The 72,089-nt window shown below is 33.5% G+C and overlaps 4 protein-coding genes and 1 pseudogene across 4 annotated transcripts; 4 read left to right on the top strand and 1 right to left on the bottom strand.

Moving 5' to 3' along the window:
* Positions 1 to 2,654: 2,654 nt before the first annotated feature.
* On the top strand, positions 2,655 to 6,452 carry LOC115950501 (annotated as a pseudogene).
* A 17,728-nt stretch (positions 6,453 to 24,180) lies between these two features.
* LOC115950512 lies at positions 24,181 to 28,492 on the top strand. Its single transcript, XM_031067705.1, has 9 exons — positions 24,181 to 24,780; positions 24,868 to 25,288; positions 25,486 to 25,904; positions 26,084 to 26,270; positions 26,355 to 26,500; positions 26,609 to 26,820; positions 27,209 to 27,506; positions 27,932 to 28,291; positions 28,424 to 28,492. Exons 1-9 carry the CDS (start codon positions 24,181 to 24,183, stop codon positions 28,490 to 28,492), a joined length of 2,712 nt encoding a protein of 903 aa, XP_030923565.1.
* A 9,666-nt stretch (positions 28,493 to 38,158) lies between these two features.
* On the bottom strand, positions 38,159 to 41,018 carry LOC115950523 (aluminum-activated malate transporter 8-like). The gene is made up of 6 exons (XM_031067712.1): positions 40,745 to 41,018; positions 40,479 to 40,619; positions 40,124 to 40,396; positions 39,534 to 39,646; positions 39,239 to 39,382; positions 38,159 to 38,500 (listed from the first exon to the last, which is right to left on the bottom strand). The coding sequence occupies exons 1-6, from the start codon at positions 41,016 to 41,018 to the stop codon at positions 38,159 to 38,161; spliced, it is 1,287 nt and encodes a 428-aa protein (XP_030923572.1).
* Positions 41,019 to 47,542: 6,524 nt separating this feature from the next.
* On the top strand, positions 47,543 to 50,445 carry LOC115950528 (aluminum-activated malate transporter 8-like). The gene is made up of 6 exons (XM_031067723.1): positions 47,543 to 47,816; positions 47,942 to 48,082; positions 48,165 to 48,437; positions 48,915 to 49,027; positions 49,179 to 49,322; positions 50,071 to 50,445. The coding sequence occupies exons 1-6, from the start codon at positions 47,543 to 47,545 to the stop codon at positions 50,410 to 50,412; spliced, it is 1,287 nt and encodes a 428-aa protein (XP_030923583.1). The 3' UTR covers positions 50,413 to 50,445.
* A 9,623-nt stretch (positions 50,446 to 60,068) lies between these two features.
* Positions 60,069 to 62,851, top strand: LOC115950540 (aluminum-activated malate transporter 8-like). Its single transcript, XM_031067733.1, has 6 exons — positions 60,069 to 60,342; positions 60,468 to 60,608; positions 60,694 to 60,966; positions 61,431 to 61,547; positions 61,684 to 61,826; positions 62,510 to 62,851. Exons 1-6 carry the CDS (start codon positions 60,069 to 60,071, stop codon positions 62,849 to 62,851), a joined length of 1,290 nt encoding a protein of 429 aa, XP_030923593.1.
* The last annotated feature ends 9,238 nt before the right edge of the window (positions 62,852 to 72,089 follow it).

A 72,089-nucleotide genomic window follows, 5' to 3' on the forward strand; every position in this document is an offset into this window, starting at 1 on the left:
AGGGTCTAACAAGATTTTTATTAGTCTGGCTTGATGAGAGCTTTAGGGCAGTACAAATGTGACATTTGTCAATGGGTCAAGTATGAAAACTATAAACCAACTGGACTGCTTCAGCCTTTACCCATCCCTTCCAAACCTTGGTTGGCTATGAGCATAAATTTTATTGAGGGCTTGCCTAGGTCTCAATAGAAGAATGTAATCTTGGTGGTAGTGGACAGGTTCACTAAATATGTCCATTTCATAGCCTTTTCTCATCCTTATACTGCATCTAAGGTTGCATGCTTGTATATGCAATTCATCTTCAAATTACATGGTATGCCCGCTTTTGTGGTGAGTGATAGGGATCCAATTTTCACTTCCTGTTTTTAGAGTGAATTAATGAAACTTCAAGGTGTTGAGTTAGCCATGTCTTCAACTCACAATCATCAAACAGATGATAAAACAGAAGTGGTTAATAGGAGTTTAAAGCAGTACTTGAGGGCTTTTGCAGCTGATAAACCTTCTTCTTGGGTAGAATGCTTGCCCTTAGCTAAATTTTGGTTTAACACAAACTTTCACACCTCTACCAAGTTAACTCCCTTTGAAGCTTTGCACGATTATTCACCTCCGAGGTTGTTGGATTATATCCTAGGTACTACTCTTGTGGGAGCTGTTAATGAGCATTTGAAGTCTTGGCAGCAAGTTCTATCATTACTTAAGCAGAATTTGCTACTTACTCAAGAAAGAATGAAGTCTCAAGCAGACAAGTACAGGTCTGAGAGAAGTTTTGCAGTGGGGAATTAGGTGTATCTGAGGTTATAGCCCTATAGACAGAGGTCCTTGAAGCATAACACACTTGGTAAATTGTCTCCAAAGTTCTAGGGTCCTTTCCAAGTCATACAAAAATTTGGAGAAGTAGCCTACAAACTAGAATTACCCTCAAATTCTTAGATTCATCTTGTTTTTCATGTCTCTTGTTTCAAGGCTAGCTAAGTTGGGACACCAAGTTACTCCTATCTCTCAACTCCTTGCTCTTACATTAGAAGGTTCTCTCACTCTAGTTGGGACACCAGGCTATTTTCACAATATTTTCACAATAATTTTACAATAAAGGTTAAATGGCAAGTTGTAACTGGTTTTTATCCAAACCCACAATAGACATTACTTTTTAACATACCTTTAACAACTTGCCACCTAGGTTTTTATGTGAAAATGTTGTGTCAGTAGCACTACTCATAAAATTTCCCTTTCGTTGACGATGAAATAAAATGGTTTATATCTACACTTTTCTTCTTCTTCAGCAAAACATTACACCCCTTTTAGCACAAAAAAGAAAAAATTACACCACCTATATAACCAACCGATTTGTATCTATATCTTTGATTCTTTTCTCAATTTCTCTATCTTTCTTTCCCATCCCTTCTATGTTTTCTTTCTATTTAATTAAGTAGTGGGATAAGTGGTTTACAGATTTCTAAGTTCAAGAAGTATTTTAGTGTTTGTTCCAATCCCAATAGAATGACCATGTTTATGGTTAAAAACCCATACACTTTAAATGCAAAAACTTATATCAATTACTATTTTTTTTCTTAGTTTCAATTTTACTCCCAGTCCTACTCCTAAGTGTATTAATATTTTTCTTTATCACATATTTTTATTTAATTGATATTACATATAAATATAATAAATTATTATTAATTTGAAAAAAAAGTATGATTAGTTATTTAATTATATTTATTTATGCATTCAATAGTTGTTTTCTTAATGATCTTTAAACCATTAATTTTTTTTTTTTAGATTGTTGTATAATCTAATTGTATTTAGAGTACTATTTTAGATTATTGAATATAATATGAAAGTTTTTTATAAAGAAATTTAATTTAAATTTTTACTCTCCCTACAACAAATTCCTAGTTTTGACAATATTGAATCCTAATAAAAAAATTCTAAAGTCATCACTGGTAAAATCTGAGTGTTTTCTTCCTAGATGCACCCAAATATTTCCTTGAATGGATGGGACAGAAAACAAGCGGACCAAAATGTCCTGCATGGGGCAACATATTTATACTTTTTTTTTTTTTTTTTTGTCTTTTTCTTCCTTGTTTTCTTCACTTCACTGTGCAACGCTTCACTGTAATTGTTTAATAAGTTCTCATATATATATATATATATAAGAAATTGCCCATTTATATACAATTTTTTTTAGTAAAAATATAATTTATTATCATTTTCTTCTAATAGGACATGGATGTAAATTTATATAAATTATATTTTTTATCCCTTATATATCTTTTTCATTTTCAATCAAACATCATAAAAGATGTCAGGAATTTCTCTGTTCTGACTATGGTGTTCTTATTTTTCAAATTGTTGAAATCTCTTATGAAATTGGCTGGGCTTATCCAATAATTTTAAGGTCAGGACCAATTATAGCTCCCTAGCTAGAACCACCGCCCACCACCCCATATCCCCTTCCCACTTTGGGGCATCTTTTTCACGTTGTTCATAAAAATTGTGACATGCTTGCAGTGTAAAAACTATATAGTTCCATTCAACATTTATCACGTATAAATAGACATTTCCACAAAACATCAAGTTCGAAAACCCCTCTCTCTCTCTCTCTCTCTCTCTCTCTCTCTCAACCATAGCAATCTTGCATTTTTCAATCCATAGTAATGAATATTGCTGCTCCAAGTATTGAAAATGCTGGACCTTTCACTCGTGCATGTGGATGGCACAAGCTATTGCCTAATAAGATAGTCGAGATGGCAAAGAAGATTAAGAAACTGGGACAAGATGATCCACGGAGAATTATCCATTCGCTAAAAGTAGGACAGGCTCTCACATTGGTTTCCTTATTCTACTACATCCAACCACTCTATGATCGTATTGGCGAAAATTCAATATGGGCTGTCATAACAGTCATTCTTGTCTTTGAGTTTTCTGTTGGTAAGCTTGCAACTTATTTACCATGATGCATATAAACCAATTTACGGTATAATAGCTTCAGAATTGGAACTAACAATTCCATTTGCGACGTTTTACTTTTTGATTTTTTCCCAATCTTCTGTAGGAGCAACTCTGGGAAAAGGCTTAAACAGGATGCTAGCAACGTTGTCAGCTGGTGCTCTAGGTGTTGGAGTTCATCACCTAGCAACTCTCTCTGGTGAGAAAGGAGAGCCCATTGTACTTGGATTCTTCGTCGCTATGATAGGTACAATGTTAAAGACAGATTGTGATAATTTAATGTTATAGTTCAAAATTCTCAAACTCATTAGAGGTATAATGCATATATGCAGCTACAACAGTAACATTTGTGAGATTCTTTCCCACAATGAAGGCGAGGTATGATTATGGGCTGCTCATATTCATATTGACTTTCTCTTTAGTATCTGTTTCGGGTTACTGAGAAGATAAGGTGCTACATATGGCCCATCAGAGGGTAACCACAATCATCATGGGTAGCTTTATCGCTATTGTTACATGCATCTGTATACGTCCCGTTTGGATTGGAGAGGAACTTCAAAATCTGATAGCTAATAACATTGAAAAGATTGGGAATTTCTTACAAGGTATATATTTCATGCCCCATATATAAAAATCATGGACACTCCAAAACTCTAGTCATATTAGTGTTGGACACGTCCATTTCAGATATGTCAAGAACAGAACACTCTTACATATGTGTCCATAATGTATTGGGAGGAAAAAACATATTTATGTTTTTAAAGATTTAAACAATTTTTATTTATTAATTTTGAAAACTTAGAATAAACAAAAAATATTTCTATAAATAAATAAAATATACCTATTAATTATTTTTTGTAAACCGACTCATGTCCTAATTCTTCAAGAATTACCTTGTGACTATGTCACATGTCCTGTCCGTGACCTTAGTATATAATTCCTTTCTTTTCTCTCTCTCTCTCTTTTTTTTTTTTTTTTTTCTCAACAGTTGGTTTTCTTCAATTTTTTGTAATTATTTTTTAATTTTCAAGCTAATCTAGCAAGATGGGAAATGTGGCACTATCGTTTTGGGCTCTTTCATCCTTGGAAACAATATGTTAAAATTGGAACCCTAACTCGACAATGTGCCTACAAAATTGAAGCTCTTAACAACTACCTTAACTCTGAGATTCAAGTAAATCAACAAAACTCAAATTTTTTGGATAATTTATTTCACACAAGTTATTATGTATAGAAAACTCTTCTGCAAAGATTATGTAGAAACAATTATGTATACTATTTTTTTTAATCTTTTCTTTATTGCTGAAGTGTATACTCTCTCACTCTCTCTCACACACACACACACACACACACACACACACACACACATACACACACATGATAACTGAATGCTCGAAAATGTGTGAAAACACAAGAGTTATTTAGACCCCCAAATTAAAGTTACGGCTCAATTGATTTTACTCTAACTTAATACTAAATGCGGAATAGAGTAAATGCGAGTGGATAAACAAACAAGTTACTCTAACCCATAAACATTATAACAAAACAGTAAAATGAAAGGTAAAAGAGTGGGGTAGAAGAATGCAAACACAAGATAACACGCTGATGTGTTATTGAAGAGGAAATTGAAGAATTCGACGAAAAACCTCTCCGCCGCCTTCCAAGTGGTAATCGATCTACTAGACAATCAGTTGGAATACATGGGTTAACAAGAGACCCTCCAAGCCTAATCTACCCGATGTACCTAAGCCCTCTAAGCTCCTACTCCAACAAAGCTTCCCGAAACCATATCTTGTTTAGTTCTCCGGATCCCGCAACAAGCTCTATGTTGCATCTGCCATCCTTGGCTTCTTCCAATGCTTCCCAGCAGCACCAAAACATCATTGAACACTTTGAAAGAGTGTGGTAAGTGTTTGGTCTATCAAACTCTCAAGGATATGGAAATGGAGAGGTAGGAATTGAGAAAAATCCACAAGCAATTGTGTAGAAGATTGTGGGTATAACAATCTCTAGCTTTCAAGGTTTGTGGATAGGGTTTTCTCTCTAAAGCACTCCTCAACATTTGTGGGTAATGTAGGTATATATAATGCCCGTTTGGTTTCAGCTGAAACCTGCGTTCACGTTTTGGGTTTTTTGTTTTTTGTTTTTTTTTTTTCCTGCACGTGAACATGCGATTTTACTATGCAGGGGACAAAAAACACTGTTCATGCACTGTTCACGGGTCCCTCAACACTATTCACACATTTAAAAATTATTTTGCTACAATGTTTTCAGTTTTCAGTTTCAGCAACAATAAGTTCAATGCAAACGGACTCATAGTGTGGGTACAAAAAGTGTGTATCAAATAGCACAGTCTGGCAAAACAGAATGTTTTGCGAGTGTCTCGCAGGAAGGCCTTACCCGCAAGCTACTCGCGAAACACAGCTGTCTCCATCTGTCCTGACTCTTCGCATTCCAATCATGTGCAGGGCACATGCATTATTTCGCAGGATGCTTAGTCGCGAGCTACCCGTGAAAACTCTTTTGTCTTCAATTGCTTGAGTCTTCACACACTCTCTCTCTCTCTCTCTATCATACAACCTTTACAATTAAATCCCACAATAAATATAGTGTACAAAAGATTGAATAAAATTACAATCAAATTTGGCACAAAATTAAAGCCAACAAAACACATAGTTGTAAATTACAACTTTACAACAACAACACACACATATATACATATGATTTTCTATTTATTTATTTTGGTTTTTTCCTCCCTCAAACACAAGGGTGGAGGGAGGGGGCTAGGTAGACCATTTAAAGATTTACCCCCCCCCCCTCCCTCCCCTCCCAAAAAATGTTTCCCTTCATATTTTAATCTTCAATAGCAGTACCTAATTACAAAATAAGTTCACATATATTCCAAACAGTGTAAAAAAAATTGTTAATCTTTTGGTGTTGGTTCTTAATTATATATGATTGCAATGATAACTTTTTCTCAAGAGTAAACTTTTTTCGCTTGCAGTTATTTTTATTCGCTATCTGTTAAAGTCATCATAATATATTATGAAATTTGTTATATGATAATGAATTATTGTTGATTGTTTTCTTAGGTGTCATGTATCATATTAAATTTATGAAATGATAATTATATATTTATTTCTATTCTTTAATTCAAAATATTTTTGTTTATTTAAAAAAAAAATGACAAAACTTTCACAAATTTTTTTAATGACTCATTAGGTGGAATTAATTCACTTACCTATGTTTTGCCATCCTAACAGACGCTTAATGAGTTCGGACGCAAAATTCAAGAGCCAAGCACAAAAATCTGCTCAGAATCTGGAAAAGCTCTTAGGGAATTAGCATCAGCAGTCAAAAAAATGAACCAACCAACATCAGTTAATGCACACATTGAAAACACAAAAACCGCTATTGAAAACCTGAAATTCATGCTTGATACATACCATTTGGAAGATGCTAATCTCCAAGAGATCATACCACAAACAAATCTTACACATCACTGATTTAGGCACATGTGCACAGTACATCCAATCCCATTGGAAATCAACCCCTATATCCTATTTTTCAAACCTTAATAGCCAAGCTCAAAACACCCAATATCACATTTAACAAACCCAAATCAAAATCACTAAATCCCTACAACCAACAAAAACTCAATCTCTAAATTAACAAAACCAAAAACCTATCACAATACCAAACACAAAAGGGTTTGGCCAAAAACAAAAGGAGAAAATAAATTAAAAAAGAAGAAGAAGAAAATAAGAGAGAAATAAAGAGGAGAAGGCATTGGCTAATGGTTGTGGTGGTGGTGGTGAGCTTAGTTGCCATTAGTGGTGGCGTGGCTTTGTGGAGTTTAGCCATGGTTGAGCTTGAGAGAAAAAGAACTGATAGAGAGAGCCAATGTGGAACTGGTGTTGGCTTGTGGTGATTGTGGCTTGAGACTATGGTGGTGGCGGTGGTTGTGGCTTGAGATTTTGGGGCCCATAGGGTTACGAAGAGGAATGAGAAATCTTGAGTTGAGAGAAGAGAGAGACAAGAAAGAGGAGAGAATCTGCAAAAGGAGATAGAGAATAGTGGGCTAAATGACTAACGGATGGGCTAACGGTGTTTAAAGAGTAAGTTGGGCTTACGGACTAAGTTGGTCAATTTTGAAATATGTTGGACCTAGTTGGCATTAGTCCAAATCTCAGGATAGATTGCTGAAATTTACCTATTAATAATAACGAGGATTTTGATATCAAAGTATTATGAGAAGACACCAGATTTATGTGACGCCACATTTGGAATAAGTTGAAGTCTTTGAATTTGAAACTTTGCATTTAATTTAATTAATTACAAAGAAGTCAAAAATTAAAATGTAGAGTTGCTTGAGAAGGAAGATGTAAATCAATAATAAAAAAAAAAAAAAAAAAGATCAAGGGATAAAAATTGTTAGAAATTCTGGAAAATCTTATGAGACTCAAGTTCAAGGTGAACAAATAATCCACAAGTTCTTATTGGATTCCATTGATTCTCCCAAGTCCCGACTTCAAAGCATCGTAATGCAATGACTTCTTTATGGATGAAATTTTAATTTGAATTTTATTCCTAAATTGATTGACCTCATAAATCAGTTAAAGGTTGCTATAAAGAATTTTCTGGTCCGCTACTTTTGGAAAATAAGTTTTATAACATTTCACGAAGTGCAAAATGATTAAATCATTGATTCATTTGGTTAAAAAATATTAGTTTAGAGTTAAAAATACGAGTATGGTTTTTTTTGTGTGTGTGTGTGTGTGTGTGGGGGGGGGGGGGGGGGGGGGTTGTTTAAAGTGAAGTTCAAACTATAAATTGTTTGAGAGTAATTTATGATTATCAAATCACTTTAGTTACTACATTGGTGATTTCCTATTTTAGGATTGAGATAATTAAAATGCAATATCTAAGGTATTATATACACCGGTTCCTAAAAAAAAGGGTATTATATACACTGACCATATTTAAAAACGCGGTCTAAAAAAATGCGGCTATAGGCCAAATCGTCCTATAGCCACGTTTTTCTGACCTATAGCCGCGTTTTAAAAATGTGACTATAGAATTTTTTTTTTGTAGTGTGGGTGCAAGTGAATCCAACGGCAGAATTTTTTTATTTATTTATTTTTTGGTTTTTTGTATTTGATCCATTGGTAAAGGGAAAAAGTTAACTTTGTCCCCTCTTACTGAATTCAATTGTACCTGGTGTCTAGAAATTATATTGGATCTCAAACCCTTATTTTACATCAATATTAAGGCATATATATTGGCCCATACAATTATATGGAATAAAGCTAAATTCCCTTCTGATTTTCACTTACAATATTGTTGTGAGACAAAGTTATTTTTCTTACATATCTATGAATTATGTTAAACTAAAACAGAGATCTAACCCCTAGATGCTATTCAATCTACATAAGCAGAGGATACACACAAATATATATATATATATATATATATACACGCACACATATTGACTAATGAAAAGCAAGCATAATAGCAAATTAATTATTGTTTTTGACAGGGAGGAAGCTATTTGATGGCTTGGGGGGCTATGTCCCCCGGAATTTAAAATATAACCTAGTAGTATATATATTTTTATGAGATTTTAAATTTGTACCCAAGAAAATTCTCCTTGGCCTTCTCAATTGATAGGCCAAGAATGTATTAACCCCTTGTGATGAATTAAGAAATTAATTAGCCAAGTTAATTAATTAATTCAATTAGCATGCAATATGTGTAGTAGCACAAACAAATCACCTATTAACTATAATGCAATGAAAATTAAATTGACACGGTGATTTATTTACGAATGAGGAAACCTACACGGCAAAAACTCCACCAAGTTATTTTAAGGTCACCACTCCCGAGAATTCACTTTGTTTACGAATGGGAAAAATATACACGGAAAAAACCCCACCAGGTGATTTTAAGGTCACCACTCTCAAAAATTCACTATTATCACAACAAGCAGTTACAAGTAAAGGAATTTCAGTACCTTATACCAACCTACAGTTGAACCCTTACCCCAATACCTAATTGGACTTATTCCGTAGTGACAATCTCTCATTTTCAATGTACAGCTTCCAGTACGTGACTAACCAATTCGATGTGTGGATCCTAGTACACGGCTTACTTACCAACTTAAGAAAGATGTTGGCTGCAAAGTTCTACAGTTAATCACACGATGAAGATCACGAAACTCCTTAGTTACAAAACCCTACGGTGTACAAACACAACAGCTTCTTCAAGAGAAAGATGAACTAGGGAAAATTCTGTCTTCGGTCACAATTTACATGAACACAACTTTGCTTCACATTTGCGCCAACTTTGACGACCTTTAAAATAATCATTATATATGTTTAGGTTTGTGGGAAAAGAAAACTCAAACATATACACACGGATTGGATGAAAATCAGAGCTGAAAATCTGTTTTTCATAATCCTCGATAGATAGCTTATCTATCGAGCTAGCTGTCGAGCATCGAGTTTCAGCAGCTTTTAAATCTCGATAGATACTAGCTGTCGAGATTTAAAATCCAGCACTTCTTCACTTGTTTCTTAGACAGATTTGCATGGTTTTAACACTTGAACTTGAAACCTTGTTCCTTGAAGTATTAAACACATCCTAGATCTACCTAATTACAAGTAAAGTGCATTTTGTCAAAGGATTAGCCAATTACATAAAATGTTGACATATGTCATAACATGATTCACATATGTCCTAATAATCTCCCCCTTTGGCAATCCGTGACAAAACCACAACAAACAAATGAACATATGAGAGAAGTCATAAATCACTCAACTCATACTCACTTGTTGAATTATAATAAAATCTATCCTAACACAAACTTTTGAAAAAATTTGCAAGAAGACTTTGACAACCTGTATTTTTGAAACATTTTAAACAAAACTCATCAAGGCATCTTAGTGTGAAACAGAAGTATAAGATTGCATATACTAAAAGAAACATGTGTATAAAGAGAGAAAAAAAAACAACACATGGAGAGATAGGTGAAATGTGATAACAATATCATCAAATATATATATCAAAGATAAGTACAATGTTTGCTATCACTAAATGGTCACAAGACAAATGTACAGGAGATAATGTATCTAAAAGAGAAAGAAAAGAAAAGATATAAAAAGTCCTCACTACATCCCTCATAGACACTCCCCCTATCACAAAATCTCCTATGCTAACCCTCCCTCTATGTATATGACTACTCTCATATCAAACTACTTCCCCTTTTTGTTAAGAGTGACAAAAGGTAAGTACATCAAGTAGACATCTCATCATCACTGGGTGAGCGAGCACCATCATCCTCATCAGCATCATCATTGCCAGAGCCATCATCACTCTCATCCTCGAAAGCCGGTGGAGATGGAGAGGAAGCAACAGTGAAACCACCCATGACAGCCTGTCGTTGTGTGGTACGACTAACACAAGTGTTCACTTGACACAACTTATCACTGAGAGTGTCAAGGCGAGCATCCATGCGCACAAGCTGTGCCATGATGGCCTCAAGAGTCACTCCACCCACAGAAGATGAAGGAGCGGTAGAAGCTAGAGGAACTGCTGTCTTGGTCTGTGTCCGCCTTGGGTGAAGCTAAGCCTTACTCCGTTTAACGGTAGTGACGTCAATGGCACCCATAACGGAGAAGTGATCGGACACGGGACAGGGGACAGAAAAATGGCAAATGATCCTCGTGATAGCCGAAGGAAAAATGAGCTTATCACAGGTCGTCGTATCCCTATAGATATATATAAAGGATAGGATGAAGTGAGAAGGGAAGTCAATGGAAATGTCCTCTAAGAAGGACAACAAAAACCGAGTACGAGGCTTTGTGATAGTGTTATAGTGAGACAAGGGATGAAGAATGAATATCATCACCATGTTAAGGAATCTCAGACCTTTTGCAAAGCCCGAGCAAGGGGTTTTTTGACGGTCACCCCAAGATGAAGGTGTCTCACAAAAGAGAGACGAGAGTTCGTCTTTGGACACAGTCCTCAAATGATCGCAACTAAGGTAGTCAGGATGCGCTACCCCAAGAACGTGTAGTACCTTAGATATAAGATCTGGAGTAACTACAATGCGTATACCCCGAAGGTGAGTGACAAACTGGGGTATAGAGTAATCAAATTCGTACTTATTGGAGTAAAACTCTTGTATGATCACGAAATGGCACATGACCGAGACGCCACACAGTGACTCCCAACCCCTATTGTAGATGACAGTGGGAAGGTCAATATCGAAGAAATTCGATAGGATGACTTGGCGTTCCAAATGAATGCCTCGTCTAGAGAGTTCTCTGAAAATTCCTTTCGGGCTTTATCATCACAGAACCGAACAGAAGAAGGAGTAGGGTCAGAGGAAAAGGATGCCCCAAAATGAAGAAGGTTCTGGGATGGAGTAGATTTTCGTTTAGGTGCCATGATACAACTAACCGAAAGAAAGAGAGAGAAAGAGAAAGAGAGACACGCAGAAAAGCACCAAACAAATCAATATATTAGAACATAAAGAAATGAAGGTACATATGTATGAAAATGCATGAACATGTGACATGCAAACTTAAAAACATCATGGGCTCAACCCAATCCAAACCTAACAACACACAACTAATCAAAATATAGAGCACACATCTATAATGCATGAAAATATAGTTATAATGCACGTGTGATGCAATGCATGACATTTAGGATCATATAAACATAACCCAACCTAAAAATTTCACCAAAACTTCATTCAAAAAACCCCAAAAATTTTCAAAAAATCCCAAAATCTAGTTTAGAATGCATGAAATGTATAATCAAAGGCTAGAAAAGAGATCATACCTAGGAAAAATGCAATGAAAAGACCGAAGAATAAGTAGGGAAGATGAAAAGGTTGAGTGAGAAGTGTGAGAGAGAAAAGTGATTTTCTGTCAAGAGAGATCGAGGAGAAATGAGAGAAAAACGCGTGGATCCTATATATAGAAAAACATAATTCTCGACAGATCGAGAGGTATCGAGGATTAAAAACGCGTGTATTATCTATCGAAGAGCTATCCAGAATCTATTGAAAGGTGTCCATAGCTAAAGGATCTCGATGGATCGAGGTAGCTATCAAGAATCTATTGAGTATCCAGAAAGTTTCTTGATGGATCAAGTAGCTATCGAGAATGCGATAAAAAGCAGCTGAAGGGGCTCGATAGATAGTCTAGCTGTCGAGAGGTATCTAGCAGCTGTCGAGATTGTTTAAAAATAGTTTTTCAAGAAGAGAAAAACACAGACATGAATGCGATCAAGCATGCTACACAACCAAAGATCCAAACAACATTTTAATCTCTCAAAATCATCTCTCAATCAAGAAAAAAATGTCAAGCACATAAATCCAAAACACACACACACACACACACACAACAAGTCTAACCAATTTTATATTTCAAAAAAAAATTAAGACAGTTTAGTGAGCATACATTGACACATGTATTCCTTGTGATGGCCAAATCACATTTTTCTTGCACATGTATCAAAAGTAGCAAAGAATATTACGTGTTGTGTGTGTAAAACATTACAAGATTGCACAAGTATCTATATGTTATGACGATTTAAGATAAGAGAAAATCACTTTAACTCACACACAATCATAATTGTTTGATGGAGACTATCACTTTCGAGGTACATCCTATAACTCCCACATTTCCTCGAATAAATGTTTGCAATCACATATAAAGCATTTTGATTCTTTTTGGTTTTTGTTATTCTTTGCATATTTTTCTTTTAAGCAAACCATGCATGGGCATATAAGAGATAGAAAAGAAATACCCAATTATGTTAAGCATTTGACATTCCACTTTTACTATGCCAAAGCATACAAATGTTATTTCATGATTGGCAGGAAACAGTGGTGAGATGGTTATTTATGCTTTTCTTTTAGGATTTTCTAGTCCTTCCCGTCAAAAAAAGTGATAAGCACAAGAGATTACTTAATCTTACTCATCACAAACATGAGCCACAAAGCTCACTTGCTTAGTTGTGCATAGAGATGATCATCTAAGCTACAAAAGATACAAAGTTTAGAAAACTTTGTTTTAATGGCCATCTAAGGTACACAAGTACCAAAGTACACAAACACACTGTTTTTGTATTTTTTTTATTTTTCATTTTTTTTTAATGAAAAAAAAAATAAAGCAAAACTGAAAAGTAAACTAACAAACAACATGTTAAACAAAACAATGTATAAAACTAGACTGACTCAAAACACGAAAGCAAAACACACAAGTAATGCAAAAACAAAAACAAGAAAGGGAGAGAGAGAAAAAGTGACAGAATCACTTGGAGCCTTTTTCCTTCCACACCTTGGAAGAACCTTTCCGTTTAGCAAACCCTTGATCCGACGATGAGAGGGAAGAATTGAAACCATTCAAGTTCGAAAGGAACATGAGGGCTTTGAGAAGATCTCTAAGAGGAGTAAAGGAGGATGGAAGCTGATTCTGGTTTCCCGATGAGATCACACTGTTGCTCTGTTAAGTGGCTAACCACTTATAGCAATTAGGTTGAGTATGTCTAGCTACTCCACAGTGATGACAGAAATGTTGCTTTTTCTGTTTGGACTTTTAAGTATTTCCCTTCTTAGCCCTAGGGTTCTTAATCTCTTTCTTATCAAGTTTAGGGGTGCTCCTAAGATAGATTTACCATTGTCTATGTTCTTACTAGCTAATTCATTTTTAACATCACTGTTCTCAGTTTCAACATTATTAGTAGGAGGAACAAAAACAGTAGTACTAAAAGTAGCAATACTAGAAGAAGAGAAATCATACCCTAAACTGGTTCGATCAGAAGCAGATTTCTGAAGATTAAGCATCTCATCAAGCTTCACACTTGAAGTCCTTTCCAACTGAGCTCTAACTTGGAATAGTTCTGCCTTAAGTTTCTTGGTCTTCTCAGCCAAGAAATTATTCTTAAATCTCAGTGTTCCAATGGTCTAATTGGCTTCATCAAACTTTGTGGAAATTTCTTCTCGTTCAAGCTCCACTTCACTAAGCTTCTTGGTGGCCAACCTATACAATTTCTCATGCTTTTCTGAGACCTTGTATAACTTTGCATAGGTTGTATGAATGTCATCTTATTCATCCATCTTTTCAAACTTGGACTCCACCAATTCCTCTTCTTTATCCACATCTTCAACAATCCCTTTAGTAGGATTTATAGTGGTAGTGAAGGCATTTAGGATTCCATCATCCTTATTGTCAGAATCATCTTCAGGCTCGGTGTCACTCAAGGTAGTAGCAAGTGCCTTACTCTTCCCAATGCTCTCGAGATATGTAAGGCACTCTTGTTTCATGTGTTTGAAGCCTTGACATCCAAACCATATTGGTCCTGAGGGAACAGTGTATTGACCGCCATCCTTAGCATCCTTCTTTCCTTTGTCCTGATTCTTGAACTGAAACGAGATGGACTTCTTACGATCTTTGTCAAATCCTTTAGCATTGGCATTCTTCATAAACTTTTTGAATTGCTAGGTGATATAGGATTTCATCTTAGAATCTTCATCGTCTGAAGACTCATCAATGTCACTACTCTTGGCCTTCAATGCCATACTCTTGCTCTTACTTGATTTCCGTAACCTTGTTAAACCCAACTCATAGGTTTGCAGATTGCCAACCAACTCTGTCAAAGGAATTTTGTCAATATACTTCGATTCCTCAATTGCGGTGATCTTGGCATGAAATCTCTCAGGTAGAGATCTAAGCACTTTTCTAACAATCTTGGGTTCAGGAATGGTTTCCCCAAGATTAAAAACTGAGTTCACTATGTCCTTGAACTTGGCATTAGAACTCATCAAATGACTCATCTTCCTTCATCTTAATCTCTTCAAAGCTTGTAGTAAGCCTCTGAAGTTTTGAATCCTTGACAGCCTTGGTTCCTTCATAGGTTGTCTGGAGAATGGTCCATGCTTCCTTAGCAGTTTCAGTAGAGGAAATCTTCTTGAATTCCTCATTTGTGACTGCACTAAATAACGCATTCAATGCCTTGCTGTTGAAGTTTTCCGCCTTGATCTTAGCATCATCCTAGTCGGCCAATGCTTTCGTAGGCTTGGTCTAGCCTATCTCTATAGCTTGCCACACATTTTCATCTAATGACTGCAAGAAAACTCTCATGTGTACTTTCTAGTATGCATAATTAGTGCCATCAAATAAAGGAGGTATAATAAAAGACTGTCCTCTATCCATGACAACCAGGGGTCAATGGATCACACAGCAAAGATTAAAACCTAATTAGAATGTCCCTACTTTGATACCACTTGATAGGCCAAGAATGTATTGACCCCTTCTAATGAATTATCAAATTAATTAGCCAAGTTAATTAATAAATTTCATTAGTATGCAATACGTGTAGTAGCACAAACAAATCACCAATTAACTACAGTGTAGCAGAAATTAAATTGACACGGTGATTTGTTTATGAATGGGGAAAACCTACACTGCAAAAACCTCCACCGGGTGATTTTAAGGTACCACTCCCGAGAATTCACTATTATCACAACAAGCGGTTACAAGTAAAGGAATTCCAGTGCCTTATACCAACCTACAGTTGAACCCTTTCCCCAATACCCAATTAGACTTATTCTGTAGTGACAATCTCTCCTTTTCAATGGACAGGTCCCAATACGTGACTAACCAATTCGATGTGCTGATCCCAGTACACAGCTTACTCACCAACTTAAGAAAGATGTTGGCTGCATAGTTTTTTAGTTCATCACACGATGAAGATCACGAAACTCCTTGGTTACAAAGATCACGAAGATCACGTAGTTCTTTTGACTTATGTTGGATTTTTTTTTTTTTTCACATCTAACTGGGCCATTCTAAAGATAACAATGGTGGTGAACTGGGCCATTAAATTAGGTTAAAGACATAGATTTGTGTGACCATTTATTAGTTTACATTTTTCACATCACTGAGATTCATCTCGCCTCGCTCAGTGGGATATATATATATATATATATATATTGTAAGGTTGAATTTTATCAACCATCTTGTTGGCTTTATTCCGTGCCAAATTTTCTTGTATTTTAGCAATTAATAACCCTATATTTAGGTGGGAATCATGTAAGGGTAGTGTGTGAAAGAGTGTGAAGAAATGCTCAAGATTGTGCAAAGAAGCAGGGACTCGCAACTGGATCTCGCGGGTGGCTCACGGCTTGCAAGTCGCCAGAAAGTTGCACACGTGCCAAGCATGCCAAAAGCTGAAGAGTCGCACCAGCTGTTGCACTACAGGACAAAAGTCCCAGGCTAGCCAGGCCATTAGCTCGCAGCTTGAACTCGCGACTTAACCCAGTCGCGAGGTCAAGTCGCCAGAACACCCTGTTTGGGAAAAACTGACTTTTCACATTCCTTCTCACCCTAATATATATACCCTTATACCCACGATATTGAAAGAGCTTCCAGAGAGAATTTTTAGAGAGAAACCCTAGAGAAATAGAAGATTGATTCATCCACAATCTTCACATAGAGACTCTTCAAATTCCTCTACCCTCTTCCTCTCCATTGACAAATCCTTGAGAGGTACATTACCAAAACCTTTTCTCACCATACCCATATCTGTGAGGAGGCCATTTGGTGTTTGGGAAGCAATTAAGAAAGGACCAATTTCATATTGGTAGATGCTATGGTCAAGTAGCGGAATCCAGCAAGCTAAAGAAGAAATAGGCTCAGCGTAACCTCGTTGGAGTAGGAGCTTGGAGGGCTTAGGTACATTGGGTAGATTATGCTTGGAGGGTCTTCTGCTGTTCATGTATCCCAACTACATTCTTTAGTGGATTATTTACTGCTTGGAGGGCGGCGGAGAGGTTTTACGCCGAGGGCTTCGGTTTCCTCTTCGATAACACATCGTGTGTTGTCCTTGTATTTACATCTCTCTTCCCTTAATCTTTTCTATTTAATTTCTGGTTTGGATGTGATTTTATTTGGTTTAGATTATTAATCAATTCTGTTTTAAGCTTATGTTCATATTCCGCACATTAATTTTTTGACATTAAGCTTGAATTGGTAATTTGTAAATTGAGGGTCTAAACGTTCATAGTGTTTCATACACTTATTAAACTTTCATATATATATATATATATATATATATATATAAAGGAAGTTAAAATCTGGCCATCGGAAGTCTGTGAGTGTGTTATGTCGTTGTCTTGTTGTGGTGTTATTTCTTGTTGCTGTGTCATGGTTGTTGTGGTTGTTAAGGTATGGTTTGATGTTGTCTGTAGCTGTGGTTGTCAATTTATGGTTTCTGTAGTTATGTAAGTCTGGTTGAAGTCTCTGTACTGTACTTTCAGTTTGAAATAAAATCCCTTTTAACGCAAATATATATATATATATATATATATATTAGCTTACATTAGATTATCAGTATTATATTTGCATGGTATATTATAGACGTGTACAACATTTTACACTTTTTACAATTGTATATGACGTTGTACAAATTAGTTTAGTCTACAATGTAAATCTTATATTGATAGTGTAATGTAAACCAATAATTGAACGAAAAAGAAAAAGAAGAAAATATATATATATATATATATGTATATATATATATATATATATATCTTTTATAAAAATAACAATAATATCAAAACAGTATATTGGTATTGAACAATATCAAAAACTTTGATTTCCTTGACCAAACCAAAATATTCAAATTCCATTTGATAGATTGTATTGCAATGTATTAAAAAAAACATTTATTTTGCATTTTTTCATTTGTTGACAATTTTTTTTTTTATTTTATTAAAACAACAGCCCAATTGTCAATACTATATGAATGCTAGTTTGGATTTTTAAGAAAAAAAAATTTTGTTTTACTTGAAGTCCTTCGATTGAGACCCTTGAGATCCTGGCTTCATCCCTGGTTTTTGACTAGTGAAAAATCATGCATGTTAATCTCATCATCTCTGACATACCTGCATGTTTTGACTTTTGATTCTTTCATATTCACTTATGGCTTCAACATTTTTGTCTTTTTACTTACCTTTTAATCAAATATGAATGTTTCATGATGTATCTTGTTATTCTAGAAGTCCACAAGTGACATCAATAATAGAAATAGAAAACTAAGGTCAAAATGGAGTTTTACCCCTTTTTCACAATCCTTCTAGCAAAATGCCTCATGTTTGAAACTATTTAGGGATATGCTCCTATTTTGAAACTCGATTTTTAGAAAATCGAGTTTCAAATGTAAAACTCGATTTTTTTTCACAATCAAGTTATAACGAACTTGGACTTAGAAAAAAAAAATTTTGAAACTCGAGTTCATGGAACTTGACTTACAAAAAATTTTTTTGAAGGAACTCGAGTTCCACAATTTTTTTTTTTTTTTTAATTTTCAATTCGCTATAACTCGATTGTCCAAAAATCGAGTTTTAAATTGAAACTCAATTTTTAGAAAATCAAGTTTCAAAATAGGGGTATTTCCTTAAATAGTTTCAGACAGTGGGCATTTTGCTGGAAAGTTTTGGCGAAAGGAGCAAATGCCCATTTTGGCCAGAAAACTTATAATGGAACTCTAGGCAATCAACTTACCATATTTGTTAATTTCAACATCATTTTAAGTCCGACCTCCGCATGAGAAACAAAGAAAACGAACCTAAGGTTAAGCCCTTTGGAAAGTTTATCTAATTAACTAGCACACAGAACTCTTGGACTGGCTACTAGATATTTTCTCTTCATTTACTTTTTGTCCTTTATTTATTTTCATTTTTTGATTTGTAAATAGTTGGGGAGGGATAGGGAGATATAAACTTCAAACCACATACATGTGGCACCCAAAAAAAAAAAAAAATCATTACTATTGGGTTATCACTTGAATCCCATGTTTTGACTTTTATTCAATTCACTATGTACACATTTTTTTTTTTTTTTAGTTCATATTTAAAACATGATAGTGTGTACAAATGATATACAAAAATGAGTGTGTAATAATCATATTGTGGGAGTATCTAAATAAGGCCTTACATTTTGTTCTTCCCACCTTTACCCACTTTTGTCTCTTGTTGTGCGTTTGGAAAACTACTCCTCATCCAAACACGCTTACCTTGGTAAATTCCTCTTTTTTGACATGTTATGTAGCCAAGTAATGATTTGGTAATCGTTGTTGTCCTAGTTAATAATGTGGGTCCAAACTTGATCTTTGGTCTCAAAAGCTCCGTTAATGGATTTCTTTAGCTCCTTAGTAAATAAAATTCTTGTATAAGACGGTCTCATGACACCTATATCTCAATGACATATGGGTCCTACATGTATGGAACCCAAGTGTTTTCTTCCAAGATGCACCCAAATATAATTTCCTTGAATGGATGAAAATTGGACAGAAAACAAGCAGACGAAAATGTCCTGCATGGTGCAACGTACTTTTCCTTTTTTTTTTTTTTTTTTTCTTTTTTTTTTCTTTTTTGTCTTTTTCTTCCTTGTTTTCTTCACTTCACTGTACAACGCTTCACTATAATTTTTTAATAACTTCTTTTACATATATATATATATATATATATATTTATATATATATATAAAGAAAGTGCCCATTCATATACAATTTTTTAATAAAAATATAATTTATTATCTTTTTTATTTGATAGGAGTATGAAAGTAAATTTATACAAACTACGTTTTTAATTCCCTCTTTTTCATTTTCAATCAAATATTATAAGAGAAAACTAAAATTTCTTTGATGATCTCACTTTTCCATTCTCTGCTCATTTTCTATCTTCTCACTTTTTCATCTCCCCAGTTAAACGGATAGGTAAAAAGGAATCCGATTGATTTCAAAATCAACTAGATTTTTTATTATATTTTCTTTTCCTTCTTTTTCTTTTTCTATGCCCTAGGATACTGACATACTTTAAACATAGGTTGTCAAAATTTGTGCCTTGGGGGAGAGGGGGAGGGGGGAGCAATTTTTTCTTATAAGTCTCTTAAAAAAAAAAAAAAAAAATCTAATCTATATATATAATAATAGGTGAAGCAAAGAGAAACTCAAATTGCAATTCCAAATTAGAATTCTAATTTTGTGCCATGTGTCTAGATTCATGTGGGGACCACACCAGAATTATCCTTCTAATTGTTCAATTTAAATATGAAATTGGAGTCTAATTTTGCTCCATCTGTCTAAATTTAAGTGGGATTAGTTGTAATTATGCTCACTTTCATTTAAATTTTGCTCCATCTATCTAATTTTTCTTGAATAAAGCATTCTGCTCTTCCACAATAATCAAACCCGCCTATTTTCAGGTTCACCTCCCCTTCTACAATAATCAAAACCCAAAATCCTTCCTCTCCTACTCAGCTAATGGTGCATCTTCCCAGTTACCACACCGGTTCAAGCACCTTAATATACAGCTCCCCTCTTCTTCAATGAATGCTATGGAATTTTAAAAGAATCTCCTGGGATCAATGATGCATGCCTTTGGGTATATATATATATCTTATATAGGAATAGGTTCTCCATCTATTCCAATTTTACTTTTCTTCACAATTTTAATGGTCCTAGTTTATGCTCTGCAAAACGAATTTCAACCATTCCTAAGGTTTGATTACTCCTTTCTTTCATCTGCCTATGCTTTTCTTCCTTTTTGTGAATAATTTTTATTCTTTAATTATATAATTTTTTGGTTTTCCTATGATTGATGTTGCATGTTTATTTTCTGTTTCATAACAAGTTGCAAGGAAAGTAGGGAATTGTTTGAATTGAAAATAAGAGTTCTAATAATGCATTAATATTTCGTTAATATTTCAAAAAACTTGTTTATGTTGCACATATAGGACTGTCTGCCCATGCTTTAGAAATCGAATTTCGAAACACATTTGGTTCTACTTCTTCTTCTACTTCTACTTTTGGTACGCTCTCATTTCATTTCTCTGGGACTTTATATCAATAATAACTCCATTGCTAGAGATCCATTAACTAGACCTTAATCTCTTCCTAATTCTCTTAATACTTCTTCTTTTTTACGATTCTATGTTTATGTTACAATCCAAAGATTAAAACTCTTTAGTTTAATTTCCATTACATATTAGATTATACTATTGTTTGTGTTGGAGTATTAGCAGAGAATAAAGGGTCATTTTTCGCTATGATTTTCCCTTGATTGCATAATAGTATATTCTGATTTACCATAAAAATTTGTTGGCAACTTATATGATAAAGGGTCTTTAAATAGCTTATTGTCTTAATAAAGGTCATCTATGTTTTTAACAGTTTATGTCCTTATTTGGTGTGCTTTTTTTCTCCACAGGAGATTGTCATAAAATTGGGAAATTCTGTTGCCAACGAACCGAGACTTTTTAACTACTTATTTTCTTACCAAAGGTCAGCTCTTTTTTGTTGTTTACGTTCTTATTATTATTGGTCAACTATTTGATAGGCTGTTGATATTCTATTTATTAGAGCTTTTAATGTTTTCATTTTAACTGTAGTCACAATTGTACCAAAACTTTCTATTATCCTGTCAATCAATTTTCAAGTCATTAAAAAATATGGCAAGTAGTTAGCTATGATTTTCCATAGTAACTGCTTATTTTGTTAACAAAGGTCAGTTTTTTTCCCCTGTTTATGTTGCGATTACAAAAATATGGTTAGTATTTAGCCTTGATAATGTATTAATAATTGCTTTTTCTCTTGAAAAAGGTCAACTACTTTTTTACTAATAGTGTTGTTATTATTACTGGTAAATTATATGACTTATTGTTAATATGCTTTTCGTTAGAGCTTTTAACATTTTTGCTTTTATGGTATTCACAAGCTACTAGAACTTTGTATTTTACCAGTTAATAAATTTTCAATTGACTAACAAATATGGTGAGTACTTAGCGGTAATGTTGTGTTAGTGGTTCGATAATACAAGTATATTACTTAAGATAGTTATGGATGAAGCACGAGCTAGAAGGTCAAAAAGACGTTTGATTTTAAATAAAAAAAAGAGCTATCCGAACTCAAGTAGAGATGTGTTGTAGAAGTGAAGTGGATCCTGGCAACCTATTTGCTGTTCCCTATTTTGTATGGTCCTGGTACCTCTACCCTTCAAAGTAAAACCAACAATGGAAGTCTATGTGAGGTTCCTATTTCGTATGGTTCTGGTATCTATACCTTTCAAAGTCATGATAAAAATGGTGCTACTAAGAGATTGAAATCAGAAAAAATTGTGGGAATTATTGGATATGATTTTGATTTTGGTAATGTGGAAAATACGCTGGTGTTGTCTCAATTGAATGACGAAATCCTCCAAAGATGTGACAAAGAAGTTATAGATGACAACTTATTAGATATTCCTGTGGAAGTGATGGTAGAAGAGGTGGCAACTGATTTTTTTTCCAAATAATGCGAATACTATCTTTGGGAGCACTTCACATGAATCCAATACTATATTAGGTTAGATTTTTGTTATACTAATAACGTGCAATGGTTGTTTGGAATCTATCTTTGCACTACTAATAATGCTTAATTTAGTAGATGATCTTCCTAATGAGCACTTGATCCACGTGATAAGGCTTGCCGAAGTTGCTGCCCCTACAGGTAATGAATGGAATAGAACTTAATTTTTTCCTTTTAAATTTTTATTATTATTTTTTTTTTTTGTGCACATGCCTTTTAAAACTATATGTATGGACATCCAAATTAAAATACATGCAGATGAATGTTTGAAAAAACACTTGAAATCTAGTTTGTTTTGAATTAGTAATTGTTCCAAACAGATTCAATAAAGGTTTGAAAATAAGAATGTTGTCATTTTCCAATGTGCGTATGTACCATTACTCCATCAGTAAACCCAACTACCTAACTAGCTAAAATAAATAAATAGTTGACTGTTTTCTTTCTCTTTCCCACTAGCATTAAAATCAACAATAAGACTCTCTCCATTAACCCCTCTCTATTGTAAGTTACCAATTACCTCTTCACCTCTTCTTTGTTTTTGTTAATGACACTTTTATCTTCTTTTCCCTTACCAAAGATAAATGAGTTTCATATTTCTATTCATGGTTTCACAAACAAAACTAGGTCAGCCTTCTAATTAGCCGGCTTTCTTTAAAACATTAAATCTTGTGCCAATACCACTTTGACTCTGTTTTAGTCTCTCTTTCTGTTTGTTATTTGTTTCAATCACATACTTAAAGTAACTAAGAATCTAGCTAACTAAGAGCCGTCAATATCTAAAAGCTTTCATCATGTTCAAACCAGCTGGTGCCTAGTGTTTTGCAATATTTGCACATAATATTTGTCTGTTCCTCTTCTATGTATTGAAATCCTTTTAGAAACTCCAAAAGGGTACTCTCAAGTTGGTTCAAATACCTACCAATTAAATATTTGACATTCTAACTAGAGCTTCATTTCGTCCTAGACTCTTTATATTTAAATAAAACCTGTGAAAGAAAATATTTATGCTCTTTTTAAAAATTTCTTTCTCTCATTATATGTATGGACATCCAAATTAAAATACATGCATATGAATGTTTGAAAAAACAGTCGAAATCAAGTCTATTTTGAATTAGCAATTGTTCAGATTTATCTATTTAATTGTAGAGCTAAACAAGTTGGTTCCAATAGCTACCAATTATATATTTGACATTCTAACTAAAACTTGATTTTGTTCTAGATTCTTTAAATTTAAATAAAACCTGCGAAAGAAATTATTTATGCTCTTTTTAAAAATTACTTCCTCTCATTAGTTGGTAATTACTTTAGTTGTGCTCACTGTTGGTTCTGTACCCTTTTCTTTTAACTGGCCTCATTCTCATGCCATATCTCTTGATTGATAGATTTATTGACTCAACAGGATACACAAATTGAAGTTCCTACTTCGAATGTCCCCTTGAAGTGTAAGTTCTATTTTATTGATTATTTCCAAATCCTTTGAAATTTATATTTGACATTGTTGTTCACACTATTTAACTCCCATTCGATATTGCTACTTCTAATAGGTAAATTCACTGAACGATGGAATTTTGGCAAGCCAACACAAACTTGTGAGAGCTGTGGGCTATTCTATGGTATGAAGAGAGGAATGTGAAGTCAAGAAGACCATCACAACCAAAGTTTTCATTGTGCTGTTTAGAAGGACTAATTTATTTACCTTTGTTAAAATGCACATCTCTAGTTCTTGAAGAATTGCTGAATTACAATGGCCCTTCGTTTGTGCATTTCCATGACAACCGTTAGTGATATAATGCAATGTTTGCAATGACATCAATGGGTGAAAAAGTTGACAGAACTGTAAATGATGGAAATGGTCCCTATGTCTTCAGGTTAAATGGACAGAATCATCATCTAATTGGCTCTTTGTTACCAGTTGAAGGATCGAAACCAAAGTTTGCTCAACTTTACATATTTGATACAGAGGATAAAGTGCAGCATAGGATAAGGTCAATTTCATCTGATAAAGAAAATTATGGCATTGATCCCGAAATTGTTAACTCTCTAATACATATGCTTGATGAAAAAAATGCTTTGGTTAAGGTTTTCAAAATGGCCAGGGATCGCTACACTGAATGTAATATTGCAGATGTGAGATTGTGTCTCATTAATTGTCGTACCAATCATTCCTCACAGTATAATCTACCTACTACCTCAGAAGTTGCTGGTCTTATTGTGGATGATTTTGACCTTAATAATGGGTATCGTGATATTATTGTTGAGGATCGTGATCGTGAGCTCCGGTGTATAAGTGAAATCCATCTAGCTTTTATGGCTATGCAATATCCTCTACTTTTCCCTTATGGTGAGGATGGCTTCTCTCTTGCTATACTGAAAAGATTAAGAGGCTCAATGCATGAAAGCGAAAATTCAACTGTCATAATGAGAGAATATTATGCATTTTGTATTCAACAATGACTTAGTGAAGGCAACACTTTAATTTATGGTGGTAAACTTTTCCAGCAATTCATTGTAGACGCTTACTATTGTATTGAAGGAACTCGTTTGAGGTGGATACAAAAAAAACATGACTACCTAAGAGCTGAGATATACAATGGGCTTAAAGATGCAGTACTACGAGACATAACTCGAGCATCTATTGGTAAACGGATAGTTTTACCATCTTCTTTCACTGGTGGCCCAAGATACATGATTCAGAACTATCAAGATGCCATGGCAATATGTCGGTGGGCAGGCTATCGAGACCTCTTCCTTACTTTTACATTCAATCCTAAATGGCAAGAGATCATTTCTTTCCTAGAATTGATTCCTGGTCAAAAGTCGGAAGATCGACCAGACATTGTTGCAAGAGCTTTTAAAATAAAATTGGATGCACTTTTGCAAGACATAAAGAAAGGACGGCATTTTGGTAAAGTAATTACAGGTAATACAAACTAAAGATACATTTTTTCCCTGAATAATTATCATGATTTTCTGAAACATGCATGCTTGCGCATTATTTATTTTAATTTCTTCCCTCATTTATATTTTATGAAGTTGTATACACGATTGAGTTCCAAAAAAGAAGTCTTCCACATGCACATATATTGGTATTTTTGCATCCTGGTGATAAATATCCAGTTCCTGAAGATATTGATAGCATAATCAGTGCTGAAATTCCTAATTCTTTGGAAGATTCGATTGGCCATGAAGCTGTTAAGCAATTCATGATGCATGGGCCATGTGGTGCAGCTAGGCCAAACTCTCCTTGCATGGTTGATAACAATTGTACCAAGCATTTCCCTAAACATTTTGTTTGTGAAACCATCATTGATGACCAAGGCTTTCCGACTTATAGTAGACGAGAAGATGGCCGTTTTGTGCTGAAAAATAGTGTGGAATTAGACAATCAATATGTAGTCCCATACAATATTGATTTGCTAGTGAAGTATCAGTTGCACTTAAATGTTGAATGGTGTAGTCGGTCAAAGGCCATCAAATATCTTTTTAAGTACATTAATAAAGGCACAGATCGTGTTACTGCTATTTTGGAAGAAAATGTAGTCTACAATTCAGATGATGGAATAGAATCTATATTAGAAAAAGATGAAATAAAACATATCTTGACTGCATATATATATCAGCATCAGAAGCATCGTGGAGAATTTTCCAGTTTGAGATTCATTACCATGAACCAGCTATTCAGAGATTGAACTTTCATATGAAAAATGAAAATCAGGTCACTTTTTCTAATTATGAATATTTGGATAATGTGGTAAATAGACTAGGAGTTGACAAAACTATATTTACAAAGTGGATGATAGAAAATCGACTGTATGAAGATGCTAGGCAGCTAACCTTCCAAGACTTTCCAACAAAATGGGTTTGGGACAAGAAAAACAAAGAATGGAGGAGAAGAAAGTCAGGTCGGTCCATTGGTAGAATCTATTATGCACACCCTTTAAGTGGAGAATGGTTCTATCTTAGAATGCTATTAATTGTTGTAAAAGGTGCTACAAGTTTTGATGAAATCAAAACTGTTAATGGCCAATTGTGTCCTTTTAAAGTTGCATGTTTTGCTCTTGGGCTACTGGATGGAGATAGAGAGTGGAATGATGCTATAAGAGAAGCATCAAATTGGGATACTGGACAACAGGTTCGAGAATTTTTTGTGACTATACTTCTTTTTTATGAGGTTTCACAGCTAGAATAGATATGAGAATTGAATTGGAAAGATTTTTCAGAAGATATTTTATTTAGGCAGAGGAGAATCTTACAGTTTGATCAACTTCAGCTTTCTGAAAATCAATTGAGAAGTTATGCCTTATATGAAATTGAAAAACTTTTGATTAAAGCTGGAAAGTCATTGAAAGACTATCCACCTATGCTTTTACCTGATATGTCTCTTATTAGGGAAAGGAATAACAAACTCCTTGAAGAAGAATTGAGTTATGACAAGGAAGCATTGGCTGCTGAGTATGCCTCATCATATACAAAATTGAACATTCTATAAAAATATGTATTTGATTGAGTTGTCCAAGTTGTTCTGAAAGGTGAAGGAAAGATGTTCTTTTTGTATGGCCATGGTGGAATTGGCAAAACTTGTGTATAAAACAATAATTTCTTTCCTCTGATCCCGTGGTGAAATTGTTCTAGCTGTATCATCTTCAGGAATTGCATCATTCCTTCTGCTAGGTGGACATACAGCTCACTTAAGATTTCATATCCCATTATGTGTGAATGAAGATTTAGTGTGTGACATTAAACAAAAAACACAGTTGGCAAAATTGCTTTGTGCTACAAAATTGATAATTTGGGATGAAGCTCCTATGGTACATCATAATTGTTTTGAGGCTCTTGATAGAACATTGAGAGACTTATTGCGCTTCTCCAGTAACTTTGATCCTAATAAAGTTTTTGGTGGTATCACAGTTATTGTTAGGGGAGATTTCAGACCAATCTTGCCATTAATACCAAAGGGTAGAAGAGAAGATATTGTTGCATCAACCATAAACAAATCTGTCATTTGGAATCATTGTGAGATATTTATGCTTACAGAAAATATGAGGCTCAATCAAAATTTCAATAATTTGGAAGATGGTCAATTTGTTGTTGACTTTGGGAATTGGATTTTAAGGATTGGAAATGGTGAATTTGAGAATGTAGATGGAGAAAGCTAGATTGAGATTCCAGAGGATTTATTAATAAAACCAACCAGAGATCCAATAGCTGATATCATTAATCTCACATATCCTGATATGCATGATAAGATGAAAGACTCACAATACCTGTAAGAGAGAGCAATTTTAGCACCAACAAATGAAATTGTTAACAAAATAAATGATAAGATTCTTTCTTTAGTTGATGAAGAAGAACGTGTCTATCTTAGCTCAGATACAGTATGCAAAACTTCTAATAGCATTATTGATTTAGACATGTTGTATCCAGTTGAATTTCTGAATTCACTTGAGTTTCCTTGAATTCCAAAACATGAGCTGAAGCTGAAAGTTGGAATCCCTATAATGTTATTGAGAAACCTTAATCAAACTGCAGGTTATGTAATGGAACATGATTGATTGTCACCCAGCTTGCTGATTGGGTTATTGAGGCAAAGATTATAATTGGGACAAATATTGGCTCTAAAGTCTTTATTCCAAGAATTATTTTGTCCCCTACAGCATTGAAATGGCCACTCATTCTGAAGCAAAGACAATTCCCAATTTTTGTTTCATTTGCAATGACAATAAACAAAAGCCAAGGCCAATCTTTGAATAGAGTAGGCCTGTTTTTACCACAACCTGTTTTCACTCATGGCCAGTTATATGTTGCAATATCTAGAGTCACTAATAGAAATGGTCTTACAATCTTGATAGTAAATGACAAGAACCGAACACAATTCCTAGTTAAAAACATAGTGTACAAAGAAATATTTTCCAATTTACCAGAGGTATATGATATCCTATTTGTAAACTTTTACTGATCTACAAAGACATATTGGTTTTATTTTACAGTGTTTTTAAAGTAAAACTTCCATTATCATTTGTAATAGTATCTCTAATACATTTACATTTTATTGCAGCTATCCGGTATAACAATGTCCAAAGGATATAGCTTTCTAGATCAAATATCTGATGCTAAGGAGACATGAAGAATTAGAGTGAGAATATGCAGAATGTGGAAAGTAGTGAATTAGAGAAGTGGAAATAACTTCATCAGTCTTGACATGATCTTTATCAATGAAAGGTTATTATACTTCACAACAATAAAATGTTTGAATCTTTCAACTATTTGTTGTATTTGTTATATAATATGTAAACTAACTTTTGACTTCCATTTTTCTTTTTACAAAAAAACTTAATGCATGCAATTGTAAGAAAGAATGTGTTTCAAAAATTTGGTGCCATCCTACATGAAGGAGGAAATTTTATCATTTCAAACTTTAAAGTAATCATGACAAATAAAGGTTATAGACCGGTTTCAAATGACCTGAACATCATTTTCCTATTAACAACTTCGGTTAAGGAGTGCAATGAAGAAAGTGAACTCATACCTATGCATGCCTTTGAATTTGCAACATATGATTATATCAACAGTCAGTTGAATGACAATCCTTACCTAACAGGTAAATCATGTTTTACTTCACCTCTTCTCCATTTTAATTAATCAAAATTCATCCTTCAAATATATATTTTTTATCTGTACAAACTCATGTAGATATCATTGGAAAACTTATTGATGTTGGACCCATTGAACAAGTTCACTTTGACAATGACTCTACAAATATAAGAAATCTTCAAATTCTACTACCTTAGTAAGGAACATTTCATTTTACTGCCATTGATTATAGACAATGTACACTTTATATTAATCTTTTAATGTCTTTTGAATGCTGTAATGTACCATTAGGGACAAAGAGCTAAAAATTTCATTGTGGGATGAAAGTGCTGAAACAACTACTGAAAATGACTTCAAAGAAGATGAAGGTCCTTATATAATTATTGTTAGTTCAACAACTGTAAAAGCATTCCAAGGGACTGAAAGATAGGTAGAATATGTATATATAACGCTTTTTATATAATAATAAAAAAAAATGGTGTATATCAAATTCTTCAACGTTTTTTTTTTTTTTTTTTAAGGCAAACTGAATCTTAACACCACAAGTGCAAGTAAAGTTTATGTCAATTTGGACATTACAGAGGTTTTAGAGTTTATTGACATGTTTATAAACATTTACTTTACTAATTCTCTATAATGGATTATCAATGATTTTTTTTTTTTTTAATTGATCTATTGAGGATGAATACGATAATATTGTTCGATCTATTCCAACATGTGACAAAAAAACCAAAACCAAAATCTGAATCTGAATTGATATTGCAAACTACAATGTCATTGGCAAAAATTAAAGCATTGGAATGGGTGGAAGGAGTCAAGGTTTTCTTTATCATGAACTATTTCAAATCTAAATCTTTATAATTCAATTAAAACTAACTAGAATGACTGATTTTGCAGGAAAGGTTTTTTACTTATCATGCTGATATTGTAAACATAGAAACAGAATTTGGGTGGAATTATATCTCATGTCAATTGCAAACAAAAAGTAAAACAACAAAATAATATGTTTTGGTGTAACACTCACAATTCTGAATCTCAGTTCCCTATGCCTAGGTGACCAAATTCTTCATTGCTTATACTATATAACTATTCAAATGACTGCATAGGAAAACCAAATGATAATTGCTTTAATTATAAATGTACAAATGACCTTATTACACTTTCTAACTTCTCTCATTATTATTTACAGTTACAAAGTACAAATCCAAGTGAAGGATCATACTGGGACAGCTTCTTTGTTCTTTTTGATAAAGAAGCAGAAAAAATAATTCAAAAAACTGTTATGGAACTTTCTTCAAAAGTGTCTAATCTAAATTCTTAACCACTTCCAATTTTATGCTTAAACCTAATGTTTTTATTCTACTAACAATTTATGGGCTTTACATCATATTGTGCAGAATCAAGAGCCAAATAAAGTACCTCAAGAAATTCAAAACTTGCTTGGAAAATCTTATACATTCCAAATAAAAGTTGATGATTACAATGTCAAAGAGGGATGGGAAGTTTACACTGTCACAAGTGTCTTTAAATCTGAGTCTAACAAACACTCAAGAAATGTTGTTGCTGACAACATTCAGATTAAACAATTAGAAACACTGTTCAGCCATGACCAAACTATTGCAAATGATCCTATTGGTACTTCAGATATTAAATTACTTACAAGCTTGAAGGATGTAACTGATGACAACATAATAGATGATGTCTTTGGAAATACACAATTGGTAAGAAGACAAAAACTCATTATTAATTGCTTGATCATAACCTTTCTTTCTCATAATGTTTTTTTTTTTTTTTGTTACCCTTATTAGAATTTTAAATATTTATGCACAATGAACAATCAATCTGAAAATGTATTCTCCACTTACTGTGCAGAAAGATCTTACAAGAAAAAAGAACCTCCAAGCAAACTTCTAACAACAACACAGGCAGCTCCCAAAATAAGAAGAAGAAGAAGTAATTGCATATCATATGTCCTAATAATTTTACTTCTATTATGTAATACATATGGAAAAATTAAACTTGTGGATTAAGTTGTGGGTTTGTATCAATTGAGTTAATATAACTTAACAACGTATTCTTTGGTTTGCATTTTATGTTAGCTTTTCTGTTGAGATTTGGTGCTAAGGATTTTTGTCTTTTGGGTGCTTCTTTTGTTTTGATTATGATTTGGAGAAACTTGGAATGGTGCACTGGTTGTTTGGCACTGCATGTGTTTGTGTTTACTATGTATTGGACAGCTTTTTATAAGTAGTTTGAAGTGCACAGAATTTCAGCTGTACCATTTCAAGATGTGTTATGATCATTTACATTTCAGTTGGTTTTATATCACATAGAGGAGAAACTTTTTACTATAATTAATCTCTACTTTGTTTTAATTGGAATTCTTACAATACAAATATGTAAGTACATATATGTAATCGCAAGTACAAAACTACAGCCATGCTTAGCATGCCATCAATCTCATTGAAATTTATGTTGAATAAAAAATATAAGAAAGTTAATGTTGTTTTGACCTTGCAATGGCAAAGACAAGATTTAGTTTAATTATTCAAATTTCTTAATATTCTTCATTTAATGATAGTATATGTTAAAGAAATCGTTGTATTTTTATTTTGTAAACCATTATTACTATTTGAAATCAATATCTAGCTATAAACCCAGAAACCCCAGTAGGCATGACTGAAGCCTCAGTCCCACCAGCTACCATGGTTTCTGCCTCACCTTTTCTAATGTGATTAGCAGCTAAAAATAAGCAGTAAAACTTATGAAAGCTCGAAAATGTGTTAAAAACACAAGAGTTGTTTAGATCCCCAATTAAAATTACGACTAGATTACTTTTACTCTAACTTATCTAAGTGCGGAAACAAAAGTAAATGAAGCACAATAAACCAATACTACTCTAGTGCATAAACATGAACAACAAACATTAAAAGTAAAGCACAAGAGTAAGGGAAGAGAGAATGCAAACACAAGATAACACACTAAAGTGTTATCGAAGAGGAAATCGAAGAACTCGGCGAAAAACCTCTCCGCCGCCCTCCAAGCGGTAATTGATCCACTATACAATCAGTTGGGATACATGGGTTAACAAGAGACCCTCCAAGCCTAATCTACCCGATGTACCTAAGCTCTCCAAGCTCCTACTCCAACAAGGCTTCTTAGAACCGTGTCTTGTCTAGCTCTCCGGATCTCACAATCCAACCGATTGCATCTACCAAGCCTCACCGGCTTCTTTTGGCAATTTCCCAAAGCTTCCCAAGCTCCAAAACACTCTCTACACTCTGAATGGGCATGGGTTGTGTTTGGGTACAAATCTCCTCTCAAAGTATGACAATGGGAGAGGAATGGAGAAGAGGCTACAATGATTTCTCACTAAGGATGAGTAGCTCTCTCTCAAAAAGATGGGTGTGTGTGTTGTAGAAAACCTATTTAGGGTTTTTCTCTTTGAATGGTCTCCTTTACATTTGTGGGTAATGAGGGTATATATAGTATGGGTCAAGGGTAGGGAAGTCACACTAAAAAATCCTCTAGGCAGAATGTTTCGCAACTATCTCACGGGAAGGCCTTACCCGCGAGACACTCGCGAAAACGACAGCCTGGCACGACTCTTCAGCTTCCAGTCATGTGCTCCTCACGTGGCTCTTTCGCGACTTAGCTTCTTGCAAGCTTCTCACGAAATCACTTGGTTCTTCATTTAAGCTTGAGTCTTCACCAACTTAATACTAAACCCAATACAATAAAATCCTACAAAGTACAAGGATATAAATTAAAGCAATTACAACACTTTTTGTCGTGGAATAAAGCCAACATAAAACATAGTTATAAATCACAACTTTACAACTTACAAGAGACCACATATCAAATTGGCTTAAATAAGATATCATATATAACAATTAGAATTAGGACATCTGTTAAAGAATGTCCAGAAATCTCCATAAAAGATATATGTCAAAATCATCAGCTAAAAGGTCATCTTTCTAGACCACCCCAGTAGTAGAAGGCAATTCAAAGCAATAGAATTTCAGAAAATCAGCTTCACTCTGAGGCAACAAGAACCAGAGCCAAGGGTATAATAATACATGTACCCATTTGATTATAATTGACCACACCGGTTTGCTCTCTTTGATAATTCTGTTGAAAATTAACTATACCCATTTGCCTTTTACAATGCAAAACCATTATTAGGATAGATTTTGTCATGGTTTATCTCATCTTCGATAATTGAGTGTTTCCCAGATGATTGTTTGGCCAGTTGAATTAGAATAGTGACTTAGTATATCATATAGACAATATATAAAATCTCTCATTAGACAGTAATAGTATTGAAATTATGACCACATGAATTGCTCATGAATAGGCTTATGACTTCTTCGACATGATGAATTGGTTGATGGATTTGTAACCCGAAATGAATTTTAATGTTATGACATTTGTACAGTAAATTTTGCATATTTTTACACTTTTGCAGGGTAAATCAATCAGAACCTTTGGCCTCTATAGAAAAAAAAGGGATAATTTCTTTGATGGATTTTTTTTGAGAATGCTTGGCTCCAATTCTTGAAATGGAAGAAGTAGGTGTTCTATATGACCTCTAATAAAAGAAAAATGTAAATTTGCTTTAAAAATATAAGGATTTTTTTATAAAGAAATACAAGTAATAGAGATTTTATTAAGAAACAATAAAAAAAAAGTACACAGGATGTGCACACAGTATCCTCCAAGAAGTTACATTCTCAAATTTAGAAGAGGAATATTCCGAAAGTGAATGGAACTGGATGCTGCCACAGACACTACACCAACTGGATCGTAAACACAAACACTACCCCATCCCCATGGACTCTCAAGCAGTCATGCATAGAATTCAATCTTGCATCTACATTAGACCTGCATCCTTCACAAGGTCATGTCAAATTTTGCTTCCTTTTTTTTTTCTTTTTTTCTTTTTTTCTTTTTTTTCAATCATCTAGATGTTTCTCTCTAACAACTCATATTTATCTTGACATTAAGAGTCTAAGTAGTTGACTGCAACGGTTGGAAGCAGCCTTAACCAAACTCCATTCAAACAAGGCTAATGTGGGAGGTGGCTTCGTTTTTAATGATCAGTAGTTTACCTAAGAGGTTATCAATTTCGAAAGTGTCATTATTGAATAGTTAAAAAGTTGAGTTGTTGAACAGATCAACATGAGGTTTAATTAAGATTCAATGTTTTAGATTTATTTTCCTTTTGTTTGATTCATTGGGCTGGTTTGTCTTACGTTCTTGGGATCCGAATGGTTGGCCACTTTCTAATGCTGTGAATTGTTAGGGGACTGAGAGAGGAGTTCAATGGACCTAATTAAACACTAACATTAACTTTAAAGTGTTAATGTTAAGGGATTGAAACAATTAAATTCATTAAGAACCAATTGCAATACAAAATTCTAGATAAATTTAACCATTTGACCATCAAATTCATGTATATTCATTTAAAAAGTCTTAAACACATTATTATCATGTATTGTTATTTAATATGATACTATGAATCTTCAAAAGTCATTTTATTATAAATACTAAATGAAATATTACAACACTATTTCAAACTGTTAGGTTCTAAGACTTTAGGAACTAATGTATTAGAACTTCAATTTGTATTATGTTGGCAAACCATGATCAAAACATAGAGTCTAGGTTTAGGCTTGCTCAAATTATTTTTATTTGTAAAATTGAAATTGAGTGAGTGCATAATTTATTGAACTAAATCTATAAGACTCGATCGATCGAATCACATGCAGATTTATTTTTTTGCAGAATTCTAATTCAGCCCAAACTCTACCAAACATATTGGGTTTCAAGTAAAACACTCCTAGTATATAAAGGAAACCCTAATGACGTTTTTATTAGCTTTTAGAGTGATTAGAGTGCATCTTGTGTCTCTTTTGTAGATCTAGAGTTTTGTATCCAAAAGCTCTCTAATGTTGTTTATGTTGTGTATGTGAACCTCTTGTGAAATCTAAAGTTGTTTGCCTTCACATATATAAGGTTGAATTTAATCAACCATCTTATTGGCTTTATTCCGTACCAAATTTGCTTGTAATTTAGCAATTAGTAACCCTATGTTTAGGTGGGAATCATGTAAGGGTAGTGTGTGAGAGAGTGTGGAGAAATACTCAAGATTGTGCAGTAAAGCAGGGACTTACAGCTAAATCTCGTGGGTGGCTCACAGCTTGCAAGCCACCAGAAGATGCATACGAGTGAAGCATGCAGAGAACCTAAATCGTCATGCCAGCTGTAGCACTACAGGACAAAAAATCCATATTGGCCATTCAATTAGCTCGCGGCTTGGACTCGCGACTTAGTCAAGTCGTGAGATCAAGTCGCCAGTCCACTCTGTTATGGAAAAACTAACTCTTCGTATTCCTTTCTCACTCCAGTATAAATACTTCTTATACCCACGAAATATTGAGAGCTTCCAAAGAGAATTTTGAAAGAGAAACCCTAGAGAAAAACAAGATTGACTCATCCACAATCTTTACATAAGTGACTCTTCAAATTCCTCAACTCTTACCCTCTCCATTGTTTTATTCTTGAGAGGTACATTAGTCAAAACATTTTCTCACCATACCAATATCTGTGAGAAGGCTATTTGGTGCTAGTGAAGCAATTAGGAAGGGACCAATTGATATTGGTTGATGCTATGGGTTATAGCGGAATACAGTAAGCTAAAGAAGACAAAGGTTCGGCGTAAACTCGTTGGAGCAAGAAGCTTGGAGGGCTTAGGTACACTGGGTAGATTAGACTTGGTGGGTCTTCTGCTGTTCATGTATCCTAACTTCATTTTTTAGTGGATTATTTACTGCTTGGAGGGTGGCGGAGAGGTTTTATGCCGAGGGCTTCAGTTTCCTCTTCGATAACACATCATTGTGTTGTCCTTGTGTTTGTATCTCTCTTTCCTTAATCTTTGCCATTTAATTTTTGCTGTGAATGTGATTTTATTTGGTTTAGATTGTTTATCAATTTTCTTATAAGCTTATGTTCATTTTCCACACATATATTGTTTGATAATAAGCTTGAATTGGTAATTTGTAAATTGGGGGTCTAAACGTTCAAGGTGTTTTATACACTATTTGAACTTTCAACATATACTTAGGGTTATCAAGAATCAAGATTTATGTCAAGAACTTGGTGATTAATTCAGTTACTGCTTCAAGAGTTTAAAGATACACAAGCGAGAGTGCTTGTGCTTGCTGTGAATCCAAGAAAGAAGTAGTCTGTGGAATCGGAGCTGTCACGTGGTCGTGGTAGTAAATTTCCTACTCGAGGTAGCAATAGGATGTTAGTGGTCTAAGTCGCTATTGTGTAAACTTCAATTCTTTCATAGTGGATTCGTTTTACCTTAAGGATAGTTAGGTTAAATCCTCTCCAGATTTTTTACCGGTTTGGTTTTCCTAAGTTATCATATCGTTGTGTTATTTATTTTCCGCACTTTCAATGATATGATTTATTTGTATTAACCTAGATTTGATAATTTGACTAAGTAATCTCTTAACTAATTAACTAGGTTAATCTAACTGTGTTTTAAAGGATCTAAAAATGTACAAGTGGTATCAGAGTGGGCAGCTCTTGTGTTAGATCTTTTGATCTAAGAGTTGATCAATCCTTGATCCTTATTATCATGGATAATTGTAAGTGTCTTACTGTTTTTGATTGTGATGATTTGAATAAAAAGAACACTATTGTTTCTGTTGATCATATTGATGCCTGTGAAACTCTTCTTAAGGAATTATCTAAATCTTTGAAAATTGCTAAGAAATTTAAAGATTTTTTCCTCTAAGTAGTTCATAATTTTTAATTGGGGGAAGCCTAAAATAATTAAGTTTAGTTAACATTTTAAAGAGCTTAACTACCCGTTTGGGTATTGATGAAAATCTAGCTTATTGCGTCTGCGTTTACTTTTTTTTTTTTTTCCCGCGTGTTACTGTGGTTGTTGGCTTTTCTAGTGGGTTCCGTGCACTGTTCACGAAATCCACAAATCTCTTTTTTTAACAAAACTTTCATTAAAAATGAGTCTGACAGTATTATTCACATATTTAAAAATTATTTTGTTACAGTATTTTCAATTTTCAATAAAATAAACGGTATCTAAACACACCTTAAATGAGAATTTCAAAAATTTTGGAGAACACGCATATCACAATTTTTTATGAACAATGTGAATAAAGAAACGCGGTAGTGTACAGGGAAATGTGGTAGTACGGAGTCTACCGACAGAGTGGCGGAGAGCACATGGAAATCTAATTGGTCCTTAACTTGAAGGACTTTATTGGTCAAAATAGGTAACAACCAATGTCATCAAACGTTTAGGTTTGTGCTTATCGAAGAAAAAAAAAAAAACATTTAGGCACAGATGTTATACAAATTTTGAGTCGGAAAACATGGCCTTAAGGTCAAAAATAAGAACCATATATTAGGACATTCAAATTCATGGCTGCCATGCGTACATACGTGCATGAAGGATGCATGGACGGAATGAAATTAATGTAGTCCAGAATTAACAGCTACTGTTTCCTACAACTCATTTTACCAAAGATTTTTCACAAGTTAGATTACATAACTGATTCTCTAGTATTTGGTGAAAAAAAAACAATTCAATAATAACTTGACTCGTACATAAATTGTGTTAATGTATGTAACAAAGTGTGTGGAAATAAACTTTTTGGTTTCCTACTCCAATTTTTCATTGTACAAAATGCATGCAGTCAACATCAAACCTTCAACTTTCTTAAGAAAATGTTATTTTTTAAGAGATTTATCAAACAGGTCCGGGGAGACAAATCTTGACCACCCATTAGGATATCATACGAGTGTATTTGTTATGAAGAAAAAAAATCTTATGGTATGAAGTGACATACAAAACAAAGGCAAGTCCATAACATTCCCCAATCCTTGAGAAAAACTACACATTTATTGACACAAATTCTATCCATTATCTTTTTCTTGTTCAGTTTTTATTACCATTATTATACTAACAGTAACACTTCCCTCAAGATGAGCATTTCACAGCTGAAGGATTAGATCGAGCTTCTTATATTATCAAAAGACAATATTATTCTTGTTCCCGAGTTGGACTTAATAGAAAAATCCACTAACTGCAACAGATCGAATATAAACCATCAGAAAGTGGCAGCAATTCTCTGATCAATGGAGCACATACATATGGCTGTTATGGTGACACTCTTGTGGCCGGAGTCTTGAAATGTGCAAGGGACGCTAATTCTTGAACTGCATCGGCAATCTTCACGATGCATGGTACAATATCAATTAGAGTTAAAGCAACTTCTGCAGATGGCATGATCTCTTGGAGATCAGCATCTTCCAAATGGTATGTATCAAGCATGAATTTCAGATTTTCAATAGCGGTTTTTGAGTTTTCAATGTGTGCATTAACTGATGTTGGTTGGTTCATTTTTTTGACTGCTGATGCTAATTCCCTAAGAGCTTTTCCAGATTCTGAGCAGATTTTTGTGCTTGGCTCTTGAATTTTGCGTCCGAACTCATTAAGCGTCTGTGAGGATGGCAAAACATAGGTAAGTGAATTAACTCTACCTAATGAGTTATTAAAAATATTTGTGAAAGTTTTGTCATTTTTTTTTTTTTTAAAAATAAACAAAAATATTTTCAATTAAAGAATAGAAATAAATATATAATTATCATTTCATAAATTTAATGTGATACATGATGCCTAAGAAAACAATCAACAATAATTCATTATCATATAAAAAAATTCATAATATATTATAATGACTTTAACAGATAGCGAATAAAAATATCTACAAGTGAAAATAAGTTTACTCTTGCAATCATTGCAATCATATATAAATAAGAACCAACACCAAAAGATTAACAATTTTTTTACACTATTTGGAATATATGTGGACTTATTTGTAATTAGGTACTGTTATTGAAAATTAAAATATGAAGGGAAACTTTTTTTTTTTTGGGGGGGGGGAGGTGGTAATCTTTAAATGGTCTACCCAGCCCCCTCCCTCCGCCCTTGTGTTAGAGGGAGGTCAAAACCAAAATAAATAATAGAAAATCATATATATATATATATATATATATGTGTGTGTGTGACAGAGAGAGAGAGAGAGAGAGAGAGAGTATACACTTCAGCAATAAAGAAAAGATTAAAAAAAAGAGTATACATAATTGTTTCTACATAATCTTTGCAGAAGAGTTTTCTATACATAATGACTTGTGTGAAATAAATTATCCATTAAAAATTTGAGTATTGCTGATTTACTTGAATCTCAGAGTTAAGGTAGTTGTTAAGAGCTTCAATTTTGTAGGCGCATTGCCAAGTTAGGGTTCCAATTTTAACATATTGTTTCCAAGGATGAAAGAGCCCAAAACGATGGTGCCACATTTCCCATCTTGCTAGATTAGCCTGAAAATTAAAAAATAATTACAAAAAATTGAAGAAAAAAAAGTCAAGTAACCATGGAATTCAAATAACTTCATTTTTTTGTTTTTTTGTTTTTTTTTGTTTTTTTTTTGAGGTGAAAACAAGAGGGCTAGGGTGACAAATTTATACTCACCATAGTTTCTTCATTGTTTTTCGAAGTGAGAAGGCTTTTATATCCTTGAATAAATGCTATATTACTCAAGGGCTGCCTATCTTCTGAAATTTTGAAGAATTCACTCCCAAATCCTATAAGTTTGTATTGGTTAATATTGATTCTCCACAGCAAAAGAAAAAAAGAAAAAAGAAAAAGAAAAAACCCAACTGTTGAGAAATTAAACAAGAAGAGAAGAAGGGGGAAAAAAAAAGGAAAAAGAAGAGAGAATGGAAAGGAATTATATACTAAGGTCACGAACAGGACATGTGACATAGTCACAAGGTAATTCTCGAAGAATTAGGACATGAATCGGTTTACAAAAAATAATTAATAGGTATATTTATTTATTTATAGAAATATTTTTTGTTTATTCTAAGTTTTCAAAATTAATAAATAAAAATTGTTTAAATCTTTAAAAACATAAATATGTTTTTTCCTCCCAATACATTATGGACACATATGTAAGAGTGTTCTTTTCTTGACATATATGAAATGGATTTGTCCAACAGAAAAATGAATAGAGTTTTGGAGTGTCCATGATTTTTATATATGGGGCATGAAATATATACCTTGTAAGAAATTCCCAAGCTTTTCAATGTTGTTAGCTATTAGATTTTGAAGTTCCTCTCCAATCCAAACGGGTCGTATACAGATGCATGTAAGAATAGCGATAAAGCTACCCATGATGATTGTGGTTACCCTCTGATGGGCCATATGTAGCACCTTATCTTCTCGGTAACCCGAAACAGATACTAAAGAAAAAGTCAATATGAATATGAGCAGCCCATAATCATACCTCGCCTTCATTGTGGGAAAGAATCTCACAAATGTTATCGTTGCAGCTGCATATATGCATTATACCTCTAATGAGTTTGAATTTGAACTATAACATTAAATTATCACAATCTGTCTGTAACATGTTACCTATCATAGCGACGAAGAATCCAAGTACAATGGGTTCTCCTTTCTCACCAAAGAGAGTTGCTAGGTGATGAACTCCAACACCTAGAGCACCAGCTGACAACGTTGCTAGCATCCTGTTTAAGCCTTTTCCCAGAGTTGCTCCTACAGAAAATTGGGAAAAAAATCAAAAAGAAAAACGTTGCAAATGGAATTGTTAGTTCCAATTTTGAAGCTGTTATACCGTGAATTGGTTTATATACATCATGGTAAATAAGTTGCAAGCTTACCAACAGAAAACTCAAAGACAAGAATGACTGTTATGACAGCCCATATTGAATTTTCGCCAATACGATCATAGAGTGGTTGGATGTAGTAGAATAAGGAAACCAATGTGAGAGCCAGTCCTACTTTTAGCGAATGGATAATTCTCCGTGGATCATCTTGTCCCAGTTTCTTAATCTTCTTTGCCATCTCGACTATCTTATTAGGCAATAGCTTGTGCCATCCACATGCACGAGTGAAAGGTCCAGCATTTTCAATATTTGGAGCAGCAATATTCATTGCTATGGATTGAAAAATATAAGATTGCAACGGTTGAGAGAGAGAGGGGTTTACGATCTTGATGTTTTGTGGAAATGTCTATTTATACGTGATAAATGTTGAATGGAACTATATAGTTTTTACACTGCAAGCATGTCACAATTTTTATGAACAGCGTGAAAAAGATGCCCCAAAGTGGGAAGGGGATATGGGGTGGTGGGCGGTGGTTCTAGCTAGGGAGTTATAATTGGTCCTGACCTTAAAATTATTGTATAAGCCCAGCCAATTTCATAAGATATTCCAACTCTAGTTTGTTAGATTTCCAAATATGTAGATTATTTTAATGGAATTGAGGCGACAGGCTTTAAATCCAAATCTATGAACTGTGTTTTAGAGAGAGTTAAGTCTTCCTAGCTAGGTTAATTGACGGGTTTAGCTAGGTTTGCGATGGAGAGATGTTAGACAAGTTGTTGGGTGTGAAAGCATGGCCTAAGTGAGTTTCAACAGTTTGAAAAATAAGAACACCATAGTTAGATCAGACAAATTCATGACATCCATGCTTGCAAATTCCAACCCAGTCTTGTTTGATCTGTCCCTCTCCTATGGAAGTTGATTAAACTTGACGCTCTAGGAGAAATAGAAGGAATGAAACTTAGTGGAAGTCCACAATTAATAGCTGGTTCTACTCCTATATTTTTTCTTTATACAATACGCTTGCCATGAAAATGATTTGATTTTTGAGATATAGAGTTTCAACTTATGACGTTCGCTCCTAATAATTGCCCTTTATCATCAGACCAAAACACTAAATGGTTTTTGGTGTAGGCGAAAATAGACCTCCAGATCTCTTTTTCAACCATCAGAGATTTTACCAGTTGAGCTAATTGAAACCCACGAATATGATTTAATCTTTAAACCATACTAATATATAACCCGTGCTACCGTACGGGAATGGATATAATTAAATAAAATAAAGAAAAAAGAATATTGCATTTTATTATTTAAGTGATACTATTGGTTTTTTTTTTTTTTTTTTTTTGGTTTACACGGAGGATGGCATTAGATAAAACACTGAATAAAAAAACCAAACATTGAAAAAATTATTGCATTTTATTATTTAAGTGATGCTGTTAATATATATATATATATATATATATATATGGGTTTATCACACAAAGGATGGCATAAGATAAAACAATGAATAAAAAAAATTACATTTTATTATTTAAGTCATGCTACAATGAAAAAAAAAAAAAAAAAGTGAAAAAGAAAAAGAAAAGAAAAAGAGAATTAAAAAATATTAACCCAACTTAACAATTCAGGTAGATGAGCATGTTTTGCACGTAACCACAATTCTTCATATCACAAGGTAAGGTTCATACGCTTCGCTTTCCCAACAATCACAGAATCTCTTTGGCAACCATAGGAAATCATAATTGTAAACTTTTTCAGCTTACACAACAATCTAATAAAAACGAATATTGCTTCTTTATTTAAGTGATGCTACGATGAAAAAAAAGAAAAAAAGAGAGAGAATTAAAAAAACCTATTCACCAACTTAAACATTTCAAGGTCGATTGAGCATCTTTTGCACGTAACCACAAATTCTTCATAACTGTAAGGATAAGGTTCATCTTGGTTCCAATGTCCCATTCCATTTTTTTTGGCATTTTGAAAGTTTGAAATTTGAAATAGGGCGGTTCCCGCAGCAAGTAGTCGAAGCATTTTTCGGCATTTTAGAAGCCAATGCTTCCCATGTTCATCATTTAAAATTTCCTAAATGTTACCAATGCCTTTAGGGTTTGACTCACAAAGTAGCATGATTCCATGAATATAAGCTGTAATAAAATTTCCACATGCAAGAGCTTTTTCAATTAATTTTTTTCCTTCAATGACTTCTTCATTCAAGAAGTATTTGTAGGTTCCCACTATGAGTAGTGCATGGGGATTCTCTGCTTCATAACATGATTTTTTTTTTCTTTGTCATCTAGTAGAGCTGGGTGACTGAAATATGGAGTGAGTCGAATTTTTTGGAGGACCAATTTGTTTTCTATTAACTTGTTGAAGCTTTTGCAACTAATTAAGAAAAAGGAAAAAAAATTAAATTAATAGATTGCATATCTTATATAGAGGAAAATAAATTAGTATATACAAATTGAAAAAGTCTTTTTGTAAAGTTGTGATTTCAGTGCATTTCACGACTAGCTCACGAGAAGTTCACGAGAAGGGTTCCCGTAAAAGGGCATGTGAGAAGCACATAACTAGAAACTGAAAAGTCATGTCAGACTGTCAATTCACTAGTATTTAATGGGTAAGGTTTTCACACGAGATACCCGCGAGACTCTCTGCTTGAGGGATTTTTAAGTGTGACTTTCTTACCCTTCACTCATACTATATATACCCTCATTACCTATAGAAATTGGAGAGAGGCCATTTAGAGAGAAAAACCCTAGATAGGTTTTCTACAACACATACACCCATCTTTTAGAGAGAGAGAGCTACTCATCTTTAGTGAGAAATCATTCTAGCCTCTTCTCCTTCCCTCTCCCATTGTCATACCTTGAGAGGAGATTTGTACTCAAACACAACCCACACCTATTCAGAGTGTAAAGAGTGTTTTGGAGGTTGGACTTTGGGGATTTGCAAAAGAACCAGTGGCTTGGCGGTGCAATACGGGTGTATTATGGGAATTCGAAAGTAGACAGACACGGTTCTGAGAGCCTTGTTAGAATAGGAAGCTTGAGGCTTAGGCTGATAAGGTTATTAAGGTTGTGGAGGGTCTCTTGCTTATTCAGCATTCAAATATTGTCTGTAGATCGATTTACGTTGGAGGGTGGGGAGATTTTTTTGCACAGTTCTTCGGTTTTTTGCTTAACATGGCGGTTTATCTTGTGTCTTGCTTCTCTGTCCTTACTTTAACTAATTAACTAGGTTAATCTAACTGTGTTTTAAAGGATCTAAAAATGTACAAGTGGTATCAGAGTGGGCAGCTCTTGTGTTAGATCTTTTGATCTAAGAGTTGATCAATCCTTGATCCTTATTATCATGGATAATTGTAAGTGTCTTACTGTTTTTGATTGTGATGATTTGAATAAAAAGAACACTATTGTTTCTGTTGATCATATTGATGCCTGTGAAACTCTTCTTAAGGAATTATCTAAATCTTTGAAAATTGCTAAGAAATTTAAAGAAGATTTAAAATTGGCTAATCTTGAAAAAGAGGAATTGATTGTGAGATTAGATGAATCTAATAAAAAGAATGAATTTTTGAGAAATCAAATTTCCTCTCAAGATGAGAAGATGAAAAGCTTGGAACAAGAGTTAGTTGAATTTAAAGCTGGAATTGAAACAATAGTGTTGGTGGAAATCATTTCGAAGGTGGGAAATGATTCAGTAACACTACTGGGAAATGATTTGGTAACACTACTGGGAAATATTAAGTTAAGGTATAACAAAACTGAAAGCTCGAAAATGTGTTAAAACACAAGAGCTTGTTTAGACCCCCAATTAAAAGATTACGGCTAGATTGCTTTTACTCTAACTTATCTAAGTGCAGAAACAAGAGTAAATGAAACGCAATCAACCGATACTACTCGAGTGCATAAATAAGAACAACAAACAATAAAAGTAAAGTACAAGAGTAAGGAAAGAGAGATGCAAACACAAGATAACACGCCGATGTGTAGCAAAAAACCGAAGAACTTGGCAAAAAACCTCTCCCCCACCCTCCAAACGGTAAATCGATCTACTAGACAATAAGTTGGAATGCATGAATAGCAAGAGACCCTCCAAACCTAATATACCTAATACACCTAAGCCCTCCAAGCTCCTATTCTAACAAGGCTTCTCAGAACCGTGTCTTGTCTAGCTTTCCGAATCCCATAATACACCCGATTGCATCCGCCAAGCCTCACTGGCTTCTTTTGGCAAATCCCCAAAACGTCCCAACCTCCAAAACACTCTTTACACTCTGAATAGGTGTGGGTTGTGTTTGAGTACAAATCTCCTCTCAAGGTATGACAATGGGAGAGGGAAGGAGAAGAGGCTAGAATGATTTCTCACTAAGGATGAGTAGCTCTCTCTCTCTAAAAGATGGGTGTATGTGTTGTAGAAAACCTATCTAGGGTTTTTCTCTCTAAATGGCCTCTCTCCAATTTCTGTAGGTAATGAAGGTATATATAGTATGAGTGAAGGGTAAGAAAGTCACACTTAAAAATCCCTCAAGCAAAGAGTCTCGCGGGTATCTCGCGTGAAAACCTTACCCATTAAATACTAGTGAATTGACAGTCTAACACGACTTTTCAGTTTCTAGTTATGTGCTTCTCACATGCCCTTTTACGGGAACCCTTCTCGTGAACTTCTCGTGAGCTAGTCGTGAAATGCACTGAAATCACAACTTTACAAAAAGACTTTTTCAATTTGTATATACTAATTTATTTTCCTCTATATAAGATATGCAATCTATTAATTTAATTTTTTTTCCTTTTTCTTAATTAGTTGCAAAAGCTTCAACAAGTTAATAGAAAACAAATTGGTCCTCCAAAAAATTCGACTCACTCCATATTTCAGTCACCCAGCTCTACTAGATGACAAAGAAAAAAAAAATCATGTTATGAAGCAGAGAATCCCCATGCACTACTCATAGTGGGAACCTACAAATACTTCTTGAATGAAGAAGTCATTGAAGGAAAAAAATTAATTGAAAAAGCTCTTGCATGTGGAAATTTTATTACAGCTTATATTCATGGAATCATGCTACTTTGTGAGTCAAACCCTAAAGGCATTGGTAACATTTAGGAAATTTTAAATGATGAACATGGGAAGCATTGGCTTCTAAAATGCCGAAAAATGCTTCGACTACTTGCTGCGGGAACCGCCCTATTTCAAATTTCAAACTTTCAAAATGCCAAAAAAAATGGAATGGGACATTGGAACCAAGATGAACCTTATCCTTACAGTTATGAAGAATTTGTGGTTACGTGCAAAAGATGCTCAATCGACCTTGAAATGTTTAAGTTGTGTGAATAGTTTTTTTAATTTCTCTCTTTTTTCTTTTCTTTTTTTTTTTCATCGGTTAGTACTAATATACAGAAGCAGTATTCTGTTATTTTTTTATTATTGTTTGTTAAGTTGGAAAGTTTATTACAATTTGTTCCTTAATGGTTTTGCCAAAGATGATTTTGGTTGTGGGAGTCGACAGCGTGATGACTTAATCTTGTGATTATGAAGAATTGTGGTTCGTGCAACATGCTCATCTACCTTGAATGTTTATGGTTAAATAGGTTTTTTAATTCTCTTTTCTTTTTCTTTTTTCTTTTTCTTTTTTTTTTTTTTTTTTTCATTAGCTGACTCTAAATCATAAATTGTAATTTTTTTTTATTCATTGTTTTATCTTATGCCATCCTTGTGTGGATAAACCCATTTATATTATTAATATATTTAACACATCACTTAACTATAAATGCCACTATATTTTTTCAATGTTGGTTCTTTTATCTAGTGTTTTATCTAAGCCATCCTCGTGTAAAAACAAAAAAAAAAAAAAAAACCAATAGTATCACTTAAATAATAAAATGCAATATTCTTTTTTCTTTATTTTATTTAATTATATCCATTCCCGTACGGTAGCACGGGTTATATATTAGTATGGTTTAAAGATTAAATCATATTCGTGGGTTTCAATTAGCACAACTGGTAAAATCTCTGATGGTTGAAAAAGAGATCTGGAGGTCTATTTTCGCCTACACCAAAAACCATTTAGTGTTTTGGTCTGATGATAAAGGGCAATTATTAGGAGCGAACGTCATAAGTTGAAACTCTATATCTCAAAAATCAAATCATTTTCATGGCAAGCGTATTGTATAAAGAAAAAATATAGGAGTAGAACCAGCTATTAATTGTGGACTTCCACTAAGTTTCATTCCTTCTATTTCTCCTAGAGCGTCAAGTTTAATCAACTTCCATAGGAGAGGGACAGATCAAACAAGACTGGGTTGGAATTTGCAAGCATGGATGTCATGAATTTGTCTGATCTAACTATGGTGTTCTTATTTTTCAAACTGTTGAAACTCACTTAGGCCATGCTTTCACACCCAACAACTTGTCTAACATCTCTCCATCGCAAACCTAGCTAAACCCGTCAATTAACCTAGCTAGGAAGACTTAACTCTCTCTAAAACACAGTTCATAGATTTGGATTTAAAGCCTGTCGCCTCAATTCCATTAAAATAATCTACATATTTGGAAATCTAACAAACTAGAGTTGGAATATCTTATGAAATTGGCTGGGCTTATACAATAATTTTAAGGTCAGGACCAATTATAACTCCCTAGCTAGAACCACCGCCCACCACCCCATATCCCCTTCCCACTTTGGGGCATCTTTTTCACGCTGTTCATAAAAATTGTGACATGCTTGCAGTGTAAAAACTATATAGTTCCATTCAACATTTATCACGTATAAATAGACATTTCCACAAAACATCAAGATCGTAAACCCCTCTCTCTCTCAACCGTTGCAATCTTATATTTTTCAATCCATAGCAATGAATATTGCTGCTCCAAATATTGAAAATGCTGGACCTTTCACTCGTGCATGTGGATGGCACAAGCTATTGCCTAATAAGATAGTCGAGATGGCAAAGAAGATTAAGAAACTGGGACAAGATGATCCACGGAGAATTATCCATTCGCTAAAAGTAGGACTGGCTCTCACATTGGTTTCCTTATTCTACTACATCCAACCACTCTATGATCGTATTGGCGAAAATTCAATATGGGCTGTCATAACAGTCATTCTTGTCTTTGAGTTTTCTGTTGGTAAGCTTGCAACTTATTTACCATGATGTATATAAACCAATTCACGGTATAACAGCTTCAAAATTGGAACTAACAATTCCATTTGCAACGTTTTTCTTTTTGATTTTTTTCCCAATTTTCTGTAGGAGCAACTCTGGGAAAAGGCTTAAACAGGATGCTAGCAACGTTGTCAGCTGGTGCTCTAGGTGTTGGAGTTCATCACCTAGCAACTCTCTTTGGTGAGAAAGGAGAACCCATTGTACTTGGATTCTTCGTCGCTATGATAGGTAACATGTTACAGACAGATTGTGATAATTTAATGTTATAGTTCAAATTCAAACTCATTAGAGGTATAATGCATATATGCAGCTGCAACAATAACATTTGTGAGATTCTTTCCCACAATGAAGGCGAGGTATGATTATGGGCTGCTCATATTCATATTGACTTTCTCTTTAGTATCTGTTTCGGGTTACCGAGAAGATAAGGTGCTACATATGGCCCATCAGAGGGTAACCACAATCATCATGGGTAGCTTTATCGCTATTGTTACATGCATCTGTATACGACCCGTTTGGATTGGAGAGGAACTTCAAAATCTAATAGCTAACAACATTGAAAAGCTTGGGAATTTCTTACAAGGTATATATTTCATGCCCCATATATAAAAATCATGGACACTCCAAAACTCTATTCATTTTTCTGTTGGACAAATCCATTTCATATATGTCAAGAAAAGAACACTCTTACATATGTGTCCATAATGTATTGGGAGGAAAAAACATATTTATGTTTTTAAAGATTTAAACAATTTTTATTTATTAATTTTGAAAACTTAGAATAAACAAAAAATATTTCTATAAATAAATAAATATACCTATTAATTATTTTTTGTAAACCGATTCATGTCCTAATTCTTCGAGAATTACCTTGTGACTATGTCACATGTCCTGTTCGTGACCTTAGTATATAATTCCTTTCCATTCTCTCTTCTTTTTCCTTTTTTTTTCCCCCTTCTTCTCTTCTTGTTTAATTTCTCAACAGTTGGGTTTTTTCTTTTTCTTTTTTCTTTTTTTCTTTTGCTGTGGAGAATCAATATTAACCAATACAAACTTATAGGATTTGGGAGTGAATTCTTCAAAATTTCAGAAGATAGGCAGCCCTTGAGTAATATAGCATTTATTCAAGGATATAAAAGCCTTCTCACTTCGAAAAACAATGAAGAAACTATGGTGAGTATAAATTTGTCACCCTAGCCCTCTTGTTTTCACCTCAAAAAAAAAACAAAAAAAAACAAAAAAACAAAAAAATGAAGTTATTTGAATTCCATGGTTACTTGACTTTTTTTTCTTCAATTTTTTGTAATTATTTTTTAATTTTCAGGCTAATCTAGCAAGATGGGAAATGTGGCACCATCGTTTTGGGCTCTTTCATCCTTGGAAACAATATGTTAAAATTGGAACCCTAACTTGGCAATGCGCCTACAAAATTGAAGCTCTTAACAACTACCTTAACTCTGAGATTCAAGTAAATCAGCAATACTCAAATTTTTAATGGATAATTTATTTCACACAAGTCATTATGTATAGAAAACTCTTCTGCAAAGATTATGTAGAAACAATTATGTATACTCTTTTTTTTAATCTTTTCTTTATTGCTGAAGTGTATACTCTCTCTCTCTCTCTCTCTCTCTCTGTCACACACACACATATATATATATATATATATATATGATTTTCTATTATTTATTTTGGTTTTGACCTCCCTCTAACACAAGGGCGGAGGGAGGGGGCTGGGTAGACCATTTAAAGATTACCACCTCCCCCCCCCCCCCCCCCCCTCCCAAAAAATGTTTCCCTTCATATTTTAATTTTCAATAACAGTACCTAATAAGTCCACATATATTCCAAATAGTGTAAAAAAAATTGTTAATCTTTTGGTGTTGGTTCTTATTTATATATGATTGCAATGATAACTTTGTCTCAAGAGTAAACTTATTTTCACTTGTAGATATTTTTATTCGCTATCTGTTAAAGTCATTATAATATATTATGAATTTTTTTATATGATAATGAATTATTGTTGATTGTTCTCTTAGGCATCATGTATCACATTAAATTTATGAAATGATAATTATATATTTATTTCTATTCTTTAATTGAAAATATTTTTGTTTATTTTAAAAAAAAAAAAATATGACAAAACTTTCACAAATATTTTTAATAACTCATTAGGTAGAGTTAATTCACTTACCTATGTTTTGCCATCCTCACAGACGCTTAATGAGTTCGGACGCAAAATTCAAGAGCCAAGCACAAAAATCTGCTCAGAATCTGGAAAAGCTCTTAGGGAATTAGCATCAGCAGTCAAAAAAATGAACCAACCAACATCAGTTAATGCACACATTGAAAACTCAAAAACCGCCATTGAAAATCTGAAATTCATGCTTGATACATACCATTTGGAAGATGCTGATCTCCAAGAGATCATGCCATCTGCAGAAGTTGCTTTAACTCTAATTGATGTTGTACCATGCATCGTGAAGATTGCCGATGCAGTTCAAGAATTAGCGTCCCTTGCACATTTCAAGACTCCGGCCACAAGAGTGTCACCATAACAACCATATGTATGTGCTCCATTGATCAGAGAATTGCTGCCACTTTCTGATGGTTTATATTCGATCTGTTGCAGTTAGTGGATTTTTCTATTAAGTCCAACTCGGGAACAAGAATAATATTGTCTTTTGATAATATAAGAAGCTCGATCTAATCCTTCAGCTGTGAAATGCTCATCTTGAGGGAAGTGTTACTGTTAGTATAATAATGGTAATAAAAACTGAACAAGAAAAAGATAATGGATAGAATTTGTGTCAATAAATGTGTAGTTTTTCTCAAGGATTGGGGAATGTTATGGACTTGCCTTTGTTTTGTATGTCACTTCATACCATAAGATTTTTTTTCTTCATAACAAATACACTCGTATGATATCCTAATGGGTGGTCAAGATTTGTCTCCCCGGACCTGTTTGATAAATCTCTTAAAAAATAACATTTTCTTAAGAAAGTTGAAGGTTTGATGTTGACTGCATGCATTTTGTACAATGAAAAATTGGAGTAGGAAACCAAAAAGTTTATTTCCACACACTTTGTTACATACATTAACACAATTTATGTACGAGTCAAGTTATTATTGAATTGTTTTTTTTCACCAAATACTAGAGAATCAGTTATGTAATCTAACTTGTGAAAAATCTTTGGTAAAATGAGTTGTAGGAAACAGTAGCTGTTAATTCTGGACTACATTAATTTCATTCCGTCCATGCATCCTTCATGCACGTATGTACGCATGGCAGCCATGAATTTGAATGTCCTAATATATGGTTCTTATTTTTGACCTTAAGGCCATGTTTTCCGACTCAAAATTTGTATAACATCTGTGCCTAAATGTTTTTTTTTTTTTCTTCGATAAGCACAAACCTAAACGTTTGATGACATTGGTTGTTACCTATTTTGACCAATAAAGTCCTTCAAGTTAAGGACCAATTAGATTTCCATGTGCTCTCCGCCACTCTGTCGGTAGACTCCGTACTACCACATTTCCCTGTACACTACCGCGTTTCTTTATTCACATTGTTCATAAAAAATTGTGATATGCGTGTTCTCCAAAATTTTTGAAATTCTCATTTAAGGTGTGTTTAGATACCGTTTATTTTATTGAAAATTGAAAATACTGTAACAAAATAATTTTTAAATATGTGAATAATACTGTCAGACTCATTTTTAATGAAAGTTTTGTTAAAAAAAGAGATTTGTGGATTTCGTGAACAGTGCACGGAACCCACTAGAAAAGCCAACAACCACAGTAACACGCGGGAAAAAAAAAAAAAAGTAAACGCAGACGCAATAAGCTAGATTTTCATCAATACCCAAACGGGTAGTTAAGCTCTTTAAAATGTTAACTAAACTTAATTATTTTAGGCTTCCCCCAATTAAAAATTATGAACTACTTAGAGGAAAAAAAATTAATGCTTTAAAAATGATGCTACGTCATTGTTATTATGCCATGTGGTATTATTTTATTAAATTAACTAAATACACGTGACAAGATTATGTTTTATTTAACAGAAAATATAGATGGAAGCATTGCTTATTCAAATGAAATATAATTTTAAGAGTGTAAAATTCAAATTTTAAAATTTTAGAGTATAAAATCCAAAAACACTGAACTTCAAGGATGTAGTTTGCACTTTAACCTTCTTTTTTTTAGTGCACTTTAGAAAGATTATTTAATTTTCAAATGTTTTATTTTTTATATTTTTGTTAGAGATATATATATTAAGCCCAATAGTATAGGCTCAAGTCCAATCTAACTTAGTGTGCAAGCCAAGTAATATAGTTAATCTAGGATTTAGCCTCTTATATGTACCTATATATATTGGGTTCATTGTAATGCAAGATTTGTACTTGGTTTACACATTAAGTAAGATTAGGCTCCCCTATGCTATTGGGTTTAATATATCTCTAACGATTCTGAAGAATTTTTTAAAGAAAAATGAAACTTGCCCCAAACAAGCTTGATTTTAGGATGTAGTATAATGATAGGATAACAAACAATGTTAAATAAATAGGAGGAAAGAAACATAAAAGCGAAGAAGAAAGAAACATTGGAAATTTATGTGGTTTAAACTAATTGTCTATGAATATAGAAGAAACCTTTGAGAGCTACATATCTTATCTATGAGTGAAGTACAAATCTTGTGTTACAACAAAAGCAAAACCTTAAACTGACCATACATTAACTATAGTCAATAGACTTGTGGAATAAATATATTTTTTGTCTTGCACACATTAAGTAAAATTGGGTTTGGACCTTGACTATTGGGCTTGATATGTCTTTAACAAACCATATTAAGACTTAAAAGTATGATGGGTAGGCAAATGACAACTCTTTCCACAAGTTCAAGATTTATTTGATAATGGTTAAAATTTTTCTAGTCAAAATAAGGCAGGTATATTATTAATAAGGGTAAATTTTAGTAACTTGCCCTGAGGTTTGGGCTAATACCAACTAGGTTCAAGAAATTTTAAATTTGAATTTAGTCCCTAAACACCGTTAATGTTGTTAGTTAGCCCTCTCTTCTCTCTGATTCTCCCCTGCCCTTTATTCTCTCTATTGTCCCTCTCTTCTCTCTTTGTGTGTACACCCAGCCAAACCTATACCAAATCAGCAAGACATGCACAGGTTTTGACTAATGAATCCATCAAATTCTTCTATTGTACAAACCATATTAAGACTTCAAAGTGTGATGGGTAGGCAAATTACAGCTCTTTCCTCAAGTTCAAGATTTATTTGATAATGGTTAAAATTTTTCTAGTCAAAATAAGGCAGGTATATTATTAATAAGGGTAAATTTCAATAACTTGCCCTGAGGTTTGGGCTAATACCAACTAGGTTCAAGAAATTTTAAAATTGAATTTAGTCCCTAAACACCGTTAATGTTGTTAGTCAGCCCTCTCTTCTCTCTGATTCTCCCCTACCCTCTATTCTCTCTATTGTCCCTCTCTTCTCTCTTTATGTGTACACCCAGCCAAACCTATACCAAATCAACAAGACATGCACAGATTTTGACTAATGAATCCATCAAATTCTTCTCTTGTACAAAACCAAACAAAATCACTGTCTCTTCACCATTGTCAGTTTTTCACATACCCACTACCACAAAAAAATCTTACACATCATTGATTTAGGCACATATGCACAGTACACTCAAGCCCATTGGGAATCAATCCCTATATCCTATTTTCCAAACCTTAATAGCCAAGCTCAAAACACCCAATATCACATTTTACAAACCCAAATCAACATCAAAATCACTAAATCCCTACAACCAACAAAAACTCAATCCCTAAATTAACAAAACCAAAAAGCTATCACAATACCAAACACAAAAGGGGTTTGGCCAAAAACAAAAGGAGAAAATAAATTAAAATAAAATAAAGAAGAAAATAAGAGAGAAATAAAGAGGAGAAGACATTGGCTAATGGTAGTGGTGGTGGTGGTGAGCTCAGCTGCCATTAGTGGTGGCATGGCTTTGTGGAGTTCAGCCATGGCTGAGCTTGAGAGAAAAAGAACCGATAAAGAGAGCCAATGTGGTACTGGTGTTGGCTTGTGGTGACTGTGGCTTGAGACTATGGCAGTGGTGGCAGTTGTGGCTTGAGATTTTGGGGCCCATAATTTAGGGTTATGAAGAGGAATGAGAAATCTTGAGTTGAGAGAAGAGAGAGACATGAAAGAGGAGAGAATCTGCAAAAGGAGAGAGAGAATAGTGGGCTAAATGATTAATGGATGGGCTAACAGTGTTTAAGGAGTAAGTTGGGCTTAAGGACTAAGTTGGTCAATTTTGAAATGTGTTGGACCTAGTTGGCATTAGTTCAAATCTTAGGATAGGTTGCTAAAATTTATCCTATTAATAATAACGAGGAATTTGATATCCAAGTATCATGAGAAGACACCAGATTTATGTGAAGCCACATTTGGAACAAGTTCAAGTCTTTGAATTTGAAACTTTGCATTTAATTTAATTAATTACAAAGAAGTCAAAAATTAAAAGGTAGAGTTGCTTGAGAAGGTAGATGTAAATCAATAATAAGAAAAAGATCAAGGGATAAAAATTGTTAGAAATTCTGGAAAATTTTTTGAGACTCAAGTTCAAGGTGAACAAATAAATAACCCACAAGTTCTTATTGGATTCCATTGATTCTCCCGATTCCCGACTTCAAAGCATTGGAATGCAATGACTTCATTATGGATGAAAATTTAATTTGAATTTTATTCCTAAATTGGTTGACCTCATGTTTTCAAAATAAATAAATAAATAAATAAGTATTGGCTGACCTCATAAATCAGGTAAAGGTTGCTAAAAAGAATTTTCTGGTCGGCTACTTCTGAAAAATAAGTTTTATAACATTTCACGAAGTGCAAAATGCTTTAAGCATTGATTCATTTGGTTAAAAAATTTTAGTTTAAAATTGAAAATACGAGTATGGGTTTTTTTTTTTTTTTTTTTTTGGGTTTAAAGTGAAGTTCAACCTATAAATTGTTTGAGAGTAATTTATGATTATCAAATCACTTTAGTTACTAACATTGGTAATTTCCTATTTTAGGATTGAGATAATTAAAACGCAATATCTAAGGTATTATATACACTGGTTTCTTAAAAAAAAAAAGGTATTATATACACTCGGTGCAAGTGAATCCAACGGCAGAATTTTTTTATTTTTTGGTTTTTTGTATTTGATCCAATGGTAGAGGAAAAAAGTTAACTTTTTTCCCCTCGTACTGAATTCAATTGTATCTGGTGTCTAGAAATTATATTGGATCTCAATCCCATATTTTACATCAATGAGGCATTTATATTGGCCCATATAATTATATTGAATAAAGCTAAATTCCCTTCTGATTTTCACTTTACAATATTATTGTGAGACAGAATTATTTTTCTTTCATATCTAAGAATTATGTTAAACTAAAACAGTGATCTAACCCCTAGATGCTATTCAATCTACATAAGCAGAGAATATATATACACACACATATTGACTAATGAAAAGCAAGCATAATAGCAAATTAATTACTGTTTTTGACAGGGAGGAAGCTATTTGATGGCTTGGGGGTTTTGCCACCCGAATTTAAAAAAGAACCTAAGAAAATTCTCTTTGGCCTTCCCAAAAATGATCCTTTGTGACTTGTAGAAAAAATTCGTATAATCATACCAAACAATTTAGAAAATGACAAAATTTATATACAGTATTTTAGGTTTTTTTCTTAAAATTCAATCATATGGCTACTTAATTAAAAAATAGACTTACATTCTATAAGATAAAAAAAGTCACGTAACAGAGTTTTAAGAAACAGCATCTAAGTCTTGCCATTTGGAAAAACTCCAAAATTTTCGAAAAAGAAATTATAAATTTATACCATCACAACACCACAGCCTAGTTCAGTCAATCTGCTTCACTCGTTCTTACAGTAAAAATTCTTAGGTTTCATTTGGAAACAACTTATTTAGTTGAAATAGAAAACATTTTGCTAAAAGTGTAAAAAAAAAAAAAAAAAGTTGAAAAATAAGCTGATTAATACAATGAGACCTATGAATAATATTAAAAAATACAATAGAACTTATAAATAAAAACAAAAATAAAATAAAATTACAAATAAACTGAAAATTTCAATCCCAAACTAACTTTTACTGGTTTTAATTTGTCACTTTGTCTTCAGTCCTAGTACGCACCATGCTTTCATTTTTCACCATAGAAATGTCAAATGCGTTTACACACTCTCTCTCTCTCTCTCTCTCTCTCTCTCTAGCAGCTGTTACAAATTTTTGTTATCTTATATTCAAAATGTGTGGCTGTGATGTGTTGGGTAAATGTTGAAGTCATGAATTATGTCAGAATGCACGTGAATACTAGGTGGGATGTTTTCAACTTTTGATTCTTTTGACTTGTGTTGGAATTTATTTATTTATTTATTTTTTTCACATCTAATTGGACCATTCTAAAGATAACAGTGGTGGTGAACTGGGCCAAGTTAAAGACATAGATTTGTGTGACCATTTATTAGTTTACATTAGATTATCAATATCATATTTGCATGGTATATTGTAGACATGTGCACAACATTTTACACTTTTTACAATTGTATATGATTTTGTACAAATTAGTTTATTCTATAAGGTAAATCTTATATTGTAAACCAATAATTAAATGAAAATATATATATAAATATATTATATAAATAACAATAATATCGAAACAGTATACTACTATTGAACAATATCAAAAACTTCGATTTCCTTGACCAAACCAAAATATCCAAATTCCATTTGATAGATTGTATTGCAATGTATTAAAAAAAAAAATTATTTTGCGTTTTTTCATTTGTTGACAATTTTTTTATTAAAACAACGACCCAATTGTCGGTACTATATGAATGCTAGTTTGCAGGGGCGTAGTCAGAAAATTTTACTTGGGGGGGGCAAATTATAGTATTGATATATTAACCACAGTTCATATTGAATACAAAATTATTAACTTTGATATATTGTTATATTCTTAAATATTAATGAATGTACAAAAATTATATAGTTTATTATAGAAAAATACAACAACAAAAAAATCCAATAAAAGAACATAGTGGCAGAAGAAAGAAACAAAAATAAGACTAATGGTAAAATAACAATGATTTTTGATAAAAGAGAGAGAAAAGAAAATGCACTTGCATATTCTCTTCTTTAAAAAGTCAAGAAGATGATGTTGCACCAGGAAAAAAAATGGATTAATAATTTTGGTTGAGATAAGAGTTTTTGTGTTGAGAAGAAAGAAAATGGGGCAATGGGCTGGCACTAGCGGCTACATCAAAGTTTCGTAGGTACCTAAAGATGAAAAAAATTGAAATTATGTTGGGAAATGGGTTATCAATGATTCTAGAAAGTGAGTTATTATCCATTGGATTAATTATAAATTTTTTGGACAATGGAAAAGATCAACTATTAGTCATTATCTTTTGGACTAACTATAAATCTTAGGAATAATTGGGATGGACAAGTAATAAAGTTTTGAACAATTGAGAAGGCCAACTAAAAATCCATTGAACTAACTAGAAATCTTAGAAATAATTGGGAGGGCCGGTTCTAATTTTTTGGGAGGGGTATATCCTATTACTAGTATAGTCCCCCCCAAAAAAAGGAGCAGTGTAACTCCGCCCCTGATCATGTAGTTTGGATTTTTAAGGTGAAAAAAAAAAAAAAATTTACTTCAGCCTCCTATGATTGAGATCCTTGAGATCCTGGCTTCGTCCCTGGTTTTTGGCTAGTGAAAAATCATGCATGTTAATCCCATCATCTTTGACATAACTGCATGTTTTGTCTTTTGATTCTTTCATATTCACTTATGGCTTCAACGTTTTTGTAAAAATCATGCATGTTAAACCCGTCATCTCTGACATACCTGCATGTTTTGACTTTTGATTCATTCATATTCACTTATGGCTTCAATGTTTTTGTCTTTTTACATACCTTTTAATCAAATATGAATGTTTCATGATGTATCTTGTTATTCTAGAAGTCCACAAGTGACATCGATACTAGAAATAGAAAACTGATAATGGAACTCGAGGCAATCAACTTGCCATATTTGTTAATTTCAACATCATTTTAAGTCTAACGTCCGCACGAGAAACAAAGAAAATGAACCTAAGGCTAAGCCCTTTGGAAAAGTTTATCTAATTAACTAGCTAGCACATAGGACTCTTGGCCTGGCTACTAAATATTTTCTCTTCATTTACTTTTTGTCCTTTATTTATTTTTATTTTTTGATTTGTAAATAGTTGGGGAGGGATAGGGAGATATAAACTTTAAACCACATACATGTGGCACACAAAAAAATTCATTGCTATTGGGTTATCACTTGAATCCCATGTTTTGACTTTTATTCAATTCATCATTTTTTTTTTTTTTAAGTTCATAATTTAAACATGAAAGTGATAGTGTGCATAAATGATATACAAAAATGAGTGTCTATTAATCCTATCGTGAAGTATCTAAATAAGGCCTTACTTTTTGTTCTTCCCACCTTTTCCCACTTTTGTCTCTTGCTGTGCGTTTGGAAAACTGCTCCTCATCCAAACACGCTTACCTTGGTAAATTCCTCTTTTTTGACGTGTTATGTACGTAGCCAAGTAATGATTTGGTAATCGTTGTTATCCTAGTTAATAACGTGGGTCCAAACCTGATCTTTGGTCTCAAAAACTCCCTTAAAGGATTTCTTGAGGTCCTTAGTAAAAAAAATTATTATATAGGACGGTCTCATGAGATTTTGATCTCAATGATATATAAGTCCTATATGTATAGAAATAAGTGTTTTTTTTTTCAAAATACATCCGTATATAATTTCCCTAAATGGACGAAAATTGGACAGAAGAAAATGTGCTGCATGGTGCAACGTACTAATCTTTTTTTTTTTTTCTTTTTTTCTTTTTTTTGTCTTTTTCTTCCTTGTTTTCTTCACTTTACTGTGCAACACTTCACTATAATTGTATATATAATAGAAAGGTTGTGTTAACGGGCATCGTGCGATGGCCGTTAAGCATACATTTTTTTGAAAAAAAATTGTCTTTTTTCTCAATTTATGTTACTTTTTCGATTTACAGGTACTATTTTAGAATATTTTTTACTTTTTCTGACAAATATTTTTTGTTTTTTCTACCCTTAACCAGCACCAAGCCAGCACCGCTTGGTGCTGGTTAACATTCTCCATAAAAGAAAGTGCCCATTCATATATAATTTTTTAATAAAAATATATTTTTTTATCTGATAAGGGCATAAAAGTAAATTTATATAAACTATGTTTTTAATTTCCTCTTTTTCATTTTCAATTAAATATTATAAGATAAAACTAAAACCTCTTCTATGCTTTCACTTTTCCATTCTCTACTCATTTTCTATATTTTCACTTTTTCATCTCCCTTCCCACTTTTTCATCTCCCCAATTAACCAGATGGGTAAAAAAGAATCCGATTGATTTCAAAATCAACCAGATTTTTTATTCTATTTTCATTTCCCTGTTTTTCTTTTTCCTTGCAACAAGATACTGACATACTTTAAACATAGGTTGTCAAAATTTGTGCCCTTTGGGGGGGTGGGGGGGAGTTGCGTATTGTATAATGAAAAAATACCAGCTGTTAATTGTGGACTTTCACAAAGTTTCAATCAACTTCCATAGGAGAGGGACAGATCGAACAAGACTGGGTTGCAATTTACAAGCAAGGATGTCATGAATTTGTCTGTTCTAACTATGGTGTTCTTATTTTCCAAATTGTTGAAACTCACTTGACCTTAAGCCATGCCTTCACACCCAAAAATTTGTCAAACATCTCTCCATCGCAAACCTAGCTAGACCCGTTAATTAAGCTAGCTAGGAAGACTTAACTCTCTCTAAAACACAGTTCATAGATTTGGATTTAAACCCTGTTGCCTCAATTCCATTAAAATAATCTACATATTTGGAAATCTAACAAACTAGAGTTTGGGGCATCTTTTTCACGTTGTTCATAAAAATTGTGATATGCTTGCAGTGTAAAAACTATATAGTTCCATTCAACAGTTATCACGTATAAATAGACATTTCCACAAAACATCGAGATCGGAAACCCCCCTCTCTCTCTCTCTCTCTCTCTCTCTCAACCATTGCAATCTTGCATTTTTCAATCCATAGCAATGAATATTGCTGCTCCAAATATTGAAAATACTGGACCTTTCACTCGTGCATGTGGATGGCACAAGCTATTGCCTAATAAGATAGTCGAGATGGCAAAGAAGATTAAGAAACTGGGACAAGATGATCCACGGAGAATTATCCATTCGCTAAAAGTAGGACTGGCTCTCACATTGGTTTCCTTATTCTACTACATCCAACCACTCTATGATCGTATTGGCGAAAATTCAATATGGGTTGTCATAACAGTCATTCTTGTCTTTGAGTTTTCTGTTGGTAAGCTTGCAACTTATTTACCATGAGGCATATAAACCAATTTTCAGTATAATAGCTTCAGAATTGGAACTAACAATTCCATTTGCGATGTTTTCCTTTTTGATTTTTTTCCCAATCTTCTTTAGGAGCAACTCTGGGAAAAGGCTTAAACAGGATGCTAGCAACGTTGTCAGCTGGTGCTCTAGGTGTTGGAGTTCATCACCTAGCAACTCTCTCTGGTGAGAAAGGAGAGCCCATTGTACTTGAATTCTTCGTCGCTATGATAGGTAACAGGTTACAGACAGATTGTGATAACTTAATGTTATAGTTCAAAATTCTCAAACTCATTAGAGGTATAATGCATATATGCAGCTGCAACAGTAACATTTGTGAGATTCCTTCCCACGATGAAGGTGAGGTATGATTATGGGCTGCTCATATTCATATTGACTTTCTCTTTAGTATCTGTTTCGGGTTACCGAGAAGATAAGGTGTTATATATGGCCCATCAGAGGGTAACCACAATCATCATGGGTAGCATTATCGCTATTGTTACATGCATCTGTATATGTCACGTTTGGATTGGAGAGGAACTTCAAGATCTAATAGCTAACAACATTGAAAAGCTTGGGAATTTCTTACAAGGTATATATTTCATGCTCCATATATAAAAATCATGGACATTCCAAAACTCTAGTCATATTTGTGTTGGACAAATCCATTTCAGATATGCCAAGAACAGAACGCTCTTACATATATGTCCATAATGTATTGGGAGGAAAAAACATATTTGTGTTTTTAAAGATTTAAACAATTTTTATTTATTAATTTTGAAAACTTAGAATAAACAAAAAATATTTCTATAAATAAATAAAATATACCTATTAATTATTTTTTGTAAACTGATTCATGTCCTAATTCTTCGAGAGTTACCTTGTGACTATGTCACATGTCCTGTTCATGACCTTAGTATATAATTCCTTTCCATTCTCTCTTCTTTTTCCTTTTTTTTTTTTTCCCTTCTTCTCTTATTGTTTACTTTCTCAACAGTTTTTTTTTTTTTTTTCTTTTGCTGTGGAGAATCAGTATTAACCAATACAAACTTATAGGATTTGGGAGTGAATTCTTCAAAATATCAGAAGATAGGCAGCCCTTGAGTGATATAGCATTTATTCAAGGATATAAAAGCCTTCTCACTTTGAAAAAAAATGAAGAAACTACGGTGAGTATAAAATTGTCACCCTAGCCCTCTTGTTTTCACCTCAAAAAAAAAAAAAAAAAAAAAAAATGAAGTTATTTGAATTCTTTGGTTACTTGACCTTTTTTTCTTCAATTTTTTGTAATTATTTTTTAATTTTCAAGCTAATCTAGCAAGATGGGAAATGTGGGACTATCGTTTTGGGCTCTTTCATCCTTGGAAACAATATGTTAAAATTGGAACCCTAACTTGGCAATGCGCCCACAAAATTGAAGCTCTTAACAACTACCTTAACTCTGAGATTCGAGTAAATCAGCAATACTCAAATTTTTAATGGATAATTTATTTCACACAAGTCATTATGTATAGAAAAACTCTTCTGCAAAGATTATGTAGAAATAATTATGTATACTATTTTTTTTTTAATATTTTCTTTATTGTTGAAGTGTATACTCTCTCTCTCTCTCCCTCTCTCTCTCTCTCTCATATATATATATATATATATATATGATTTTCTATTATTTATTTTGGTTTTTACCTCCCCCCCCCCCTCCAAAAATGTTTCCCTTCATATTTTAATTTTCAATAACAGTACCTAATTACAAATAAGTTCACATATATTCCAAATAGTGTAAAAAAAATTGTTAATCTTTTGGTGTTGGTTCTTATTTATATATGATCGCAATGATAACTTTGTCTCAAGAGTGAACTTATTTTCACTTGTAGTTATTTTTATTCACTATCTGTTAAAGTCATCATAATATATTATGAAATTTGTTATATGATAATGAATTATTGTTGATTGTTTTCTTAGGCATCATGTATCATATTAACTTTATGAAATGGTAATTATATATTTCTTTCTATTCTTTAATTGAAAATATTTTTGTTTATTTAAAAAAATAAATATATGACAAAACTTTCAAAGAAAATTTTAATAACTCATTAGGTAGAGTTAATTCACTTACCTATGTTTTGCCATCCTCGCAGGCGCTCAATGAGTTCGGACGCAAAATTCAAAAGCCAAGCACAAAAATCTGCTCAGAATCTGGAAAAGCTCTTAGGGAATTAGCATCAGCAGTCAAAAAAATGTACCAACGAACATCGGTTAATGCACACATTGAAAAATCAAAAACCGCTATTGAAAACCTGAAATTCATGCTTGATACATACCATTTTGAAGATGCTAATCTCCAAGAGATCATACCATCTGCAGAAGTTGCTTTAACTCTAATTGATGTCGTACCATGCATCGTGAAGATTGCCGATGCAGTTCAAGAATTAGCCTCCCTTGCACATTTCAAGACTCCGGCCACAAGAGTGTCACCATAACAACCATATGTATGTGCTCCATCTATCAGAGAACAATATTGCTGCCACTTTCTGATGGTTCATGTTCGATCTGTTGGAGTTAATGGATTTTTCTATTAAATCCAACTCGGCTACAAGAATTATCTTGGCTTTTGATAATATAAGAAGGCTCGATCTAATTAATCCTTCAGCTGTGAAATGCTCATCTTGAGGGGAGTGTTACTGATAGTATAATAATGATACTAAAAACTGAACAAGAAAAAGATAATGGATAGAGATGGATCATTCTCGATCTAATCCCATTCCTGTAGAATTTTATAGTGCCAATAAATGCATGTCACTTCATACCTAAAGATATTTTTTTCTTCATAACAAATACACTTGTATGATATCCTAATGGGTGGTCAAGATTTGTCTCCCCGGATCTGTTTGATAAATCTCTTAAAAAATAACATTTTCTTAAGAAAGTTGAAGGTTTGATGTTGACTGCATGCATTTTGTTCAATGAAAAATTGGAGTAGGAAACCAAAAAAATTATGTATATACACTTTGTCATAAACATTACCACAATTTATGTACGAGTCAAGTAGTGATTGAATTTGTTTTTGACCAAACACTAGAGAATCAATTATGTAATCTAACTTGTGAAAAGTCTTTGGTAAAATGAGTTGTAGGAAACAGTAGCTGTTAATTGTGGACTTTGTTTCATTCCGTCCATGCATGCTTGCATGCACGTACGTACACATGGAAGCCATGAATTTGAATGTCCTAATATATGGTTCTTATTTTTGAATTTGAATGTCCTAATATATGGTTATTATTTTTGACCTTAAGGCCATGCTTTCTCAGTGGCGGCGCCACGTACAGGTCAGGGTGTTCCTGGGAACACCCTGACCTGAAAAATATATATATATATATATATATATATTTAATCCATATTAGGAATACCCTCAATCACAAAATTAGGAACACCCTCAATCACAAAATTAGGAATACCCTCAAATTATTTTAAAAAAAAAAAAAAACCCAAAAAAAAAATTCCAAATTTTTTTTTTGAACTAAAAAAAAAAAAAAAAGGTAACAGAGCCAAGCCCACGGCAAGCCCAACATAACACAGAGGTAGCAAACCCATGGATTCTCACCCCAAAAAAAAAAAAAAAAAAAAAAAAAAAAAAAAAAAAAAAAAAGAGTGCAGAGCAAATCAGAAATCAAACCACGGTCACGTCGTTGGCAGAGATCAATACAGTCTATACAGAGCAAAAGCAAACCAAACCCCATTACCCAACACTGCAATACAGAGGTGTTTATCAAAAAATAAATAAATAAATAAATAAAATAAATAAATACAGAGCAAACCAAACCCCAGACCCAGAGCAAACCAAACCCACGGTGAGATGGTCACGTCGCTCGCAAGCGCAGCTCACTCCATCGCTCGTTGTCCTCGTCTAGTCGTCATCGCTCGTTCTCCCCTCGTCGCTTGCCCCTCGTCGCAGATCGTAGATCGCAGATCACAAATTGGTCTCGGTTGCTCCGATGCTCAGCCTCAAGGTATTTCTCTCTCTTTTTCTCTCTGACTCTCTCTCTCTCTCTCTCTGAAATGAAAAATATGATGTCTCTCTCTCTCTCTTTTGAACTGTATGACTCTGATTGGCTACCAAATCTTTACTCTTTTTTTTTTTTTTTTTGAGAACCAATAATCTTTACTCTTTAACTTTATTTTGCTTTTTGTCTGTTTTTTTGGCTTTATCTTGGCTTTATCTTATCTGTTGCTATTGCCTGTTGGTCAGTGACACAGTGTGTGTTAGTGTTGGTGTTGGTGAGATATTGATTAGTAATGTGTATTGTGATTGTGAAATTTTTTGATTGGTAGGTTGTGATTGGGGGATGGCTTGTGCTTGTCTGTTGAGTGGGGTGGGGGTAGATGGGCTGATGGGCACATGGGGTCGGGTAGTAAATAATAATTAAAGTAGTGTAATGTACATTACACTGCTTTAATTATTATGCTGCACATGGGATGTATAATGTTTGGCTTTTTTAGTGTAATGTGCACAAGAGACTAAATAATATAACAAATTAAAGCAATATAATTAATGACAAACAAATTAAAGTAATATAGTTTATTGTTACACTAAACAACAATAATTAAAGCAATATAATTAACCAATACAGTATAAAAGATAAATAAATTAAATTATGTTAGGCTAAATAATAATTAATAATTTTATAATTAATGAAACAATAATGTGACAAATTATAGTTTATAAAAGACAAACAAATTAATGAAACAACTAAACAACAATAATTAATAATTTTATTAATATTTCAAATAAACTTATAGTTTATTGTTTATTCTTTTACTAGAATTATAGACAAATATTTGATAAGAAAATCACGTACCCAAGATTCAGCTCCTGCGCAAGATTCATCTTCATCTTCTAAACGAATTCATGTTGACTTTAACTTAGAGAATCTTCCTTCAGATCTTGGGCTACGAGAAAAAATATCATCTTATCATCCTAATCATCATGATGAAATAAGAAGATATTATTTAACAAAAGGCCCTTATCAACCTGTTTTACACAGTGATGATTACCCTATATCTTATTTTTCTGGAAAGCCCCGTCAATTTATATCCAAATGGTATAAAAATAGATACTGGTTGGAATATAGTATAGACAAGGATGCAGTATTTTGTTTTTATTGCTACCTATTTGGGCAAGATGTTGGTAAGTAAGGAAGAGGTGACACTTTTGAAACGAAGAGATTCAAACTTTGGAATTAGAAAGATAAGTTAAATTCCCATATTGGAGGAGTTAATAGTGCTCATTACCAAGCTATCCAGAAGAGTGAAGATCTATTGAAGGAAAAGCAACACATTCAAAATGTTTTTGTTAAGCAATCAAATCAAGATAAAATTGAATATCGGATTCAATTAAATGCAATAGTTGATTGCATAAGATTCCTTTTATGCCGGGGATTAGCTTTTCGTGGTCACGATGAATCTCAAGGTTCAAGTGATAAAGGAAATTTCCTTGAGCTTGTACAATTTTTGAGGGATCACAATGAATCTATCAATGAAGTGTTGCAAAAAACTCCGAAAAATTGCAAGCTTACCCACCCTGATATTCAAAAAGACATTGTGAATGTAATTGCATGTGAAACATCCAAAGCCATCATCAAGGATCTTGACAATGGGTTTTTTTCAATATTAGTTGATGAGTCACGTGATATCTCAGTGAAAGAACAAATGACCCTCGTTCTTCGTTATGTGAACAAAGAAGGAATCATTATGGAGCGATTCATTGGTATTGTACATGTAGCAAGTACTACCGCTTTGTCACTCAAACATGCTATTGAATGTTTACTTTGTGAACATAATTTGAGTTTATTGAACCTACGTGGGCAAGGTTATGACGGGGCTAGTAATATGCAAGGTGATATCAATGGTCTCAAAACTTTAATTTTGAAAGAGAACAAGTCAGCATTTTATGTCCATTGTTTTGCTCATCAACTTCAATTGACACTTGTTGCTATTGCTAAAAATCACATTAACATTGCTGAATTTTTTTATGTGATTAGTAATTTAGTAACTATTGTTGGAGGCTCTTGTAAGAGATGAGATGCTCTTCGAGATACACAATTTGCCAAAATTAAAGAAGATTTAGAGAATGGTGTACGTAGAAGTGGGCAAGGTTTGAATCAAGAGACAAATCTTAAACGTCCTGGTGATACACGTTAGGGATCATATTATGGGACTATTCTCAGCTTGATTTTGATGTTCTCTGTTGTTGTTGATGTACTAGAGATTATTGAAGAAAATGGCCTCTCCGACCAAAAAGTTGAAACTCGATCTATTATAAGGTCAATTCTCTCTTTTGAATTTGTCTTTGCTCTACACTTGATGAAAAATATTTTAGGGATCACAAATGAGTTGTCAATAGCATTACAAAAAAAAAAAATCAAGATATAGTAAATGCTATGAATCTTGTTAAAGTGTCTAAGTAACGGTTGCAAGTGATGAGAGATGATGGATGGCATCTTTATTGGCTGGAGTATCTTTATCTTATACCTCACATGATATTCCTATCTTGGACATGAAAGCGATATTTATAGTTAGTGGGAGGCCGCGATGCAACACCCAACAAAATACAAATTTATATCATTATCGTGTTGAGCTATTCTACACAGTCATAGATATGCAACTTCAAGAGCTTAACAACTGCTTTTCTGAGGCGAATACTGATTTGCTGCTTTGTATGACTTGCTTGAATCCAAGTAATTCATTTGTGACTTTCGATAAGGAAAAGTTGATACATCTAGCTAAGTTCTATCTCTCTGATTTTCTTAGGACAAATATTTTGGCACTTAACTCTCAACTGCAGAATTACATTTTTGATATGCGCAGCAATGACTTCTCTTTAGAGCTTCAAGGAGTTAGTGAACTTGCTGAAAAGTTAGTAAGCACAAGAAAACACGAGACTTATCAATTAGTCTATTTGCTAGTGAAACTAGCTTTGACCCTTCCAGTTGCTACTACAACAGTAGAAAGAAGTTTTTCAGCAATGAAATATGTAAAGAATGAACTGCGCAATCAAATGGGAGATCAATGGATGAATGATTGCTTGGTTGTGTATATTGAAAAAGATGTAGCTTGTAGCATTGATAATGAGACTATTATGCAACGATTTCAAAATATGAAAACTCGTAGAAGGCAATTGTAAATTCTACGTATTTGTGTATTTTTTGATTGTTGTTGTTGTCAAAATATAAAATTTTCTTTTTATTAGATTATGTAATTTATACTTATTGAGGAACACCCTGAAAAAATTTCCTGGAGTCGTCACTGTGCTTTCCGACTCAAAATTTGTAATAACATCTGTACCTAAATGATTTTTTTTTTTTTTTTTTTTTTGATAAGCACAAATGTTTGACATTGATTGTTACCTATTTTGACCAATAAAGAACTTCAAGTTAAGAACCAATTAGACTTCCATGTGCCTGTCACTCAATCGGTACTACCACATTTCCCTTTCCACTACCGCGCGCGTTTCTTTCATAAAAAATTGTGATATGCGGGTGTTCCAAAAATTTTGAAATTCTCATTTAAGCTCTTTTAAAAGTTAACTAAACTTAATTATTTTAGGCTTCCCCCAAGTAAAAATTATGAACTCCTTAGAGGAAAAAAATTAATGCTTTAAAAATGATGCTATATCATTGTTATTATGTCTCGTGGTATTATTTTATTAAACTAACTAAATACACGTGACAAAATTATGTGACATTTGACAAAAAATATAAATGGAAGTGCTGCTAATTCAAATAAAATATAATTTTAAAAGAGTAAAATTCAAATTTTGAAATTTTAGGTATAAAATCCAAAGACACCAGACTTCAACAATGTAGTTTGCACTTTAACCTCTCTTTTTTTTTATAGTGCATTTTAGAAAGATTATTTAATTTTAAAATATTTTAATTTTTATATTTTTGTTAGAGATATATTAAGCCCTATAGTAGCCCTCTTCTCTCTTTGTGTGTACACCCAACCAAGCCCATACCAAATCAGCAGGACATACATAGATTTTGACTAATGAACCCATCAAATTCTTCTCTTGTACAAAACCAAACAAAACCACTGCCTCACCACCATTGTCAGTTTTTTAATTACAAACCCACCACCATAAACAAATCTTACACATCACTAACTTAGGCACATATGCACAGTACATCCAAGCCCATTGGAAATCAACCCCTATATCCTATTTTCCAAACCTTAATAGCCTTAGCTCAAAACACTTGTTAGGTTCTAAGATTTTAGGAACTAAATGTATTAGAACTTCACTTTGTATATGTTGGCAAATCATGATCAAAATAATGAGTCCAAGTTTAGGCTTGCTCAAAGTTTATTTGTTATAGTTTGAATCAAGCTAAATACAGAAACTTACTGTGCAAAATTGCAAAGCTCGATCAATCAAAAGTAAGGCTCGATCGATCAAGAATCGTATCTGCAGAATTTGAATTAAGCCCAAACAGCAGTTCAAGCCAATTAAGGACTATGGTTTCAGATCTACTTCTCATAGTATATAAAAGAAACCCTAAGCACGTTTTTAAGGAAGGCTTTCAGAGAGATTAGAGTGCATCTTGTGCCTCTTTTGTAGATCTAGGGTTTTGTACCCAAAAGCTCTCTAAGGTCTTTGTTGAGTTGTATGTTGAATTTTTTATGAGATCTGAAAGGTGTTTACCTTCATACACACACATAAAGCTATCAAGATCAAGATTTGCATTAAGAACTTGATGGTGGTTTTAGTTGCTACATAAAGAACTTCATAAAGAACTTTTAAGAAAATCCAAAACCTTTGAGTGGAGTCTCAAAGTCACAAGTAGGAGAACTTATAATTGTTGTAGATCAAAGAAAGAAGTAGTCTGTGGACTCAGAGCTATTGCATGGTCGTGGTAGTAAGTTTTCTACTCAAGGAAGCAATAGAATGTTAGTGGTCTAAGTTCTATTGTACAAACTTCAATTCTTTCATAGTGGATCTATTTTACCTTGAGAATAGTTAGGTTAAATCCTCTCCAAGTTTTTTACCAGTTTGATTTTTTTGGGTTATCATATCGTTGTGTTCTTTATATTTCCGCATTATTTACATGATATGATTTTATTGTGTTAACTTAGAACTAAATAATTTATCTAAATAATCACTAGGCTAAATAACTAGGTTAAACAACTTATGTTAAGGGGTCTAAAAACGTACAACACCCAATATCCCATTTTACAAACCCAAATCAAAATCAAAATCACTAAATCCCTACAACCAATAAAAACTCAATCCCTAAATTAACAAAACCAAAAACCTATCACAATACCAAACACATAAGGGGTTTGGCCAAAAACAAAAGGAGAAAATAAATTTTTAAAAAAATAACGAAGAAAATAAGAGAGAAATAAAGAGGAGAATGCATTAGCTAGTGGTTGTGGTGGTGGTGGTGAGCTGAACTGCCATTAGTGGTGGCGTGGCTTTATGGAGTTTGGCCATGGCTAAGCTTGAGAGAAAAACAACCGACAGAGAGAGCCACTATGGAACTAGTATTGGCTTATGGTGACTGTGGCTTGAGACTGCGGCGGCTGCGGTGGCTAAGGCTTGAGATTTTGGGGCTCATAGTTTAGAATTACAGAGAGGAATGAGAAATCTTGAGATGAAAGAAGAGAGAGACACAAAAGAGGAGAGAATCTACGAAAGGAGAAAGAGAATAGTGGGCTAAATGACTAACAGATGGGCGAACTATGTTTAAGGAATAAGTTGGGCTTAGGGACTAAGTTGGTCAATTTTGAAATGTGTTGGACCTAGTTGGCATTAATTCAAATCTTAGGGTAAGTTGTTGAAATTTACCCTTGTTAGGTTCTAAAGACTTAGGTATTTATGTATTTAGAACTCTAATGTGTATTGTTGGCAAACCATGATCAAAATAATGTGTTTAGAAGTGTTTTAGTCTTGCTCAAAGTTGTACATTTTATGTAAAGTTGGAATTGAGCTAATGCAGAAAGTATTATGCATTTCGGCCTGGCTCGATCGATCGAAGCTCGGGCAGAATGTTTTTTTTTCTACAGATTTCCAACTCAGCCCTAGTTGTTTAAAACATTTTAGGGTTTTCTAATTTGTCCTAAATATAAAAGGCAAACCCTAGCCACGTTTTCGTGTTGCTCATATTGCAGTTTGTGTAAATCTCTTGTGAGATCTAGAGGAGCTTTTCTTTACACAAACTTAGGGTTTTCAAGGAAGAGATATTATCTACACCTTGATGATCAACTCGGTTGTTGCCATTGAAGTTTAAAGAAAACACAAGCGGGTGTGCTTGTATCTGGTGGTGAATCCAAGAAAGAAGGAGTCCGTAGATTCAGAGCTTGCACGTGGTCGTGTCAGTAAATTCTACTGGTTGATAGCAATAAGAAGTCGAGTGTGGGGGCTTGTAAGTCTTATTGTATGAACTTCAATTCTTTCAAGATAGTAGATTCAAGTTTACCTTAAGGATAGCTAGGTCAAATCCTCCCCAGGTTTTTATCGATTTGGTTTTCTAGGTGATCATATCTTGTGTTATTTATCTTTTCGCTGCTTTGCATGATATGATCTTTGTGATTGTGATAACCTAGATTTGTTAAATTAGACTAAGTAACAATTTTGCTAATTACCTAGGTTAAATCAATTGTGTTTTAAGGGATCTAAAAACTATCAAGTGGTATCAGAGCGGGTTGCTCCCTTGTTGTTGATCTTTTGATTACTGAGCTGATCCTTGACCCCTGTTGTCATGGAATACGGACACTCTCTAGTTATTCCTCCTCACTTTGATGGGAATAATTATGCTTATTGAAAAGTAATGATGAAAGAATTCCTGAAATCGATTAATGAGAGAGTCTGGAACTCCGTTGAATATGGATGGGAGAAGCCCATTACTCCTGTTAATGAGTGCGAAACTTCTAAAAAAAAAATAGTTGCGTTCAATAGCAAGGCTATGAATGCTATCTTAACGCTGTTTCTATGGAGGAATTTAAGAGAATCTTTAATGTTGAGGTTACTCATATTACTTGAAATATCCTTCAGACTGTGCATGAAGGCACAAAGGCTGTCAAAATCAATAAATTGCAGCAATTGACTTCTAAATTTGAAAGCATTAAGATATTTGATGATGAATCTTTTGATGAATTCTATGCTAAATTGAATGATATTGTTAATTCTGCTTTTAACTTGGGTGAAATCTATGATCAACCTAAAATTGTTAGGAAGATTCTTAGATCTTTAACTGAAGACTTTAGACCCAAGGTGACTGCCATTACTGAAAGCAAGGATGTAGACTTCATTCCTGTTGATGAACTTGTAGGATCTCTTCAATCTTATGAGTTGGATCTACCCAAAACTACCAAATCCAAATCAATGGTTCTTAAGTCAATTGATAACGTTGAAGGTGGTGGATTTGATGATGAACTCTCTGTTACAAAGATTGCTTACCTTGTCAAGAACTTTAGAAACTTTCTCAGGAATAGTAACAGAAAGACAAAAGGCACGAACACTGCTGAACCTAGAAACTTTAGGAAGCATGATCCCACTACGGTTAACAATAATGATAAACCTAGAGAAAAAGTAAGTCAAACTTCTAATAATTCTTTGGATTCTCAGTGTTTTGGATGTCAAGAGTATGGACACATGAAATCTGAATATCCTACCTATTTGAAGTCTAAGGGTAAGGCTATGACTGTAACCCTTAGTGATGG

This window comes from Quercus lobata, chromosome 1, assembly GCF_001633185.2.
Source record: "Quercus lobata isolate SW786 chromosome 1, ValleyOak3.0 Primary Assembly, whole genome shotgun sequence".
Taxonomy (NCBI): Eukaryota; Viridiplantae; Streptophyta; class Magnoliopsida; order Fagales; family Fagaceae; genus Quercus; species Quercus lobata.

Excerpts from the sequence above, each read along its gene's own strand:
- LOC115950512 (XM_031067705.1), top strand. The coding sequence starts at position 24,181 with ATGGGTGAAAAAGTTGACAGAACTGTAAATGATGGAAATGGTCCCTAT. Across the intron at positions 26,501-26,608 it reads ATTGGGATACTGGACAACAG|AGGAGAATCTTACAGTTTGA; the intron begins GTTCGAGAATTT and ends TTATTTAGGCAG. Across the intron at positions 28,292-28,423 it reads TATTTTCCAATTTACCAGAG|CTATCCGGTATAACAATGTC; the intron begins GTATATGATATC and ends ATTTTATTGCAG.
- LOC115950523 (XM_031067712.1), bottom strand. The coding sequence starts at position 41,018 with ATGAATATTGCTGCTCCAAATATTGAAAATGCTGGACCTTTCACTCGT. Across the intron at positions 40,397-40,478 it reads ATTCTTCGTCGCTATGATAG|CTGCAACGATAACATTTGTG; the intron begins GTAACATGTTAC and ends GCATATATGCAG. Across the intron at positions 38,501-39,238 it reads ACCTTAACTCTGAGATTCAA|ACGCTTAATGAGTTCGGACG; the intron begins GTAAATCAGCAA and ends CCATCCTCACAG.
- LOC115950528 (XM_031067723.1), top strand. The coding sequence starts at position 47,543 with ATGAATATTGCTGCTCCAAATATTGAAAATGCTGGACCTTTCACTCGT. Across the intron at positions 48,083-48,164 it reads ATTCTTCGTCGCTATGATAG|CTGCAACAATAACATTTGTG; the intron begins GTAACATGTTAC and ends GCATATATGCAG. Across the intron at positions 49,323-50,070 it reads ACCTTAACTCTGAGATTCAA|ACGCTTAATGAGTTCGGACG; the intron begins GTAAATCAGCAA and ends CCATCCTCACAG.
- LOC115950540 (XM_031067733.1), top strand. The coding sequence starts at position 60,069 with ATGAATATTGCTGCTCCAAATATTGAAAATACTGGACCTTTCACTCGT. Across the intron at positions 60,609-60,693 it reads ATTCTTCGTCGCTATGATAG|CTGCAACAGTAACATTTGTG; the intron begins GTAACAGGTTAC and ends GCATATATGCAG. Across the intron at positions 61,827-62,509 it reads ACCTTAACTCTGAGATTCGA|GCGCTCAATGAGTTCGGACG; the intron begins GTAAATCAGCAA and ends CCATCCTCGCAG.